A 71302-nucleotide genomic window follows, 5' to 3' on the forward strand; every position below is an offset into this window, starting at 1 on the left:
GATGCCTACTTTAATATAGCATATACATCCTGTCTCCTGATGTTGCACTAGAACAGAGTCCACCACCATCCACCATGTGGAGAGACACTGGCCCAGCCATCATAGCAACAGTTCTAACCAGGGGGTGGGTGTGGGAGTCCCACCACCAGCCGCCCACAAGGTGTGACCCTTGAGCAATGGCTGGGAGGGCAGGGTGGGACTGCCCCCAGGGGACTGTAAATGTGACCACTTTCTTAAAACCAGGGCTTAACCCATTATGTCCCACATTTTTTTTAAGAAGCTATCCTCTAAATAGGAGACTGGGACATAATGAGTTAATTTGTGGGGGGACGGCCAGGAATGCAGCTCTGGCACTCCTTTTCAGGCTTAAGAGGCAGAGCAGTAGGAGTGTTCCCCTCCAGCCCCTCCCCTCCAGGCAGCCTGCAAGGAATAGGAGGAGGTGAACCTGAAGCTCACAGAGAACAGCCACTCCACTCCCTAATCCAGCCCCTCCCACCTCTCCTCCTGTACTGCAGGGAAGAGAAGGGGAAAGGGCGATACTGAAAAAGATGCCACTGAGCAAAGCACAGAAACAAAAAGGGGGTTGAATTAGTACAAGTCTGAAACTTGTGAGCAGTAGTGCCAATTGTCAAGGCTTCAACTCTGGCTTTGATGAAAGATACTACTGCTCACAACTTTCAAACCTATTCTGATTTATCCCCTCTTTGTGTCCATTATCTATAGAGGGCTTCATTTCTGGCAGAACAACCCAGCACAGTGTTCTGCCATCTTTTCTCTGGGACCCAAGACAGCGGAGCAAAGCCGGCAGTGATTATCAGTTCTGGCTCCCCCGAGGAAACACCACACAGATGCAGGGTGAATGCCCTCCAGCCCCACTGTTTATGCCCCTCCTGGGTGTGTTGACTTACAGCTTATCACTGTCATCCCAGGCCCTGCCGCCTCTGCTGCTGCTGACTGCACTGGTGAGGGTGAAACAGCCAAAATGGTAAATGAGGGGATTTTGGGGGAGGGAGGGAAGGAGGGGAAGAAGAGTGAGTGATGGGATGTAGAAGGGCAAAAGAGTGAGTAAAGGGATTGGAGAGGTTGTGGGGGAGAGGGGTGAGAAAGGGGTGCTGAGGGGTGTGAATCAGGGGATCAGAGAGATTAAAAGATGTGAGTGATATGACCAGACTGGGGGGCAGTCTCTGTGAAATGATCAGAGTAGATGAAGAAGGAGGGGAGGATAAAGGATTGGATGTGGTGGGTGGAAGGAGAGAGAAGAGAGTGAGTGAGGACAGCCTGTGGCCTTGTTCCCTTCTTTCCTTCCATCCCCAAAAAGGCAAAATAACAGGCCATGCCTTTGAATTCCAGGTCCCACACCCCTTTCCAAGGAGACTGCGGATAGTGGACAGTGCACACCAGTCTGCTTCCACCCTCCCAAAGCAGAGGTGAGCCAGCTGATTCTGAGAAGGGGAGGAAGAGAGTTACTGGAGAGGTTGATTTTCCAGGGAGAGGAGGGAATCAAGGATCACCAGTGATAAAGGGTTAGACTTAGGGGCTATAGGACCACTAGCGAATTAAAGAGGGGGCTGGGGATGGAGGATCAGGATCACTGCATCCCCAACCTCCTGCACCCTTCACCTACCAGTGCTCATCGAGCATGCTAAGAGAGAGAAGATCGTGTTTGGGTATGTGTGTGCGTGAAAGAGAGTTTACACCCGTCTTTGGTCCCGCCCCTTTGCACAGATCACAACTTCCCCGCCCATCTCACCCCCCCTTCACAGTTCCACTTCCTTTTTGCCTACAAATTAAGCCCTGCGTAAAAGGACATGTGGTTTTCTGTTTATGTGAAGGTACAGATTACATCATGTCTGCAACACTAGTTGTTCAGATCCTGGTACTCTGTGTGTCTGATCCATCTTGGGGACTGTACAATCCCTCAGTACATCCCCACAGAAGAATACTAGACAGATTCTGCTCAAATAAAGATGCCCCTTTCCCACACAAACCGCATGCACGCTGCCCACATTATGGAAACAGACACCGATTAACGAGTACCTCCCAGATCCTTTTCCCCTACCTTGTTGCTGCTTCTTAGCTCTCAGCTGGTACCCTCTCTTAGGGCTCTCAGTGCTTCTCCTATTGTGCAGAGAACAGGACAAACTAGAAGTATCACCTTTCCTCAGCATGCTGGCATATCCTAGATGGCCCAGGACATGCTACCTTTGGTGTCCACCAATAACATTAAACTAGAGGGAGGGCGGGATATAACTACAGGGAGATTAAAGTTACTGCTCGACCAGATGCAGTATTACATAGCATTCAGGCTGACTGGGAATGGAATATACTGCTGACCCTTTTGTGTTAGCTCTGGGGTCACTGAAGTGTACGGCTCAGTTACCAAACATCAGATACAAATAACAAAACCGGCGTTTAGTGGAAAAATGTACTTTGTGAAATTTCTAAGTATAGTGTATAAATTGCAACTATAAATAATATTTATTAAGAATTATGTGTACACAATCATTCACAAGGCTATAATGCCTATGATCCAAAGAGCTGCTCAAAGAGAACAGAGAGATTAAGTGATCTGCTCAAGTGGCAAGCTGTAGTGGAGCCTCTTAAATTTGGAGCTCCAAGCTCTTTTAATAGGCTACACTACCAGCCCTCAAAAACTAGTTTTACCTTTTATCTCCCCAAAAGTCTATCTAGCGAGTTGGTCTCATGTAATTCCCACATCCTGAACAGTACGGCTTTTTGGTTGTTGTGCCAGCCTCTTTATAAGGGAGGGGAAACTGCTAATTTGTCATTAAACTATTTGCTAATGACATTTTAACTGCTTCTAATATTTAGTGTGTTTTTTTTTATCACTTATACATAAATTATATATCTAGTAAGATATATCTCTTATTATTTGGGATGCACTCTGTGCAGTCCAGACACCCAAAAGTACTCAGTAGATTTACTTTGTAGACCTTTTCACAGACCCAAGATGAGATGCTGGAAAAAAATTATTTAAGTTAAACTTACTGTCTGGCGCACTGTTAACCCTTGATTGGACGCGTGTTTTCGATGTGCTAGCGTTACCCCTTATTCAGTAAGGGTCGAAAACGCGCGTCCAACCCCCCCCCCCCCCCCCCCGAACCTAATAGCACCCGCAACATGCAAATGCATGTTGATGGCCCTATTAGGTATTCCCATGCGATTCAGTAAGTAAAATGTGCCTTCAAGCCACACATTTTAAGAAATTGGGTAGGCGCTAATTTCTGCTGGCGCTTTTCTGTGCACCCTCCGACTTAATATCATGGTGATATTAAGTCGGAGGTCCCGAAGGGTTAAAAAAGTAAAAAAAAAAAAATTTTTTAATTCGAAGTAGGCCCGCGGCTCGAAAACCGGACGCTCAATTTTGCCGGCGTCTGGTTTCCGAACCCGTGGCTGTCAGCGGGCTCGAGAACCGATGCTGGCAAAATTGAGCATCGGCTATCAAACCCGCTGACAGCCGCCACTCCTGTTCCTAAAGAGGCTCTAGGGACGCGCTAGTGTCCCTAGCGTCTCTTTTTGCCTGTTTCTACCACCGGACCTAATTTGTATACTGTATCGCGCGCACAGGAGAGTGTCCTGTGCGTGCGCTGGGAGAGCGGGCATTCGCCCGCTCTCCCGCGGACTTTACTTATCGGCCCGAAAGATAGCTGGATAAGTTTATCCGGCTAACTTTAGGACTGCTCTATGGCATGAGCAGTGTTAGCCAGATAGGTTATTCAGCTAACTCTGAATACTGGAGTAAGCTGGATAACTTATCCAGATAACTTAACTCTGCCTCTAAATGCGCTCAGAATGCCTCCAATCTATCCAGCTAAGTTGTATCTGACTAACCTTGTAAGCGGTTAGCCAACAGGGATTTTCAAATTCCACCATTTGTCCAGCTCGGTCCATTAGCTAAGTCCATGAGCTAGACAAAGTGCTGAATGTCAGGCTTCCTTTCTTTAAACTAATTTTAATTGTCCTTTGATACAGACCAGTGAATGTCAAAAATTGTACGTGGCAAATTTCTTTTTTTTTTATCCCTCTACATAAATTTTTGTTAAAAAATTATGATCTGAAGGCCTATTTTGAATAACTGGATTTTTTAATGGTTACATCTAAATTGCTGAGCACAGATGTAGCACACAATATAACTTTTTATGACTCCCTTTTTCCAGTTTTTATTTTACCTTGCTGAGTGCAGTGATTGATTATATTTATCTTCAAATGTAGATAGATTTTTTTCCATGTTTTTATTTAAACCATTGCATAATGATCATCTTTGATTAGAGGAATAAACTAAAAGCAATGACAATAATATTTTCAAATCCTATGCCTTCCTTTCACAACCAGAGGTAAGAAATGTTTTTAGAAAACAAATTATCACAACAATAGAGTGGGAAATGGGACAAAAGGCAGCACTACAATGATAGGTATGACATATTAAATGCTTTTTTTTTTTTCCTGTTGTAGAGGACGAAAATAATAATGGTGCAACAATTATTAACATTACTGAGAAAGTACAATGGGGTCACAGTTCTCAGGGATTTTAAATAGAAGTGGGCTGATGCCCGAATCAACAATGGCCACTTTGTCTTCCCTTTCCAACGTCAGTTCCGTTTGTTAAGGCTCCGTGATCACCATCTTTGCTGTTCCTTTGCATGCCCCCTAACACCATAACAGCCAATGTGGATACGTCTTCCTCTAGGTTCCGCCCCTTTTCTGGGAAAACGTCAACAATTAAATCTTTATTGACAAAAACCAAGGTGGGAGCGAGCAGTGCCGGGATGTCGGTGAATTACGCGGCAGGGCTGTCACCGTACCCGGACAAGGGGAAGTGCGGCCTGCCCGAGGTGAGGCGATGTTCGTGGTCCGCCGCATGGTTTGGTAGCCCTCTCCTTCCTCCTCCCCCCCCTCCCCCGCCACAGAGAGGAGGGATGGGACGAAAGACGAGAGAGAAAACTGGGATAATTCCGAAGATGGAAGAGAGAAGGAAGGGGCCGCCCGGGGGTGGGGGGGAAAGAACTGGGACCTCTCCGGGGAACGAGGAGGGAAGGCATCGGGTACCCCAGGGGGAAGAGGAGAGAGGGAACTGGGCTCACCCCCTCCCAGGAAGAAGAAAATGTGCTTCCACCCTACCCTGGGAAATGGGGCCTGTAAGGTGGGCGGAGAAAGGATGTAGGATGGCTGTTTAAGGCAAGTCAATCCTGACTTCCATAAAGAGATGTATTGGCTTAATCATCGGTAAAATATAGGATTCCGTTTTAAAAAGGGGAGTGTTAGGAAGCCTCTCCGTGCAAGTTATCCTTCTTGGAAAGACAGTGCAGCCCTTTTACTGCTGCTCTATGCAGGTTGCCTCTGTACTTCAGTAACATCAAATTGGTAGCTGGGATCCCCTTTGTTTATCCCAAGCATTTTTTAATTCTGTTACCGTTTTTGTCTCCATCAACAAGAATCCATCGCTCTTTCCTTGAAAAAAATATTTCCTGACATTCCTAAGGCTTAATTTCTTGGAGCTTTACATCAGGATTCCCTAATTTTGCAGGTTTCTTTTTATTGGAAAAGATTTACTTCTGGTGCATTGTTAATACATCTTAAGGTATTTAAATGTCTGTATCATAACTCCCTGTCTCTCCTCTCCTCTAATGTAATAGTATATCAGTCTTATCTCATACATCTTTTACATAGAAATGATGGCAGAAAAGGACCAAATGGACTAACCTCACTCCAAATATCATACCAGAAAAAGAAGCCAAAATCAAATGCGAACAACTGGCTTCTTTCTTTCAGGACAAAATTAACAAAATCATGACACGCTTCCCCCATAATCCCCACATGCCCCAATTCAATAACCTCTGTCACACAAAAGACTCTGCACCTCAGCTAACATTCTTTGAAAACACAGCAACAACTGAAATTGAATCCCTGCTCAAAAAAGCTAAACCCTCCTCTCACCCGTCTGATACCATCCCCACAAAACTCCTACTCACTGTCCCTGATCTAATAGCCAGCCCCATTTCTAACATTATCAATACTTCCATCGAATTTGGACAAGTACCCAACTCTCTCAAATTTGCTATCCTTAAACCTACTTTAAAAAAACCTAAGCTCGACCCATTAGACCTTGGCAATTACCGCCCTATTTCTAATCTCCCATTTATTGCTAAAATCCTAGAAAAAACTATCAACCGTCAACTCAGTGACTATTTAGAAGAACACCAAATCCTCTCTCCCTCACAATATGGGTTTCGTAAATTACATAGTACTGAAACTCTTCTCTTATCACTGTCCGATTACCTTCTCAAAAGCCTAGATAGAAATCAACTACATCTTCTAGTAATCCTGGATATTTCAGCGGCTTTTGATACCGTTAACCACCAAATTCTCCTCCAACGCCTACACGAGATTGGAATAACTGGTACCGCTCATAACTGGTTTACTTCCTACCTGTCCAATCGTAATTATAAAGTCAAAATTGGCAACCACCTATCAAAAGAAATCCCCCTGAAGCAAGGAGTCCCGCAAGGCTCTTCACTTTCGTCTACCCTTTTTAACATTTATCTTCTTCCGCTTTGCCATCTCCTCGCCAACCTTAAACTTCCACACTTTTTGTACGCTGATGATGTACAAATTCTTATTCCAGTAACAGAATCTATATCCAAAGCCCTTGAAATCTGGGACACTACTCTCGCTGCTATCAATAATCTATTAACCTCCTTACAACTTGCCCTCAACTCCACAAAAACAGAACTCATGATCATATCTCCTCCTACTCCATTACATACTTCGCCTACCTTACCTATAACACCAACGCACATACAATTCTCTCACCAAGTCCGAGACCTAGGAGTCATTATTGATGACCAAATGACCCTCAAAAAATTTATCAGTGCAATCCTTAAAGAATGTTTTTTCAAATTACATACACTCAAAAAATTGAAACCCTTGTTTCACGCATCTGATTTCCGGACAGTTTTACAAGCCATGTTGTTTTCCAAAACAGATTATTGCAATTCACTCCTCCTAGGCCTACCTAAAAATGCCATCCGCCCCTTACAAATTCTGCAAAACACTGCAGCCCGTATCCTTACCAACACAAACTCAAAGGAACATATTACGCCAGTTTTGAAGGACCTTCACTGGCTCCCCATTCAATATCGCATACAGTACAAGACATTAACACTGATCCATAAAGCCCTCCACAATCCTGAAATGAAATGGTTTAATAATTCACTGCAATTTCAAACTTCTATTAAACCTACCAGAATTCAATACCTCGCCACATTACAGACCCCATCACCCAAAATATATAACCATGCCTCCACCAAAGCACGAGCGCTTTCCTTTGCTGGCCCATTGTTATGGAATACCTTGCCCACTGAACTGCGCCTTGAGCCATCTCCCAAAACTTTCAAGCAAAAACTCAAGACATGGTTATTTACACATGCCTATACCTGAAATATATATGTCTTTCTTCCCCTTTTTATGCCCTGCCTTATCTACCCAACACCCCCTTTCTCTACACTATCTCTAATTTCCCCTTTTTATGTCCTTACTGTAAATACCATTCCATACTTTTGCTCTTAATTGCACCTGAAGCGCTTTCTCCCCTCTCTTATCACTCCTAATTATAACTCCATCTCCTCCTAACCTGTCCCTAACCTCTTACCTAATTTCCTAAAATCCCTTTACTTTCCAGCTCTGTTTAACTCAGCTCAGTTAATCCTAAATGATAGTTCTGTTTTAAAAGATTCTACTTGTTTTATGTTCAAATATATATATTCTTACTTTTGTTAAATGTATAATGCTTATTTAATCCTGTTAAATGTATAACGCTCCGGCGTAAGTTCCTGTTCATTGTACACCGACGTGATATCTTTGATGAGCGGCGGTATATAAAAAACTATAAATAAATAATAAATAAATAAATAAATAAATGATCCACCCAGTCTGCCCCACAAGCCTATGCCAGTATCTGCTGCAGTGTGCAGGTTACCCCCATGCTTATCAGTTTACCAGACCTTAAATTAGTCAGGGCCCTCAGATGCTAGCCAAATCAAAATTTCCCTAACCCCTGCTGTGGAAGCAGAGAGCAATGATGGACCACATTAAAAGTATCAGGCTTAATGGTTAAAGGGTAGATTTTCAAAACTTACGCGTGCATACATGGATGCACGATTTTAATACATGCGTGCGCTGGCACACACATGTTATAAAATGCCGGGTCAGCGCGTGCAAGGTGGGGACTACTATTGCAATTACGTGAGACTACGCATCAGGACCTTCCCCAGTTCCCTCCCAGTCCGCTCCAATTAAGGAGCGGATTGGGAGGGAACTTCTCATCCCCCTAGCCTAACCTCCCTTCCCCTATCCTACCCTCCCCCCATTTCTTTAACACATTTTACTCCTGCCTCGGAGCAGGAGCAAGTTGCGCGCGCCGGCACAGCAGCAAGTGGCCGCTATGCCGGGCGCCTCTAGCCCCGGACCACCCCTTTTTCAAGCCCCGGGACTTACACGTGTGGCTGGGCCGTTTGAAAATTGGCCCAGCGCGCATAAGGCCCAGCCATGCTTGTAAACCCCGGGCTTTTAGGTGCTCCAGGGTTTGAAAATCTACCCCTTAAGGTAATAAAAGCCGCATCAGCAAGTTTATTTGTTTCCCAAACCGTAAAAGTCTATGATGGAGCCGCATAGAAACATAGAAATGAAACATAGAAATGTCGGCAGAAGAAGACCAAACGGCCCATCCAGTCTGCCCAGCAAGCTTCGCAGTTTATCCATTTTTTTTTTAAATCTTCCCCCCCCCCCCTTTTTTTCTCCCCCTCCCCCATCACTATTGGCTTCCAGCACCCTCCGGCCCCAATTCCCTTCCACCCCTCCACCAATGCAGAGAGCAGTGCCGTATCCGCATCCCAATGAACATCCAGCTCAATCAGGGGTAGCAACTGCCGCAATAAACAGCCACACCCCTGCCCCATACTCTTACCCACCTCTGTTTTGTTTGTTTGTTTTTTGTTTTTTTGTTTTTTTGGAGATGGCAGCCCTCCAACCTTCCGCTCCGTGAAGGTGGAACACAAACCACTGGCATCCCGCTCCGTGAATGCCTCTGTGGCTACTGCCGCTCCGTGCAGTATTTTGCTGCCTGAAGGTGGAACAACTACTGGCCACTGGCATTCCGCTCCGTGAATGCCTCTGTGGCTACTGCCGCTCTGTGCAGTGTTTTACCACCTCCTCTATATTTACGCCCACTAGACTTGATGGATCCACAGTGTTTATCCCACGCCCCTTTGAAGTCTTTCACAGTTTTAGACTTCACCACTTCCTCTGGAAGGGCATTCCAGGCATCCACCACCCTTTCCGTGAAGAAATACTTCCTGACATTGGTTCTTAGTCTTCCTCCCCGGAGCCTCAGCTCGTGACCTCTGGTTCTGCTGATTTTTTTCCGTCTGAAAAGGTTTGTCGTTGTCTTTGGATCATTAAAGTTTTTCATGTATCTGAAAGTCTGAATCATATCACCCCTGCTCCTCCTTTCCTCCAGGGTGTACATATTTAGATTCTTCAATCTCTCCTCGTACGTCATCCGATGAAGATCCTCCACCTTCTTGGTCGCCCTTCTCTGTACCGCTTCCATCTTGTCTTTGTCTCTTTGTAGATACGGTCTCCAGAACTGAACACAGTACTCCAGGTGAGGCCTCACCAAGGACCTGTACAAGGGAATAATCACTTCCCTTTTCTTACTCGATATTCCTCTCTCTATGCAGCCCAGCATTCTTCTGGCTTTTGCTATTGCCTTGTCACATTGTTTCGCAGACTTCATATCATTAGACACTATCACCCCAAGGTCCCTCTCCTGCTCCGTGCACATCAGCCTTCCCCCCCCCATCGAATACAGTTCATTCGGATTTCCACTCCCCATATGCATGACTTTGCACTTCTTGGCATTGAATCTCAGCTGCCATATCTTCGACCACTCTTCCAGTTTCCTTAAATCCCGTCTCATTCTCTCCACTCCTTCCGGCGTGTCCACTCTGTTGCAGATCTTAGTGTCATCTGCAAAAAGACAAACCTTACCTTCTATCCCGTCCGCAATGTCGCTCACAAAGATATTGAACAGGACCGGTCCCAAAACCGATCCTTGCGGTACACCACTTAAAACCGCTCTCTCTTCAGAGAAAGTTCCATTTACCATCACACATTGTCTTCTGTCCGTCAACCAATTTGCAATCCAGGTCACCACCTCGGCACTCACTCCCAAGCTTCTCGTTTTATTCACCAGTCTCCTGTGCGGAACCGTATCAAAAGCTTTGCTGAAATCCAAGTAGATGACATCGAGCGCTCTTCCTTGATCCAATTCCTTGGTTACCCAGTCAAAAAAGTCAATCAGATTTGTCTGACAGGATCTTCCCCTGGTGAATCCATGTTGCCTCTGGTCCATTAATTCTCCTGACTGTAGATAGTTCACTATTCTCTCTTTCAGCAGTGACTCCATTACTTTTCCCACCACCGAAGTGAGGCTAACCGGTCTGTAGTTGCCAGCCTCCTCCCTGTTCCCACTCTTGTGAAGCGGGACCACCACCGCTCTTCTCCAATCTCTTGGTACCACTCCCGTTTCTAGGGATCTATTGAACAGGTCACACAGCGGACCCGCCAGAACATCTCTGAGCTCCCTCAGTATCCTTGGATGAATCCCATCAGGCCCCATAGCTTTGTCCACTTTCAGATTCTTTAGCTCTTCCCATACATTTTCTACTGTAAAAGGATTTTCATCTATTCCACTTCCCTCCAGTTTCTTGTTGTGTAGAGATGGTCCTTCTCCAGGGTCTTCTTTAGTGAACACAGAGCTGAAGTATTCGTTTAATATTTCTGCCATTTCTTCATCTCTCTCCACACATTGATCATTACCACCTTTCAATTTCACTATACCACTTTGGACCTTTCTCTTTTCGCTGATGTATCTGAAAAATGTTTTGTCACCATTTTTTATCTCCTTGGCAATCCTCTCTTCCGCTTGACTTTTTGCCAACTTGATTAATTTCTTCGTCTCCCTCAGTTGAAACAAATATTCTTCTTTGTGCTCCTCCCTTTGGGATCTTTTGTATTTTTTGAATGCTGTTCTTTTAGCTTTAATTTTGTCAGCCACCAGATAGGTTTCAATTTTCTTTTGCTTTTCTTTACATTTCTAACATATAGAGCAGTTGCCTTGGTGATTGCTCCTTTTAGATTGGTCCACTGCTGATCCACATCTCTTTCATTCTCCCATCCTTTTAGTTCTTCCTCCAGGTACTTCCCCATTTCCTCAAAGTCTGTGTTTTTGAACTGTAAAACTCGGGTCTTTGTGGTTCTTTTCCCTATTCTTTTAGTGATATTAAACCATACCGTTTGATGATCACTGGTGCTGAGGTGGGTGCCCACCTGGACATCGGAGACATTATCTCCATTAGTGAGCACTAAGTCGAGTATAGCTCCTTCTCTCGTGGGTTCCAACACCATTTGTTTGAACAAAGATACTTGCATGGCATCCACTATCGCTCTACTATTTTTAGTTTCTGCAGAAGGGATTTTCCAGTCTACATCTGGCATATTAAAGTCACCCACGATAACCACTTCTCCCTTCTTACCTATCTTATGGATGTCTTCAACCAGATCTCTGTCCAGCTCTTCCTTTTGGTTTGGAGGCCTGTAAACCACTCCAATATAAATGGATGCTCCGTCATCTTTTTTTAGGTCGACCCATAGTGCTTCTTCCTTGCCCCAACTTCCGTGCAGCTCAGATGCTTGGATGTTGTTTCTGACATAAAGAGCCACACCTCCCCCTTTTCTATCCACTCTGTCCTTCCTTAACAAGTTATAGCCTGGTATTGTTGTATCCCATTCATGAGATTCTGTGAACCATGTCTCTGTGATAGCAACAATGTCCAATTCTGCCTCTGTCATTAGGGCCTGTAGATCTGGGATTTTATTTCCCAAACTATGAGCATTTGTGGTCATAGCCTTCCAGGTACTCTCTTTAAGGTTATCAAAAGTATCAGGCTTAATGATTAAGGGTAGTAAAAGCTCCATCAGCAAGTTACCCCCATGTTTATTTGTTCCCCAAACCATAAAAGTCGGAGCCCTCGGTTGCTTTCTGAATCCAATTCCCCTTTTCCCACTGCCGTTGAAACAGAGAGCAATGATGGTGCTGCATTAAGCCTTGATACTGTTATTTGTTAGGGGTAACAACTGCCACACCAGCAAGTTACCCCCAGTTACCCCCATGCATTCTTCATCCTCTAGCCTTTAGGGATCCACAGTGTTTATCCCATGCCCCTTTGAATTCCTTCACTGTTTTTGTCTTCACCACCTCCTCTGGAAGGGCATTCCAGGCATTCACCACTCTCTCCTTGAAGAAATATTTCCTGATGTTGGTTCTGAGTCGTCCTCCCTGGAGGACCTCTAGTTCTATTGATTTCTTTCCAATGGAAAAAGTTTGACGATTGTGCATCATTAAAACCTTTCAGATATCTGAAGGTCTGTATCATATCTCCCGTGCACCTCCTCTCTTCCAAGTGTTCATATTCATATCCTTCAGCTTCTCCTCATAAGTCTTCCAATGCTGACCCCTCACCAATTTGGTCGCTGTTCTTTGGACTACCTCTATTCTGGATTTATCCTTTTTGAGATATGGGCATCAGTACTGAACACAGTACTCCAAATAAGGCCTCACCAAAGACCTGTACCAAAGGCATTATTTTTTGTTACTGGCTATTCCTCTGTCTAAGTAGCATAGCATTCTTCTGGATTTAGCTATTACCTAGTCACATTGCTTTGCTGCCTTCAGATCATCAGACACTATCACACCAAGGCCCCTCTCCCAGTTCGTGCACATTAGTCTTTCACTGTCCATCACATAAAGCTCTTTTGGATTCCCACATCCCAGATGCATGACTCTGCAGTTCTCTGCATTGAATCTCAGCTGCCAAATCTTCGACTATTCTTCATGCTTTCTTAAATCACTATTCATTCTCTTTACTCCTTTAGGCATGTCCACTTTGTTACATTATCCACAAATAGACAAACTTTATCTTCTATCCCCTCCACCAGGTCACTCACAAAGATATTGAACAGAACTGGTCCCAAAACCGTTCCCTGTAGCAGTCCACTTAACACCTTTCTCTGCAGAGCATGTTCAATTTACCATTGCATGCTGTCTCCTGACAGTCAACCAGATTGTAATCCACGCTACCACCTTGGCATCCACTCCCAAGTTTCTCATTTTGTTCCTATGTGGGACCGTATCAAAAGCTTCACTAAAATCCAAGTAAGTCATATCCATTTCTCTAGTCACCCAATCAAAAAAATCAATCAGATTTGTCTGATAGGACCTTCCCCTGGTGAATCCATGCTGCCTCAGATCGAGCAACCCAGTGAATTGTAGATACTTCACTATCCTTTCCTTCAGCAGTCTCCATTGATTTCCCACCACCGAGGTGAGGCTAATTGGCCTGTAGTTTCCAGCCTCCTCTCTGCTCCCATTCTTGTGAAGCGGGACCACTTCCGCTCTTCTTCAATCTTGCTGTACCACTCCCGTTACCAGGGCTCTATTGAACAGGCCCAACAGCGGACCCGCTAGCACATCGTTGAGCTCCCTTAGTATCTTGGGATGAATCTCATCCGACCCCATGGCCTTCTTCACTTTCAGTTTGCCTAGCTCTTCCCACACAATCTCTTCTGTAAACGGAGTTTCCTCTACTCCACTCCCCTCCACAGGCTTGTCAACTAGTGACGGTCCTTCTCCGGGGTCTTCTTTAGTGAACACTGATCTGAAGGTTTTTGGGTTTTTTTTATATTTCTGCCATTTCTTTGTCATTCTCCACACATTGATCTTTGTCACGTTTTTAGTTTCACTATACCACTTTGGACCTTTCTCTGATGTATCTGAAAAATGTTTTGTCACCTTCCTTTACCTCTTTGACAATTCTTTCTGCCACCTGTCTTTTTGCTTTCTTGATTTCTTTCTTCATCTCACTCAATTTCACCAGATATTATTCCCTGTGTTTCTGTTTGGGTTCCTGAACATACCCAGATCAGTCCAGACCCGTGGGTTATGCACTCCCACCAGCAGATGGAGGCAGAGAACAAAACTTCGAGACACTGCTATATACCAAGTGTATATATACACTGCTATATACACCACCTGCAGCATCTCAGTATTTCTGTCTCCAGCAGATGGTGGTGGTTCATACCTGCAGCTCTTGGCTGAGTTTCTTTTGAGTAGTTTGCTCCCCAAGGTGCTAGGTTCCGTTTTGGGACCATTCCTCAGGTAGAGCCGGGCGAACGGGGGTTGGATACCCCTGGCTGTACTAGCTCGAGTGTCCTGGGACACCCGATAGCCAGGGGACTGGCTCCCTTAGCGGTCCCAAAGTCTCCCTCCAAGTGGCTGCTGGTTCAGGGAAGTATCCCCTTTGGGGAAGTTGTTTTCTTGTTTTTTCAGATAGTTTGATTAAGTTTAAAAAAAAATAATAATAGGAGTTAATTTTTTTTCTCTCTTGGCTTCCTGCGTTGAGCGGCTCTGTCGGGTGATTCAGTCTGCTCGGCAGAGCTGAGCCCGGCAGTCCTCCCTGCCTAGAGGGACCTGGTGGGGAGAGCAGGCAGCGTCTTGTGCGGTGCCTTCCCGGCTGGGTGGGAACTCCCTATACGCACCTGCTCTTGCTGCCGGCTGCCTTCCCGTGCGTCGGCTCGGCAGTGCCAGGTTATTTGTGGCGTGCGTGCCATTTTTTGCTTGGAAAAAAAAATTGCGCTTTCCAGCGATCTCGGCGGCGGCTCTCTTTCTCGCCCGGTGGGGGGGATCCCTAGGGACCTCACCATGTTGGAGTATGGCGGAAAAGCTTCTAGTTGAGCCTTGTAAGGCCTGTGGTACGTGGTCTGCATACCTGGACTCCCACTACTTGTGCTGCGGGAGGGGAGGAGTCCTCTAAGGGGCTAAAGCCCAAGAAGGCTGCGCGGGGGGCAGCTTCAGGGGCTGGATCCAGGGGCAGGTCTCTTGCATCCTCAGCTACACCTGCCAGGAAGAAGTCCCTGAACGACCCTCCCCCGCTGCGGGAGCCGGATCAGGGAGACATGAGGGACACGGAATCTGATTACAGCGACGATGAGACGGGTCCGGGTGGTTTTTCCCCAGAGTTGTACTCATGCATGAGGCCTTCTTGGCCAGGAAATTGACGAAGCGCAGACCCCCAAGAGGGAAGTTGGGGGGGTTCCAAAGCACCCCAAATTGTGTTCAGACTCTCAGATCTCACGCGCAACCTTGGCCTGTGGTGATCTTGAAGGCTTGGATGACCCGCAGGGGGAGGAGGTTCCCTCACCCCCGGGGGATGCTGCTACAGACCTGGATGTGACCCTCTCCCCAAATCTGGATACTGGCGGAAACGATCAGCTTCAGGTGGAGGCTGGTTCAGAAGGGGATGTATAATTCTACAGTTCATTATATAAAGTCCTTGTATATAGTTCACCTGTTTAAGAAGGAGGAACTATGACCCCTTATCCCTCAGGTGCTCGAGGAGTTGGGGGTGAAACTCACTCAGGAGGAGTCCGACAGCGAGAGTATTAACCCGGTCCTGGATGGTCTCCGGGGTCCGCCCAGTGCTTTTCCTATCCCGAAGAAAATCCAGAGGCTTATTAGTTGGGAATGGGAATCTCCGGAGGCAGGCCTCAAGGTCGGCTGGGCTATGACTAAACTGTACCCAGTTCTCGAGGAACATTTGGAGCACTTGAAGACTCCAAAGGTGGATGCGGTGGTGTCAGCGATCACTAGGAAGACTACCATCCCGGTGGCAGGTGCTGCGGCTCTGCGGGATGTTCAGGACCGTAAGCTGGAACTTCACTTTAACCTTTTATATCCTGCTCATTGAAGGAATTATTTCCTGATGCCCCTTTTTACATATCTTAGTTAACTAGACCCAAATATGGTATAAATATGGTATAAAAAAATTTGCAAGTAATTATATTTATTTATGTATTTATTAGTTTTATATACCGACATTCATCAATGATATCATTATCAGTTTACAGTATAACAGTAACTTACGCATGTAATGGGTTTGACATGGAACAGGCAAGGGTAAGTAGACATAAACTGCAACTGGAAAAACTATAAACAGGGTGAACTATATACAGGGACTATATATAATGAACTGTAGAATTATACACAATACCTATTCTATACAGGTTGCAGAAGGGACAAAATGGAGTGTTTAAGTTGTATACCTAGCAGAGAATATATCCATAACAAAATAGGAAAGGATAAGAAGGATCCGGCTGTGTAGGCTGGGGCTGGACTGGGATAATCAGGTAGAGATCTTTTGGGGGAAGATAGGTGTGAAATGGGCAGGAGTGTAGGCTGATTGGTGCTAGGTATAGGCTTTTGTGAACAGCCACGTCTTAAGTTTTTGTTTGAATGTTTTTTGGCAGGCCTCCTGTCGCAGCTCTACTGGCATTGTATTCCAAAGGGTAGGACCGGCAACCGAGAGCGCACGTGCTCTAGTGGAGGCCAGGTTGGTGGTTTTGGGGGAGGGGATCTGAATGGTGGCGAGGTATTGGTGTCTGGTGGGTTTAGTATATGAAAAAATATTCCACTTGTGGAACATTGGTACCTAAAAGGTTAAGGGCCTGTTTGAGTTCTCCTCCTTGAGTCTTCGAGCGGCTGTTTGTGCGAGCATGATGCAGCGCCTGTTTGTGTTGGATTCAAAAACCACAGGATCCAGCTCCCTCCGGAGTTTTGTCCCCAGCCCGGCTGGAGGCGGGAGTTGCTTATTAGGCAGAAGCCTTGTACGATCTCATGTGTACCTCAACCTGGAGTATGGTCTCTTCGGTAGCAGCCAGGCGGTTACTGTGGCTTTGAAATTGGGCGGCAGACGCATCCTCCAAATCGCAGTTATGTAACCTTCCTTTTCGAGGGGAAACTTCTCTTTGGTGAGGATCTGGATCAGCTTATGAAGTCCCTGGGAGACAACAAGGGTAACAGAAGATAGGAAACCATTTAAAAATTCCTTTGCTCCACGGACCCATTCTCAGGACACTTGATGATTCCGATCGGGAAGGGGCGACCCCTCCTCCTCTGGTTTCAGGCAATCAACGGCTCGACAGCAGTCCTTTCAAGGATCCAACAGGGCCGGCAAGAGGCGGCTCCAGCCAAGGAACGGGAGCCGGGAAGCCTTCTCAATGAAATCAGGCCTGCCCACTCCTCATGTGGTGGTCGGGGGCAGACTATCCCAGTTTTTCGAGGAGTGAGCCAGAATCACCTCGGATCAGTGGGTTCTGGAGGTAATAAGGGTTGGCTACACCTTACAATTTTCTCGCCCTCTCAAGGAGACCTTTCTGGAATCGCGCTGCATTTCCCGCAACAAGCAGGCTGTGGTGGAGGACGCAATACAAAGGTTGCTCAGTCTGGAAGCAATTGTTCCCATTCCTCAGGATGAGCAGGGAAGGGGTCGGTACTCCCATGTACTTTGTGGTCCCAAAGAAAAGAGGGTACCTTCCGTCCTATCATGGAGCTTGAGGGTTCCCCGCTTCCAGATGGAGACCCTCAGAACGGTCATTGCAGCTGTCCATAAAGGGGAATTCCTCGCCTCCTTGGATCTTACAGAAGCCTACCTCCACATTCCGATTCGGAGCGATCATCAGTAGTTTCTGTATTTCAGGATTCTGGGACAGCATTTCCAGTTCCGGGCCCTCTCCTTCGGCTTGGCAATGGCTCCCCGAACCTTTACCAAGGTGATGGTAGTTGTGGCAGTGGCTCTCCGGCTGGAGGGCGTGTTAGTTCACCTTTACTTCGACGATTGGCTGATTTGAGCAAAGTTGGAGGAGGATTGCTGGCAAGCTATACACCAGGTGACACAGTTGCTCCAGTCGCTGGGCTGGGTGATCAATGGGACAAAAAGTCATCTGATCCCATCACAGTCCCTGGAATATTTGGGAGCTCGTTTCAACACTCATGCCGGCAAAGTGTTCCTCACAATGGACAGGATAGACAAGTTGCAGCAACAAATACTTCAGGGAGGAACAAAGAACCACACAGTGGCTCTGGAGGCTCAGCAGTTGTTTGCTTGGGCGGAGCGTCACCTCCAAGGAATAGCAGCCTCTCATGTTGCCGGAGTAGACAACATTCAGGCGGACTTCCTCAGTTGGCAGCAACTGGATCTGGGAGAATGGGAGCTGTCTCTGGAAGCCTGGGATCACATTTGTGCCTGTTGGGGAGTTCCTCAATTAGATCTCATGGCAATGGGTGCCAAGGAGAAGTCATCAAGGTTTTTCAGTCACAGGAGAAAGCCTGGCATGGTAGGTCTGGATGCTCTAGTGTGCCCTTGGCTGAAGGGAATCCTTCTTTGTGTTTCCTCTTTGGCCGCTAGTCGGTTGAGTGCTCTGGTGCATAGAGTCTCATTCAGGGACAGTGGTGCTGGTGGCACCGGAGTGGCTGCGTTCACCGTAGTTCGCAGACCCGGTTTCTCTCGCCATGGAAGGGCCTCTCAGGCTGGTCCACCTACCAGGATTGCTCTGGCAGGGTCCCATATTTTCGGTAAGGGAGGATCACTTTCGTCTTGCGACTTGGCTTTTGAGAGGAAATGGTTACGTCTAAAAGGCTATTCGGAGTCAGTTATTTCTACGATTCTCCAAGCTAGGAGACCCTCTAAGTCCATGGCTTATGTTAGGGTCTGGAAGAAGTTTGAGGTATGGTGATTGCAACAACGTCTGAATCCGTTGTTGGTTAACGTGTCTCAGATCCTAGCCTTTTTACAGCAGGAGCTCACTAAGGGTCTAGCGTATAGCTCGCTTGGAGTTCAAGTGTCTGCCTGGGGGCTCTTAGGGGGCAGGTTTCGGGGGAGATTGTTGCCTCTCAACCGGATGTAATTTGGTTTTTAAACGGGGTTAAACTTTTGTGTCCTCCGGTCCGGATTGGAACCTTAACTTAGTTCTGCCAATACTCTGTGAAGCTCCCTTTGGGCCACTAAATAGGGCGACATTGAAGGACTTAACTCTGAAGGCAGTGTTTCACTTGGTCATTTGTTTGGCCAGGCGGATTTCGGAATTGCAAGCCCTGTCTTGCAGGGATCCCTTTTTGTGCATTTCTGATAGTGGAGTGACATTGCATACGGTTTCCTCCTTTTTACCGAAGGTGGTATCCTCTTTTCATATTAATCAGTGGTTGAGCTGCCAGCTTTCCCAGATTGGTCTAAGGATTCCCCTCAGGATAGGGATCTACAACTTCTGGATGTGCAGAGTGTGCTGTTGCAGTATCTGAAAGTCACTAATAGTTTTTGCCATTCAGATCACCTTTTTGTGATATTTGGTGGCGCAAAGAAAGGGGATAAGGCCTCAAAAGTGACAATTTCCCGTTGGCTGAAGGAGACCATTTGTTCGGCCTGTATTTGTAAGGGTTGAGAAGTTCCAAATGGTCTAAAGGCGCGTTCTACGAGAACGCAGGCGACTTCCTGGCCAGAGTGTCAGTTGTTGTCTCCCCAGGAGATATGTAGGGCTGCTGTGGTCCTCACTGCATACTTTCACCAGACACTACCATTTGGATGTGCAGGCGCAAGAAGCTGCATCTTTTGGTGAGTGTGTGCTCCGTGCGGGTCTTTCAGGTTCCCACCCAGTTTTAGGGGTACTTAGATACATCCCACTTGCCTGATCTGAGTATGAACAGGAAAGGAAAATTGGTTCTTACCTGCTAATTTTCATTGCTGTAATACCACAGATCAGTCCAGAGGCCCACCCCGTTGATGCTGAAAGACTGAATTTCCTGTTGGTTGAGAAACCATTTTTTTCAGATAAGATCCTTTTTCAGTGTAAATAAGTTGAGTTTTTTGGTTATCAGACTGCTTTTTCGGTCGCTGGAAGTGTCAGTGGCTCCAGTCCGGGGGATTCCATCCCCAGGTTTTCTGTTCGCCCTGATTGGGGGTTTTGAAGGGACATTAACTGGTTTGAGTACAGGTCAATACTGAGGGCCTGCAGGTGGCACTCTCAGCAATGTAGCAGTGCCTTTTGTTCTCTGCCTCCATCTGCTGGTAGGGATGAATAAATCCACTTGTCTGGACTGATCTGTGGTATTACAGGAACGAAAATTAGCAGGTAAGAATCAACTTCTTTTACCACCACCCTCTGCTCTGTCTTCTTCTGTTGGCAACCAATTTCTAATCCAGTCCCACCACCTTGGGACCCACTCCCAGGCTGCTCAGTTTATTTATGAGCTTCTTGTGCAGGACCATATCAAAAGCTTTCCTGAAATGAAAGTAAACCACATCCAGCACACTCCCTGGATCTAATTCTCTGGTTGCCCCATGGAAACAATTGGATTTGTTTGACAGGATCTAGTAAACACCATGCTGCCTTGGATCCTGCAGTCCGCTGGACTATAGATAGTCCACTATCAGTTCCCTCATCCCTGCCTAATCCATCCTTAATTTGTGGTCGTCGGATCTCAGTAATTCATAGTAATCTGTTAATTCTTGAATTCGTTTTGAATAAATTTTGTACCTGCTTTGTAGAGCTGTCCTGAAAAAGGAGAAATATCTTACAAGCAGTCAAGTTTCTCTGGCTGGGATATATCCTTGGCAGTGTGGACAGGAGTAAGTGGGCAGTCTGAATGGACCAGTTGGTTGTCATCTATAATATTGCTATGTTGTGATACTGTGCATGACTTTTGTTTAACTCCTTTATAAGGCTCTCATTGTAACACCAGTAAAATCCAATGAATCCCACTGGTGTCAATTCTCACTTTCTTCCAATTCTCGCTTTTCTTCTTAAACCTATTGTGGTGAAGACTATGAAACACCCACCACAAGAGGTTTAACATTGGAGATCAAGAAGAATTGAACACAATGGCAGCCGGACACCGAGCATATTGAGAAGTTGTGTACTTCCTCTGCTGGCTGTGGTTTTTCCCTTTCAAAACAATCTGAAATGTTGATATCTAGATGGAAGTTAAGAAGCAGTGTTGGTGTGTGCATTCTAGTGTCAGATCTGAACAGTGCAGTACTTTTAGAAACTTTGGATGAATTTGTCTGGATAGATGAGAAGATTATAATTTAAAAATAAACATGATAAAGAAAATGAGAATTGCCCCCCAGTGGGGATGCATTGGATTTTATTGGCTGCTGCAGAGAGATCACTGGTGGTTCTGTCATTGTAAGGCGCCGCGTAGAACTGCGGGCGTTCTCTTCTGATCCGGAGCTCCTCGGGTGAATCCGTTCTTTCAGGGGCTTTGATGGCTGAGTGGTCGGTGGGAGCTTGGTCACAGGAGGCAGTGGCATTCTGGCCTTCTCCTTATGACAATCTCTGACTCCTCCTGTCTTCCCAGATTTTTGATCCCCAGCCAGAGGTGGAGAGAAAAGTGTGCAAGCTGGCGGAGCTGATCCGAAATTCTTCCTATGTGGTGTTTCACACAGGAGCTGGAATCAGCACGGCTTCGGGGATCCCCGACTTCAGGTGAGAGCTGGTGTGGGTTGGACCTGAGCTGGATGACTGAGCTCGGGAAGCAAAAACATTAAAATAACAAAATGCAAGGGAAGCTAAACGCTAAAGACACAACTGGAAGCAGGACGTGCAAACAACTTGGGGGTAGGGGGAGCTGCTCAGCAGCACTTCATGGACCAAAAATATCGTCAAGGAGTCTTTTTAAAATAATTTTACTGTAGCGGTATGACCCAGGGTTCAAATGTCAGTTTGCATGTGTTTTGTCTCCACTGCTTCTTCCTGTGGTCCTTATTATATTTATTTATTTTAAATGTTTTGTATACTGACTTTTGTCGTAAGATCAATCAAGGCAGTTTACAGTCTTACTCTTAGGTCTCCTTTCTATGTTCTGTACACAGACAGAGAGAGAGCACAGGCTGGTCAGGAAGGCAAAATGCAAATACACTTTTTTTTGAAATTCAATTTTCTGTTCAGCATGTGGACAGCAAGTGGTGCTGTTTCTTTACCATCAAGGTGCTTTTCAGAAAAGAAAAGAAAAAATCCAGATGTGTTTGCGGTGTATGTCTTTCAACTACAGTTCTAGCAAACAAAAGAAAACATCTGCATATGAGCTGCAGTGGTGTTGCTCACGTCTTTGACTTCAGCCCTATTCCCCTCTCTGACCATCGAAAGTTAGACTCTTACTGCCTGAATTTGCAGCTGTGTGTACTCTTTCATGACAGGTGTCTCTTTTTCACAATAAATAAATCAGCGTTTGATGTTCTCTATTATTCCCTTAAGGCTAGCCTCAAAACAGCGAGCAAGCAGAGATTCAGATTTTGGGGGGTTTCATAGGTGAAACAGGTCATAGTTTTAGTTCGGCAAGTTTTGGGGTTTTTTTTTTTGTGGTTTTGGCACTATAGTTCATCCTTTCTCTTCCTCGGAACGGGTGCTGGTAGCTTGGTGCCATGAGCTTTCATTCACGGCTACTCGGGGATTTCTCCCTATTTTAATAGACCCTCTCCGTGGGCTCTAAAAGCAGCCAGCAGGTGTCGCCCTAGTTGATGACCCAACTCTCTCCCTCCCTGGGGCTCTGTGTGCTGCCTCCACGGCATGCCCAGTCAACCTGGGGGGGGGTGAAAGACCTGATCCTGGGGTCTTCCGTATACAAGTGCACAGCACTTGCCACTGGGCTGGCAACCGTGTTTGTTTTGAGTCTTTTGTGGGAAAGACATTTTTAGAATTGTCAGAATGTTTGGTTAACGACATATATCCACTGAAATTTAACAGTAACTTTGTAGACGGGTCAATTCCTGGAGGTGTATTGAGTTTGCGGCTTCTTCATTCTAGGGGACCGAACGGCGTGTGGACGATGGAGGAGAAGGGGCTGCACCCTAAGTTTGACACGACCTTTGAGAACGCCAGGCCCTCGAAAACTCATATGGCGCTGCTGCAGCTGCAGAGAGTCGGGATCCTGAAGTTCCTCATCAGCCAGAATGTGGACGGGTTGCACGTGCGATCAGGCTTCCCGCGGTATGCACTCCCAAGGTGTATCCCTCTCCTCTCCCCATACACGTTGACATATTCTCATACAAATACCAGCCATGGGCAGACGAACCGTAATTGACTGCCTCTTCTCTACCTCTATCTCTGGCCCCCCTCTTGTCGTAAGGCTGAGAAAAAATATGGAAGTGCAGGGAGAGCCTTAAGAGAATGTTGTTTGTTTGACTGTAGTAGATTTGATTGCTTTGAGGATGCGTAGGGAGAATTTCAGGAAGCCCTTTTTCCAGGCATCACCCTTTCTGGGGTGCCATGTGGGTACATCTGCTGGCCTGCTACTAAAACAAGAATCCTAACACAGACAAGTACCGTCACTAGCATGGCTATGAAGCAGCAGCTTGTTTGGGGCTTGGGGAAGTAGGAGGAAACCACAGAAGTGGGGAGGACTGGGCAGGAAGTGGTTAAAGTTGTTGGGAGAGGAATGAGGGCAGCTACAGCATCCTCTATTCCCTTTGAGAGCACTCAGATCAGCAAAGTTAACTGGTTGATGGCTTTTGCTTCCTGCATTGTGAAGCCCCTTTTTGTCTCCTTGTCTTTGTGTTGGATGGTCAGAAAAGACTGACAAGTGGTCGGCCTGGGTTTACCTCGGCCTTGGATTTATGCACAAAACACCAAATTGTGTCTTGCTGGAGCATGGGTTGCTGCTTGGATTCCAATTCCCACAACCCTCTGTCGCTGATAAAAAGTCAGACCTTCGCTAACGGTCGCCGTATAGCAACCGAAGGACACGAAACGCCAAGGCCATCAGCTGCAAAACCACACTGCCGTTCCTCCCCCGCCTCAGGGGGGTCTGCGTTTGAGACCTGCAGAGGGTTAAGGACGGATCAGACAAGGGCGCTACCCGAATTCATTGGGAAAGAAGGAAACATCTTGCACGCTCTGAGGACTGAGAGCATCAGGGCTCCTCAGTGACGGCAGGGTGGGGGGGATAATCCTCTATGCCCCATCAGGGCTGTGTGCTGGCCGTGAGAAGAATTCTACAGAAAAGTGTGAAGGGGGAGGCCGAGGCTGAAACCCTGAAAGTTTGGGTGGTCATGAGGCCCAGATCGTAATGGGAATTAGTACAATGAAGTTTATTTTAAAGAGGTTAAGACAGGCTGCCCGCAGGTGACTAATGAAATGGAAAAACAATTTTCTGCCAAAGCAGAAATGCTGTGCTACAGAATAACACCACCACGTTTATATACTGGTGGATAACTGCTGTCTCGCTACTCTGTACCGTGTGCCTTCCCCAGAGACGGCTGAGTGGTAAGAATTGTATAGAAGCGGCTCGACGAAGCTTGGGGCAGAGGTAGGCACTTGGGATCTGTTTGCCAAGAAGGGAGGCCTGCTCAACAGAGGTGGTGCCTACCTTGCCAACTCTACCCCAAGCTGCCATTTTTTCAGTGGCTGGGTAGCTGAACGGGTTGGAGTGTGGCAGATGCTCGTTGGCAGATGTAAGGGCCGTGCTTGCATGGATGTTGTTATGGCAGTGGCTAGGATAGCTGAGCCAGGCCTGAGGTCCCATATATATGGATGGCCTTGTAGTCCTGATTTCCCACAAGGAGTAATTAGTCTTACCTGGTTTATCTGACATTTTAAATCAGGTAAAATAAGGTCCAAGTTCATGTAACGAGAGCAGAATGCCTACCCCTTTCTTGAGGTTGATAATTTTTATTATAGCAACATAGAATATACAAATGGTTTTATGTGCAGTAGATACTGTTTTATGTTTGTGGTTTAACAGAGTAAATCAGTCTTGTTGCAGTAATGAAACGACCTATGTCTGGCCCAAAGTTAACTTGCACATCTCAAACGCATTGTCCCTTAAAGTAGCAATTTAGCTAGTTAATCTTATGCTGATCAGGAGTGCATGAAGGTATCTCGGTGACGGTCTCAGGCACTCTCGCTCTCCTCTGCAATCAGGTTGCCGCTCTGGAGAAATATGTAAGGGTCCGGTTTCTGGCATGGAGAACAGCCAGCTGGACCTTTAGCGGGCAAAACGACAGGTTAACACCACCCTCTCAGGGCAGTGGACCCGGTACTGACAGAAGGCTCTGTAGTAATGCAGGCTGGGGACAGGAGCAAAGATTGGCTTAGCCTGCCAGGGCATGTGCAAGGATGAGATCGGCAGGACCTCCAGAGTTAATGGGGCAGGGCTGGACTGGGTGGGGATCTCAGTCTTGAAGCTTTAGGGGTTGTTAAAAGAGTTGTGCAATGTCCTGCGTGTGAAGTTCACATGTGAAATCCAAAGTCTTTTTCTTCAGGCATATGTATATGCATAGGATCCAAAACGTCAATCAAATTTGCAGATGATACAAAATTGTTCAGAGTAGTTAAATCACAAGCGGATTGTGATAAATTGCAGGAGGACCTTGTGAGACTGGAAAATTGGGCATCCAAATGGCAGATGAAATTTAATGTGGATAAGTGCAAGGTGATGCATATAGGGAAAAATAACCCATGCTATAATTACACAATGTTGGGTTCCATATTAGGTGCTACAACCCAAGAAAGAGATCTAGGTGTCATAGTGGATAACACATTGAAATCATCGGTTCAGTGTGCTGCAGCAGTCAAAAAAGCAAACAATGTTGGGAATTATTAGAAAAGGAATGATGAATAAAACGGAAAATGTCATAATGCCTCTGTATCGCTCCATGGTGAGACCGCACCTTGAATATTGTGTACAATTCTGGTCGCCGCATCTCAAAAAAGATATAATTGCGATGGAGAAGGTACAGAGAAGGGCAACCAAAATGATAAAGGGAATGGAACAACTCCCCTATGAGGAAAGACTAAAGAGGTTAGGGCTGTTCAGCTTGGAGAAGAGATGACTGAGGGGGGATATGATAGAGGTGTTTAAAATCATGAGAGGTCTAGAACGGGTAGATGTGAATCGGTTATTTACTCTTTCGGATAATAGAAGGACTAGGGGGCATTCCATGAAGTTAGCATGTGGCACATGCTAGAGCTGGAGTTGCTGGGGCAGCTGGAATCACTGGTGCACGCACTGAGGCTGGTTATATATGCTGAAGCTGCAGTGCTTGTCTTGCTGCTTTGGGACAAGAGCCCAGGCTGTAAAACTGATTGCAAGCATGAAATCCTTGGCATGGGGCCTCCCCCTACGGCCTAGCCTCAGGCTTGGGCTGGTCCAAACTGTCAGGGATATCAGTATTCAGCTGTCAGGGACTGCCCCAAATGGAAGGTGCATACCTGGAGAGTCATGGTAGTGGAGCCCAGGGCTGAACCGAAGCCAGGAGAGAGGAATGGAGCAAGGGCACCGGAATAGGATCCGGATAAGAGGCCGGAAGAGCAGCACGTCTGCAAAGCAGATGCTGAGAAAATTGTTGGACCGGCAACTGTGTGCCTTCTGGGAGTGCCTTATATGTTGGTCTTAGTTCGATACATCCATCTGTTATTTAATTTTTAACTTTAATTCCTCATTGTTTTTCTGCAAGGCATCTGTTTAAGATGAATACTTTAAACTCCATGTTTTATTATTGTTCCTATAGGTTTTTATGTTATATGTTCTCTGTTACATGTAATGCTTTCAAGCAAGTTTAATTGTTCAATGTAAACCGATTTGATTTGCATCTAATGCAAGAAGACCGGTATATAAAAAAACCAAAAAATAAATAAATAAATAAATAAAAATAAATAGTTTGGGGCACACCCAGTGCTGGTCCAGTCAGACGGCTGCAGGGACGTGTCCGGCTCTCCCTGCAACTCCCAGGGCTGTGAGTTCCAACCCATTGACCCTGCCACTTTGCTCCAAGCAGTCTGCTCTGTGCTTTCCCCTCTTCTGGTAAAGTATTTTATATAAATGACACAATGCTTCTGAAGTTTTAGGAATGGGGTGTGTGGTTGTTGGTATGTAGAAACCCTTTGACCTTCACTTACTTAGAACTTCTGACTGAGCAAGTTTCCTTTCCGAGGCTGTGTCACTGATTTCAGCCCTCCGCAGCACTTAAATGGCATTTCTGTAGGCGATGCGATATTGGGAACAAAAGGATCTGAATCGGGTTCATGCATTTTTTAGACAGAAAATGGGTTTAGGTGTATGTGTCTGTCAGGTTCAGCCTTTTCCTGCTGTCTGCCGCAGATGAGCCTGCCCCCAGGTGGGTGCTATCCCCATCTCGGCTGCTTTTACAAGCAGGCAGGGTGCTATCCAGTTGAACCCGGAGTCATTTTCCTTTGAATTTAATCCGTATCCTCCTAGGTTAGTGGGTACTCCTTTTTTTTTTTTTTCAGAACCTGTCGGGACTTGAGGTTTATGGCTAGAGAGGAGGAGTGGGATTTTGATGGGTTGCATGCTCACCCTGCCTCTCATGCTTCTTTCTCCCGCAGGGACAGGCTGGCGGAGCTGCACGGAAATATGTTTGTGGAGGAATGTATGAAATGTGGAAAGTAAGTGATGGGCTGTGTCCCTCCCCCACCCCCCCCTCTTCCTTGAGAGGAAAGCAAAAGGGAATTTTAAAATAGAACGGCAGAATTTCTCTGTGTGTTTTTTGTTTTTTTTTTCCAAGAGGCAGGTCAAGCTCACTGCCTGCCCGCCTGGCTGCAGTGCTCCTGGAGAGTGTGGAGCGCTGTAAGTTAGCGCTGCTTGCTTTAAAAAAAAAAAAAAAGAGAAGTAACCTTAACCCTGGCATTGGCTCTCTCTCCGCCATCCTCGGGGAGTGTTTCAGCCCAATCGATGTTTTCAGTTGGTGAGGTCAAAATCTTTTCTTTCCCTTCATGTTGCTAAGAAAAGGAGATACTTTTTAAGTCCATATTCCTAGACTATCTGTTTGTCTTTTGCATGCAGATGTATTGCCAGTTGTTGCTTCAGAGTTGAAAATCTAGTCTCGCCTGTTTTCTCAGAGCTTGATTTTAAGAGCTCAGTGTCTGGCTGGGCAGCCCCGTGGACCAAAGCACCGAAAGCTGGACACTTGTCCACTAGGAAACTCTCCTTAAAATAAGATGACCTTTTCTTCTAAATGTTTTTGGTTTTTTTTTTTACAAGGAAACTTCATGCATGCCATAAAAAAAAAAAAAAGAAAGAAATGTGAAAGTTGAAGTGGATCTCACATCTGTATTAGAAGGACCTTCTACTCTGCTTGCAGTGGTTTTGCTCGGGGAAGGGACATTCATAATCCCGAAAGCTTGATTCATAAATATGTCCTTAGCCTGCTGAAGTCCTGTCCTGCTACTTTATTTGATTTTCTGGTGACCCAAGGCTAATGTGCCACTTCTTTTTACTTTTTTTTTTCCCCACTTGACAGGGGCTTGGGCCTATTGCTCTGTTTTGTTTTGGTTTTGTTTTCTAAACCCTGCCCTTCTTCCCCACTCCAATACGTTTCCTGCCATGGAGATCCAGAAAGGTGAACACGTGGGCATGATGGGCTGCTGGAACGCCAGCCAGCACCAGCCTCCCCTCGCTGGGTCTGAATTACCAAAGAAGCCTTTTTTTTTTTTGTGTCTTTTGTCGTTTAAAGGCAGTACGTTCGGGACACTGTGGTGGGGACCATGGGCTTGAAACCCACTGGCAGACTCTGTGATGTCCCCAAATCCAGAGGACTACGAGCCTGTAGGTATGTGTCCGGGATTTACAGACGCTGTTGGGCAGGGGTGGGCTTCTGGTGCCTCTTTCATCCAGTATTTTGGAAGCCGTATGCTGTTTTGAGTAACTGTGTAATTGAGCATCAGGGAAGTTAAGATGGCGTGCTAGGATATATAGCGGCGTCAGGGAGGTGACAGCACTATGCTGAGGGGTTCTTGACTGCATGCTAAGGTGGAAACAGTGGGTGAGGAGGGAGTGAGGAAAGTAAAGCTGGGTAGGGTTAGGGAGCTTGGATGCTATTTTGGAGTGGAGGAGTAGGAAAGCCAGGCTTCAAATCTTGCTTCTCCCACTTGACACTCCCTCTGACATTGCCTCATTTACTAAGCATGTTTCCCTTAGACCCAGAATGGCAGAAAAGCCTTAGCAAATCTGGCCCTTTGACGGTAACTTTTAAACAAGCGTGTGGGTGCATGTGTGCCGCGTTTGTCAGCCTGCGCCCAGGCACTCTGTCATTTTATAACACGTGTGCAGGTTATAAAATAGCCTGACCACGCGCTCATGTGCACACAGTTTTACGTGGTCTACCCCATAAGTGGTAAGTGTTTTCCCAGTTCACCCAGTTAAAGGACAGGACTTCTCTCCTGTTAGCCTCAACCTTTAAATCTCCGCTGATCTACCTAGAATTTTTTGTTTTTCAACTTGCACGTCGTCCATAGCAGCAGAAGTAAAATTAAGCGGCAGGGGAGCCCAGCGCATGTTAGTGCGTGTAAGTATTTCCGTGCAGATTGCACGGTAAAATCCAGGATTGTCCAGAGCACGCCCGCACCCTGTCCCGTTTGGACATTTTTCATTTGTGCTCACAGCAGGAAATATGCATGCATCTGGGCGGCTTTTAAAGTCTCTTTGGCACGTGCCTGCCTGACATATTGGTGCATCCTCTAATTGATGTGCGCGCTGGGCTTTTAAAATTCACCTTTTAGAATCTGGGTCAGGGAAATACCTGACTGGAACTCGCTTTGAGCTCGGGGTTTGGGAAGACGAGTAATTACATCCAACTTTCGATAGCTGAAGTCCACGTTCTGTGCCTGCTCTCTTTCAGAGGAAAGTTAATGGACACAATCCTAGACTGGGAGGACGCCCTGCCGGACCAGGATCTCAGCCTGGCAGATGAAGCCTGCAGGTACCCTCTTCCTCCTCCTCTTTCAGAGCCTGCCAGCATGTACTGTACCCTGCTTGGAGGCAGGTCCAGCTCCCCTCCCCTCCCCATCCCTACAGCCTCCTCGTGGGTGGGGGGGAGCAGGCTTTGGCCTCTTCTCGTTTTACGTCGGTTGACTGCAGCCGCAGCAGCATCTGGATGGATGGTTCGAGCTGTCCAAAAAAAAAAAAGGAAGAGTGAGGCTCTGCTTAGCAGAATGAGACCAAGGATCCTCCAGGTGCCTGATCGAGGGAAGAGGACCAGAAGGCTTGTGGGAGCATGAGATAACAGCAGAGCGGGGCCTACCTGGTCGATTCTTTGCCTTGGAAGATCAGTCTCCCCCCCCCCCCCCACACTACTTCTGGGGACATGTACTAATTTTGCATTGAAGAGGGAGAATGGCACAGCAAACTCAGTCTATGGCAGTGAACATTAGTTTCAAGTCTGGACAGGCCCTGAAATGTTAACCCATGTGTTAGGAAGGGGGCACCTGCCCCCAGAAGTATCGTAACATAGGTTCCCAGTACGTACCAGGATCAGTCCAGACAGCTGGGTTATGCCTCCCCTCCAGCAGATGGAGTCAGAGAGAAAACTGAAAGCACCCCCTAGATATACTGGTGTGCCTCCTGCGGTCCTTCAGTATATTCTCTGACTCCAGCAGATTGAGAGGCATAACCTGCGGTTCTGGTCTGGTCAGTTTCTCGGTACTGGAAAATATAAAAAAAAAAAAAAAAGGGGAGACAAGGGACAAGATCAATTGGTTCGTCTTTTCTGTCCTCTGCCTGTTTGTCTCTGTTAGTTTGTCTTGCGCTGCGAGTTTGTAGCTCAGTGTGGGGCAGGCTCGGAGGGTAATACCCTCCTTTTATTCCCGGGATAGAGTGTCCGTGTGGCTGGGGGAGAGCTTACCGGTGGGCCGGTCACCCTCCCCCCCCTAATACCAGGGATTTGACCCTGAAGGGGGTTTTCGAAAAAAAAAAAAAAGTTAAAAAGAGTCATTTAAGACCTGTTGGGGACAGGCAGTGAGCTCACCCTGCTTAACCCCGGCCTGCCCGTGCCTTTCGGACCCCGGAGGGGGTGGCTAGGTCACCCGGCGCGCGTTAGTGTTCAGGCTTTCTCCTCACCAGATTTTTGGCGCCTTTTTCGCCGACACTTCAGGGCTCCCTCGCATGATGCCGCGATCCTCAGCTTGCCGGACATGTGGGGAGGCGGGGGCGCGACTCTCCCGAGAGGGTCTCTGCCCCCGATGTATTCCCGGCGGTGAGGGACCCTCGGGGGGCCGAGCGCTGCCCGCAGCCGCTCTCCTCGCCCCTCTGCGTCGTGGCACAGTAGCGCCTCCGGCAGCCGGTCTTCAGCCCCTCCTCCATCGGGGAGGAGTGCGGCGGCCATCTTGGCCACGCGGCAGGATGATTTTTCAGCATCGGAGGAGGAAAACTCCCCTCCTCCCTCGCCGGACGCACGCAGCCCGCGCTCCCAGCCCGATTTGGGGTCTCCCCGAGGCCCCCCCTCCTCGGATACCCCGAAGAAAAGTTTAAAAAGGTCAGTGCCGTTTTCGTCGGATTTTGTGCTTTTAATGCACAAGGCGTTTTTACAGGCTGAATCCGGCTGGGAGCCGGAGGTGCCCCCTCCCCCGAAGGTTCCCAAAACGACTTCCTTGCCCCGGGGGAGTCTGCCGGGGGTGGGGTCAGCTGGGGCTACGGCTCCCCGCCCGCGGGGGGGGGGGGAGCTGAGGACCCGAGAGATACAGGAGCCGCTCCAGAGTACCCGGGGGCTCCGGATTTGCTGACGACGGACGAGCAGGGGTCCGTAGAGGGGGATGACCCTCAGGTGCTCCATTTGTTTGCTAAGGAGGGGTTAAGTTCCCTTATTCTCCACGTGCTGCAGGAGCTGGAATTAACGACACCGCCTCAGGAGGCGGACTCGTCCACGGGGGATATCGCGATGGCAGGGCTTCGGGCCCCCCCTCAGACTTTTCCTTTCCACCACAAGGTCTTGCAGATTGTCTCGAAGGAATGGGAACTGCCAGAGGCTTCCCTGCGGGTGAATCGAGCCATGGAAAAGTTATATCCCTTACCTAAGGATTCATTGGACCTGATGAAGACACCCGCGGTAGATTCGGCTGTCACGGCTGTGGTCAAGCATACGACTATCCCCGTGACGGGGGGTATAGCGTTGAAGGACCTCCAAGACCGCAAGCTTGAGGTCTTATTAAAGCGCATTTTTGATGTGGCGGCACTGGGGGTCCGAGCGGCGGCTTGCAGCAGCCTTGTGCAGAGGGCCAACCTCCGCTGGGTTCAGCAGCTGCTGACCATGCAGGAGCTCCCTCCGGGCGAGGCTGAGCAGGCAAATTGTGTTGAAGCGGCGGTCGCTTATACAGCGGATGCCTTGTATGACTTGTTGCGCACATCGGCTCGCATTATGTCCTCGGCGGTCTCAGCCAGGAGGTTGTTGTGGCTCCGTCGTTGGTCGGCGGATGCCACCTCCAAGGCGAGGTTAGGTTCCTTCCCCTTTAAGGGCAAGTTGCTGTTTGGCGAGGAGCTGGATCAGCTCATTAAGGACCTGGGTGACAACAAGGTTTACAAGCTGCCGGAGGATAAGCCTCGGCAACCTCGGTCGTTTGGTAACGCCAGGGCTTGCTTTCGGGGGCAAAGGCGTTTCCGTGGGGGAAGAGGGGGTTCCTTTTCCCAGCGGCAGCAGGCGACAAGATCCCAGGCCTGGGCTTCGTCTTCCTTTCGCGGCAGGAGGCCTCTACGCGGAGGCTCTTCCCAAGGTTTTGCTGCCATCAAGCCCGCACAATGAAGGTGCGCGGGCCCACTCCTCCGTTCCCATTATCGGAGGTCGGCTGTCCCGGTTCTGGGAGGAGTGGGTCAAAATTACTTCGGATCAATGAGTCCTCGACGTGGTTCGGTACGGCTACGAGTTGGATTTTGTATGTCCCCCCCGGGATCTCTTTATGATACCGCCGTGCGGCCCGGTAGAAAAACAAGTAGCTATAGCCCAAACGGTCGCTCATCTACAGGCTCTGGGGGCGGTGGTTCCGGTTCCGCGGGACCAGCTCCGGACGGGTCGGTATTCCATATACTTCCTGGTTCCCAAGAAGGAGGGCACCTTCCGACCCATTCTGGATCTCAAAGGAGTAAACAAGGCGTTGCGTGTGCCCCGCTTCCGAATGGAGACCCTCCGGTCTGTTATTGCGGCCGTCCACAAGGGAGAATTTTTGGCTTCTTTGGACCTGACAGAGGCCTATCTCCACATCGGAATAAGAGAACGGCATCAAAGGTACTTGAGGTTCATGGTGATGGGGGACCACTACCAGTTTTGCGCTCTCCCCTTCGGGTTGGCCACCGCGCCGAGGGTGTTCACCAAAGTTCTCGTGGTGGTAGCGGCTTCCCTCCGCCGGCAAGGCGTCCTGGTGCATCCTTATCTCGACAATTGGCTCATTCGAGCAAAGTCGCATGCGGCCTGCACCCGGGCGGACTCCTTAGTGGTTCACCAGCTGCAGGAGTTGGGTTGGGTAGTTAACTTCGCGAAGAGCAGACTCGAACCGACCCAACAGCTGGAGTTCCTGGGAGCTCGGTTCGACACCTTGGTGGGCAAGGTTTTTCTTCCGCAGCAACGCATGCTCAATCTCATGACTCAGGTACGGCGCCTGTTGGGGCTCGAGATTCCCACGGTCTGGGATTATTTACAAGTCATTGGTCATATGGTGTCTACTATGGAAATGGTACAATGGGCTTTTGCGCATATGCGTCCGTTACAAAGAGCACTTCTGTCTCGGTGGGATCCCCGCTCGGAGGAGTACGGGATAGAATTGCCTTTGCTGGAGCCGGCTCGCTCCAGTCTCTCTTGGTGGTTGACTCCAGACAATCTCCTACAGGGGGTGGACCTCGAACCCCCGTCTTGGTTGGTGGTGACAACGGATGCCAGCCTGTCGGGCTGGGGAGCGGTCTGCCAGTCCCGTGCAGTCCAGGGCACCTGGTCAGCACTCCAAGCGACTTGGTCCATCAACCGATTGGAGACCAGAGCGGTCCGCCTGGCCTTGCGTTGCCTCCTTCCACTAGTACACGGACGAGCAGTAAGAGTTCTGTCGGACAATGCGACCACAGTGGCGTACATAAATCGACAAGGAGGCACGAAGATCCAAGCAGTAGCGACAGAGGCGGCGCTGTTGATGTCCTGGGCGGAAAGGCACATAGAGCGTCTCGCGGCCACCCACATTGCCGGCGTGGACAACGTTCAGGCGGATTACCTCAGCCGGCAGCACCTAGATCCAGGAGAATGGGAGATCTCGTCGGAGGCGATGGCTCTCATCACGCGGCGTTGGGGGACTCCGCGCTTGGACCTCATGGCGACCTGTCGAAATGCAAAGGCGATGCGCTTCTTCAGTCGGAGGAGAGAGCACGCGTCAGAAGGGGTGGACGCGCTGGTTCTTCCGTGGCCTCGTCACATTCTTCTTTATGTGTTTCCTCCGTGGCCTCTGGTAGGGAAAGTGCTAAGACGCATAGAGTCCCATCACGGTCCGGTGATTCTCATGGCTCCGGAATGGCCGCGGCGTCCGTGGTTCGCGGATCTGGTCAACTTGGCAGTCGACGGACCACTGCGTCTCGGGCATCTTCCCAATCTTCTTCGTCAGGGTCCAGTATTTTTCGATCTGGCGGCTCATTTTTGTCTGGCGGCTTGGCTTATGAAAGGAAGCAGTTGAAGAAGAGAGGTTATTCGGATGCGGTGGTGTCTACTCTCCTTCGGGCGCGTCGGTCTTCCACTACGCTCGCCTACGCGAGGGTTTGGAAGGTTTTCCATGATTGGTGTGACACGGCGGGTGTCTCGGCCAGACGTTCGTCCGTGGTGGATATCCTTATGTTTTTACAGGATGGCCTGAAGAAGGGGTTGGCGTATAATTCGCTGCGAGTTCAGGTGGCGGCTTTGGGCTGCTTGAGGGGTAAAGTCGAAGGCTCTTCCCTTGCGAGTCATTCACATGTGGCACGTTTTTTGCGAGGGGTTAGAAACTTGCGTCCTCCCGTCAGGCTTCCCTGTCCGTCTTGGAACTTGAACTTGGTACTCCGTGGTTTGTGTGCGGCTCCGTTTGAACCTATCAAGGCGGCTTCCTTAAAAGATCTGACTCTCAAGACGATTTTCCTTGTGGCCATTTCTTCGGCTCGCCGGGTTTCGGAGCTTCAGGCTCTCTCGTGTAGGGAACCATTTTTGCGCATCTCGGCGTCGGGAGTTTCTCTACGAACTGTTCCTTCCTTCTTGCCTAAGGTGGTCTCCACGTTTCATGTCAACCAGACGGTGGAATTGCCTTCCTTTTCGGACGAGGACCTCCAGTCTTCTCAAGGTAGGGATTTGAGACGTCTTGATGTTCGATGGATTCTTTTGCGCTATTTGGAGGTTACCAATGATTTTCGAAAGTCTGATCACCTTTTCGTGTTGTGGAACGGTCCCAGGAAGGGGCTTCCAGCTTCCAAGGCTACGATTGCACGCTGGTTAAAGGGTGCTATTGCGTCTACGTATGTTGCCTGTGGTAAGCCGGTTCCCACTGGTCTAAAGGCTCATTCTCTGCATTCTCAGGCAACTTCGTGGGCGGAGAATCACTTGGTCTCTTGCCAAGAGATTTGCAGGGCGGCCACGTGGAAATCCTGGCATACTTTTTCCAGGCATTATCGACTTGATGTCCGTGGCCCTCTTACAGAGTCCTTTGGGAGCAGTGTGATTCGAGCGGGACTCTCAGGGTCCCACCCCAGTTAAGGCGGCTCGGGTACATCCCAGCTGTCTGGACTGATCCTGGTACGTACTGGGAAAGGAAAATTAGGTTCTTACCTTTGCTAATTTTCGTTCCAGTAGTACCATGGATCAGTCCAGACGCCCGCCCTTGGTGCTTCTGGGAGTCTGCTCGTATTCTATCTTTTCCATTGCAGTTTTTTCTTGTGCCGGTCGCCACAGTGTCATGGGGCCGGTTGCCATTTTATAGTGTTCTTATTGTACACTTGTGTTGTCCTGTTTGTTGTTTCTGGTTTTTACCTGTTTTCAAGGATGTTGCTACTTGATCTGGTCACTGTTTAAAAAAAAAAAAAAAAATTTTTTGGGGGGGGACTTCGTGTGTAGTGCTTAAGTCATTCCTTCTGCTTTGATATCACATATACTGAAGGACCGCAGGAGGCACACCAGTATATCTAGGGGGTGCTTTCAGTTTTCTCTCTGACTCCATCTGCTGGAGGGGAGGCATAACCCAGCTGTCTGGACTGATCCATGGTACTACTGGAACGAAAATTAGCAAAGGTAAGAACCTAATTTTCCTATGAGTAACCTAGGAGGTGTTAGGGCTGTTTTGCATTTGCAAGTGGTGCCTTGGAGCAATTAGACTCTCAAGTGATTGTTTCCACAGGAAAGCTGATTTGGCAGTCACCCTTGGCACCTCCCTTCAGATCAAACCTAGCGGTAACCTGCCCCTTATCACCAAGAGGAAAGGAGGGAAGCTGGTGATAGTTAACCTGCAGGTCACTAAACACGTGAGTAAGACTTGCAGGGGTTCCCTGACTCTAGCAGAGAGGGAATGGGACGGGGCGGGTTTTACATGGCCAGAACAGAATCTGTGCTTCTGACTCACTCTGAGCACAAGCAGATAAAATACTTGAACTGCAAGGAAGAATATAATGGACCAGGGCTTACAGTCGCCTTGTTTGGCACCTGGTCTCAAAAGTGCCTTCTACCCCGTGTCCAGGGAAAGGTGAAGGGAGCTCTGCATGGCAGGTTTCCCCATATTTATCTGTTAACCTCTTCTGCCTGTGACTCCCTAGGACAAACACGCTGACCTGAGGATTCATGGCTCCGTCGATGACATCATGACCAAGCTGATGAAGGCTCTGAACCTGGAGATCCCAGAATGGACAGGGCCAGGAATGACAGCCACCAAGGAGGAGGCCAGCTCGGGGCCTGGAAAATACGAAACCCTCCTGAAAGAAGACCCTGACTCGCTCCCCCTCACCAAGGACGAACCTATGTCTCACGTGCATTGTAATGGCACCGGAGGACTGTCCTACCCTGAGAGGTGGAATCCCAGTGCAGACCGTGGCCCGGGGGAGATCAAGAGAGCAAAAGTGGAACCCCCCTTTGTTTGACCAAGGGTCGTTTTGGAGCCTTCAGTTTTTGACTTTGTACAGATGTTTCTATTTACAGCTGTTTTTATACTGAATCCCTTTCAGTAAAGTCTCTCGTCTGTCCTCTTCTTTGGGAGCCGGCCTCCGACCCTCCCCCTCATCCTGTATTAACATGTTTGCCCACTGCCCCTTTATTTTAAAATATCTTTTTAGTGCATTTCACAGATTTGAAAAACATTATTAATGTCCATCTGACTGTCTGTCTGTCCAGGAGGCGATGGTGTTGAAAAGTGGTGAAACAAGCTCCAATAGCTACTTTAAAAAATGTCTTTTGTTATTTGCCAGACTGTTCTAAAACCAGTTTCTTTAACTTTTTTTTTTTTTTTTAAGCAGGAAAAAGGTCAGAACTAGATCAATAAATGGAGATGCCAGGACTGAGCTCCTCTGTCATTTTGGGATGGTTTAGAAAGTGGGTTCCCAGCTCTGCTCGTTGACTTGGTCAGGTCTGGTTTTCACAGGACACACAAAGAATATTAATGAGAACTGCAGCTTTCTTTACATTTTCATTTTCCTGAAAGGTTGTAAAACTACCTGGCACTGCTGGCCAGTCGAAGCTGACTGGCCTGTGGAAACATGATGGCAGAAAAAGACTGTATTTCCTTTCGTGTAGCAGATGGACTCAGGACCAATGGGTATAGTGTACTCCTGATAGCAGATGGGAGCCTGAGTCAGATTTCAACTCTGACGTCAGCCTACATCTACCTGTGCAGGAAGCTTAGCTCTCCAGTATTTCTCCGCCTCCTAAGCAGATAGGGACACATCCACACACTAGAATAGTGTTAGCAATTCGAAAACAAAGAAGAAACAAAATTTACCTCAAGAAGATGAGCCCCGCTCTCCTGCGGTGATACCTAAGGGTGTCCCCCCCCAGTCGAGAATTCCTGAGATGATTTCCAAGATCCCTCAGCGGTAAGCCTCTGTCCGGTAGCTGGCTCCCGGGGTGGACTTAGTCCCTAGGATGGCTTAGAGGCAATCGAGCATGGCGGTGAAAGTAATTCCCTCTCCCCCCGCAGCCGGAGACCGCCCGGCACAAGACCGGGAAACGCTGAGACCAGTTAAGGTAGAAAATCTTTTCTAAGTCTCCGGTCTCCGAGGCTCGAATTGCCACACAGATTTTCCCTTCCGGCGTCTATAAAATCAGGTTGAGCATCCCCGTCCGGGCTAGACCCCGAACAGGTGCGAGGGTCCACACACGTGGAGACTTTCCGGGGGGGGGGGAGTCGCCATCTTTCCCGCATGGTCATCTGCGCCATTTCCCCCCCTTGATCGCCATATTGTCCGCACAACTGAGCCGGGCGTACAACCGACTTGTGCGCACAGTGGCGCGCGCATCTGGGCCGTGTGCACAGCGGCACACATAAACGGCCCGAGCGCATAAATTGGTCGGTGCGCACAGCGGCGCGCACATCTCGCCCAGGCACACAAAGTGGTAGCCTGCGTGTGCACCCCGCATGCACATCGCCGGCGCAACCGGAACTCACAACTAAGCCTCCCGGCACGCGCACCTATGCGCACAGACGAGTTTGAGCCACTCCACACGCACAAATCATGGCACCGCCGGCCAAGGGACAAGCCCTCTGCCCAGCCTTCTGGGAGTCTTAATCTCTTGAACATTGTCACGAAGTCGGCAATCAATCTTTGTTGCCAACTTCACCAGTTCAGCCAGGGTCTCAGGCATCTCATGAGCTGCCAGCTCATCTTTCAAATGAGAGTTCAATCCCTCAGAGAAGACGCTCCTCAGGCATTTAGGGTCCCAATGTAATTCAGACGCCAGTATCTTGAATTCTATGGCAAAGTCTGATAAAGGTTTACTACCTTACTTCAGGTGAACCAGCGAAGATCCTGCAGTAGTATGCTGGGCAGGGTCATCAAAAACTGATCTGAACAGTTCAAGGAACCCGGCAAGATCATGTAGAATAGGATCATCGAGCTCCCACAGCGAAGAGGCCCAAGCCAATGCTCTTCCTTCCAGATAAGACAAGATGTAGGTGGGCTTGGCATAGGCTGTAGGAAAATGATTAGGTTGCAGAGAAAAGTGCATGCAACATTGGTTGATAAATCCCCTACATTTCCAAACTTCCTCTGAAAAGCGAGTTGGAGCAGATAGAGGTACAATGGTCTTGACCGTCACGGCTGGCGGTGTGACTTCTTTACCTGTGGTGGTTGGTGAATTCATCTGTGCGTGCAGCTGGTTAAATCTCTCCTCTCTCCTTACTCTCTTCCATCCTCCAAGTTTCAGTAACCCTCGTTCATTGTAACTCACCTCTTCTCTTAACTCTATTAGTAGCTTCCTAGTTACGATTAAGTTAATGTTTATTTACCCTTGTTCGATGTGAACCGATGTGATATGACAGGCGTCATGAATGTCGGTATAGAAAAGAAATAAGTAAATAAATAAATTCAGCAGTCAAACTCTCCAGCGTGTTCTGCTGTTCGGAGAGTCGCTGGGCCAGGCCTGCAATGGCCTGCAATGCGATGAGCTGAACCGAATCCACGGAGTTAGCAATCTGTTATGGTTTCGAGGTGTTTGAGTGGATTCTTGGGTACTGTGGGAGATGACCTCGCCCATGGGGAGGAGCCCCGTGGGGAGCCACAGTACTGGGCTAGACTCTGGACATACAAACACACAGGCCGATACAGTACAGTGCGCTCCGACGGAGCGCATTGTTAGCCTGCTATTGGACGCGCGTTTTCCCTTACCCCTTATTCAGTAAGGGGAGGAAAACGCACGTCCAACCCGCGGCACCTAATAGCGCCCTCAACATGCAAATGCATGTTGATGGCCCTATTAGGTATGCCCGCGCGATACAGTAAGTAAAATGTGCAGCCAAGCCGCACATTTTACTTTAAGAAATTAGCGCCGACCCAAAGGTCGGCGCTAATTTCTTCCGACACCGGGAAAGTGCACAGAAAAGCAGTAAAAACTGCTTTTCTGTGCACCCTCCGACTTAATATCATGGGGATATTAAGTCGGAGGTCCCGAAGAGTAAAAAAAAAAAAAAATTTGAATTCGGCCCGTAGCTGTCAGTGGACTCCAGAACCGACACCGGCAAAATTGAGCGTCGGCTGTCAAACCCGCTGACAGCCGCCACTCCTGTCAAAAAGGAGGCGCTAGGGACGCGATAGTGTCCCTAGCACCTCCTTTTCCCCGTTTCTACCGCGCTGCCTAATTTGCATAGTGAATCGCACGCACCGGCGAGGGGCCGGTGCGCGCGCCGGGAGAGCGGGCGTTCGTCCGCTCTCCCACGGACTTTACTGTATCCGCCCGACAGAGTTTTGTCTTTTATTGTACAGCTGATGTACACCACCAGAGGTGGCAGTAGTGAGTTGATCCAGAGGTAACAGTCCAGGGACCCTCGGCAGAGGGAACCCGTCTCACCAAGATGGTATAGGGATATCCAGGTGTAGGTTTCCCAGCACGGCAGAGCTGTAGATGAGACAGACTGAGAAATAGATTACTCACTAGATGGTAGCTATAAGGTTGATGATTCCACCAGGCAGAAGTCGTTGGAAACAGGCAGGGAGAGCAGGCCCTCGAGGAGTGAGTACCTGATCCCAGTATGTCACCTGAAATAAAGTAGAGGGCCCCCGAGGAGCGGGTACCCAGGTTAGAGTATACCCCGAAGGGCAGAGAGGGCTTCCAGCGGCAGCAAGGAAGCGGCAGAGTAGCTTAAACCGGACAAGTCCAATCCTTCAATCCAGTCCTAGTCCTTGTCCTAGTCCTTGCTAACTCAACAAGCTAGCAAACAAGCGAAGGCTAAATACCTGGCTGGCGTGACGTCACTCGAGGGGGACGCCCCGAGGTTCCCACCATGACGTGGATAAAGACTTGGGTGGTGTGCATGCGCGCGCACCCTAGGAGGCCCTTAGGAGAAACATGGCGTCAGGTTTTGCCATAGCCGTTCCGGGGATCACCGGAGGACGCGGCAGCAGCCATCTTCCCAAGGCTAGTGGGGTGAGCAGAGAAAAAGGTGAGGCACAAGGGTCGAAGCCATTTGAGACCGATGGACGCAACACTGGACTTCCACAGCATCCCTCCAAACAAATTTGTGAGATCACCGTGCCACTCCCTCTCCAAGAGGATGGCAGTGGAAACCACACTGACAAAACTACTCAGCTGGTCACTATTCCATCTATTTTATTGTCCCCAAGAAGGAGGGAATGTCCAGGCCCATCCTGGACCTCAAGACCGTCAATCGCTATCTGAGCGTACCGCACTTCCACATGGAAACCCTACGCTCAGTCATAAGGGCAGTACAACCGGGAGAATTCCTGACTTCACTGGATCTATCCAAAGCCTATCTCCACATCCCGGTCCACCACGACCATCAGCACTACCTACACTTCATGATACTGGACCATCTCTACCAGTTCTGAGTGCAACCCTTCGGGCTAGTTACCATCCCTCGAGCCTTCACCAAAATCATGGTGGTAATGGCGTCAACACTGAGGAAAGAAGGAATTCTTGTACATCCTTACCTGGACGATTGGCTGATCAGGGCAAAATCTCCAGAGGAAAGTCACCAGGCAACCACCAGAGTCAAGAATCTACTGCAGAATCGCGGTGGGTCGCCAACACACCCAAGAGCTGCCTATAGCCCTCCCAGTCGCTAGAGTACCTGGGAGTCCGGTTCAACACCAAGCAAGCAAGGTTGTCCTCCCCCCTCCAAGGAGAAGGAAACTGATGGGTCAACTGCGAAAACTACTGAACTATGCTCGCCCCAAGGTATGGGACTACCTCCAAGTCTTCGGTCTCATGACATCAACCCTGGAAGGCCACCACATGCGCCTACTACAATGTTCCCTATTGTCACGATGGGATCCGACGTCCCAGAAATTGTTGCGTCCGTCAGTCTTCGACTCCTTCATCCCGTTTGCCTCACCTCATTCACGGCTCCTCCCGCTTACCTGGGAAAGATGGCTACCGTGGCGTCTCTCAGCCGCCCACTCTGGTGTCCCCAGAACAACTTTGATGCAGCTCACCACCATTGTTCCTCCCAGGCTCCTGCTAGGGTGTGTGCGCGCAACCCGCAGCTTTGTACCACCTTTGGCGCGAACCTCGAGGGCGTTCCTCATGATGACGTCACGCCACTCCGTGTTATCTAGCTCTTGTATTTGCTAGCTCGTTGAGTTAGCAATGAGACTCCTATGGGATAGGATACTGTGGACTGATTTATTTATTTATTTATTTATTTATTTTTAATTTTTATATACCGGAATTCCTGTATGCAATACAAATCAATCCGGTTTACAAGTAACAAAAAGGTTGCCCTGGTCTGGGAGGTTAGACCAGGGTTTTTTACATAGAACAGTGATTTGACTGATAAGGACATCTCTCTCTGCGGATGTTCCTGACTTCCATTTTGTTCCTGTCTTTGCTACTCTGCCGCTTCCGTGCCGTTGCAGGAAGCTTTCACCTTACCCTTCGGGATATGCTAAACGAGGGTACCCGCTCTTTGGGGGACCTCTGTTCTATCCAGGTGCCTACAGGGATCAGGTACTCGCTCCTCGAGGGCCTGCTCTCCCTGTCTCGGTACCCTTACCATCTACCTGTGAAATCGCTAATAACAACTAAGCTAGTAGTGACTATTCTAACCTATTCTATCTCTGCATTGCTCTCCGGGGAAATCCTGCTCGGGACCTCCTGACGACATCCAAAGGAGTAGAGCTCCCCCTACCGAGGTTCCTGAGACTGCAACCATCTACTACCTCACTACTGCCACCTCCGGTGGCTCATTCAGCTGTTTAATAAAAGAACTTGCATTCATGTGTCTACTGAGTCTAGCCCAGTGTTGTGGCTCCTTGCGGGGCTCCTCCCTGTGGGCGTGGTCACCTCCGCAACACCCAAGGATCCACAAACACACACACAAACCTAACAGAAATACTCCATGCACCTCCAGCTATCAGCAGAGGTTCGAACACAGCTCCAATGGTGGCTACAAGAGGACCACCTGAGGAAAGGAATAAGGCTATCCTCATCGAACTGGATCTTGTTCACCATGGATGCGAGCCTGCGAGGGTGGGGAGCCCACTGTCAGGAACTGACGGCACAGGGACAATGGGACAAGGAAGAGTCGGGATGGAACATAAACCAACTGGAAGCCCGAGCAGTCAGACTAGCCTGCCTACGATTCAGCCACAAGCTCCAGGCAGAATCTGTTAGTCATGTTGGACAACTCCACAACAGTTGCATACATCAACCGCCAGGGAGGAACCAGAAGCCAACAGGTGTCCCTGGAAAGAGACCCCCTCATGGCGTGGGCGGAAGCAAACCTGCAAGGAATCTCAGCCGCCCACATCGCGGGAAAAGACAACATCTCTACGAACTAACTCAGCAGAGAGAGACTAGACCCAGGGGAATGGATGCTGTAGACCACCGCCTTCCAGTTGATAATAAACCGCTGGGGGACCCCAGCCATGGATCTACTGGCAACCAGATCCAATATTCACGTTCCCAAGTTCTTCAGCTGTAAACGAGAGCTGCAATCCCGGGGAATCGACGCCCTTGAGCAGACCTGGCCACAGGAAGACCTGCTGTATGCCTTTCCCCCATGGCCACTACTGGGTGGTATCATCTGCAAGATAGAACACCCCACGGGACTAGTACTTCTAGTGGCCCGGACTGGCCAAGAAGGCCATGGTACGCAGACATGCGAAGACTTCTTGCGGGGAACCCTCTGTGCTTTCCTCCACTCAGGGACCTTCTCCGGCAAGGACTGATCCTTCAAGAAGACCCGACTCGATTCTCTCTTACGGTCTGGCAGTTGAGAGGACTTGCCTGAAGAAGAGCGGATACTCTGGGGCAGTGATTGACACCTTGCTCCGAGCACGCAAATTTTCCACGTCTCTAGCTTACATACGAATATGGAGAATATTCGAAGCCCGGTGTGAGGACCGCAACATCTTTCCGCGGACAGTCAAAATCCCCATGATCCTGGAATTTCTTCAGGATGGCTTGAAGAAGGGGTTGTCTCTCAATTCCATCAAGATTCATGTGGCCGCGCTGGCCTGCTTCAGGACCAAAGTGGACGGCATCAGTCTATCATCACATCCAGACGTTTCCCGCTTCCTGAGAGGGGTCAAGTAAATCAGGCCACCACTATAGTGGCCGGTGCCCCTATGGAATCTCAATCTAGTATTAGACTTCCTAGCGGGAGCTTCCTTCAGACCTACACGCGGTCTGTCACTACGGCTCCTGACCTTGAAGACTGCATTCCTAGTGGCAATATATGTTCAGCCCGTCGCATCTCCGAACTTCAAGCGTTATCCTGCCGGGAACAGTTCCTCAGGTTCACACCGGGATCCATACAGCTACGCACTGTCCCCTCCTTTCTCCCGAAGGTGGTTTCTCAATTTCATCTAAACCAAACCATCTCTCTGCCATCTCCAGATAAACATAAGGACTTGGAAGACTCGCGCGTTCTTCACCATCTAAACGGCAGACTCCTAGTCCGATACATGGAAAGGTCGGAATCTGTACGAAAGACGGACCACCTATTCGTCCTTCACAGCAGGAAGAAACAGGGGGAAGTGGCCTCGCGGGCAACCATGGCCCGCTGGATCAAAGAAGTAATCAAGGCGGCCTACGTAGAGGCAGGGAAACCTCCACCTCTACAAGTCAAGGCCCATTCTACAAGGGCCCAGGCGGTGTCCTGGACGGAAACCAAGCTGCTGTCGCCTGCCGAGATCTGTCGGGCGGCGATGTGGTCCTCCATACATACCTTCTCCAGGTTCTACGGCCTGCATGTCCAGGCCTGGGGGGATACAACCTTTGCAAGGGCAGTACTAAGTGAACCATGGGCAGCCTCCCACCTGGTTCAGGAGTAGCTTTTGTACATCCCATTGGTCCTGAGTCCATCTGGGACCCTTACTTTTCAATATATTTATAAATAATCTGGAAAGAAATACAACGAGTGAGGTAATCAAATTTGCAGATGATACAAAATTGTTCAGAGTTGTTAAATCACAAGCAGATTGTGATAAATTGCAGGAAGACCTTGTGAGACTGGAAAATTGGGCCTCCAACTGGCAGATGAAATTTAATATGGATAAGTGCAAGGTGATGCATATAGGGAAAAATAACCCATGCTATAGTTACACAATGTTAGGTTCCATATTAGGTGCTACCACCCAAGAAAGAGATCTAAGCGTCATAGTGGATAACACATTGAAATCGTCGGTTCAGTGCGGCAGTCAAAAAAGCAAACAATGTTGGGAATTATTAGGAAGGGAATGGTGAATAAAACGGAAAATGTCATAATGCCTCTGTATCGCTCCATGGTGAGACCCCACCTTGAATCCTGTGTACAGTTCTGGTCACCACATCTCAAAAAAGATATAATTGCAATGGAGAAGGGCGACCAAAATGATAAGGGGAATGGAACAGCTCCCCTATGAGGAAAGACTAAAGAGGTTAGGACTTTTCAGCTTGGAGAAGAGATGGCTGAGGGGGGATATGATCAAGGTGTTTAAAATCATGAGAGGTCTAGAACAGGTAGATATGAATTGGTTATTTAGTCTTTCAGATAATAGAAAGACTAGGGGGCACTCCATGAAGTTAGCATGTGGCACATTTAAAACTAATCGGAGAAAGTTTTTCTTCACTCAACGCACAATTAAACTCTGGAATTTGTTGCCAGAGGATGTGGTTAGTGCAGTTAGTGTAGCTGTGTTTAAAAAAGGATTGGATAAGTTCTTGGAGGAGAATTCCATTACCTGCTATTAAGTTCACTTAGAGAATAGCCACTGCCATTAACAATGGTTACATGGAATAGACTTAGTTTTTGGGTACTTGCCAGGTTCTTATGGCCTGGATTGGCCACTGTTGGAAACAGGATGCTGGGCTTGATGGACTCTTGGTCTTACCCAGTATGGCATGTTCTTATATTCTTATGATAGGAAATGGAGAAATTACTTACCTGATAATTTCGTTTTCATTAGTGTAGACAGAAGGACTCAGCATCCCACCCCCGGCTGCCCCGGAATCCGGAAAACTTGGGTGGCAAACCCTGAGAACAAGACAAGCACGGATAAGCCAGGTATTACCCCTAGTTCAAGGCTCCCATACTTGCCGGGTGTCGGCATTATTCGGTTGAGTGCACTGGCGGTCTCCTGTTTGGAAATTAGTTGAACCAGTCCTAATTAATCAAGTTATTATAGCACACATATATCCACAATTGCTTTTCGAGGAGAATACTGAAGAGCTAAGCTTCCTGCACGGGTATATATAGGCTGACGTCAGTGTTGAAATCTGACTCCGTCTCCCGTCTGCTATCAGGAGTACACTATACCCATTGGTCCTGAGTCCATCTGTCTACACTAAGGAAAACAAAATTGTCAGGTAAGTTATTTCTCCATTGGCCCACCTACCCACCCAAATAATTTAGTTTTATAAATTCCCATCACTTCCTTAGAGATCTCCTGTAGCCTGTGCTTTCTTGAATTCAGATACTGATTCGGTCCCTGGGAGGCTGTTTCATGCAGTCACCAATCTCTCTGTAAAGAAATATTTCCTAAAATTATTCCTCAGTCTATCCTCTTTCAACCTTATTGCATGACGCCCCTCGTTCTAGAGCCTCCTTTCTTGTGCAGGGAAGCTTTTAGGAGATCTGAATGTCTCTCATCATATCTCCCTTATCACGTCTTTCCTCTAAGGTATACATATTTAGGTCTGCCCCCATATGTTTTAGAATGAAGACCACTGACCCCTTTTAGTAGCCACTCTCTCCATCCTGTTTAAATCCTTTTGAAGGTGCGGTCTCGATAGCGTTGTACACAGTATTCCAAGTGAGGTCTCACCAGGGGCCTATGCAGGGGCAATTTCACCTCCCTTTTGCTGCAGACCATTCCTCTCCTTTAAAATACCAGGACTCATCTGGCAATCCTGCTGTTTGGGTACTTCAACTTTATCCTTCCCCACCTCCCTCCATTCTTATTCTTTCCCTTTTATTTTTCCCCTCCATAGAGTATGAGATGAGGGAGAAATCCCACTTGCATGTCAGCCTTTGCTTTTCGTCCAGTCCTTGCTTTATTTGGATTTTTTGTTGTTTTTTTATTTAATCTCCCTGGCTAGTGAAGGGGTCAGGCTAGACTGGCTTTGACATCTCACATAAGTGGTTTAAACTGATGGTAGAGATGTGGATGCAAACTGTGCCAGGCTTCAGTGGCCATAGGCTGGGATGCCAGGAGTGAGGGAAATATATCCTCTGTCACCTAGCGTATAGCATAAGAGACAGATTCGGTGGAATCTTTCAGTGGCCTGTTGAATGTTGCTTGGAGGCAGTTCTGATCTCATAGGTTCCTTTTTTTTAAAGACAAAGTGCCATACTGACTTTTCACAGATCAGTGCCTCTCATCGGAACAGTTCCACTGAGCCGTGATGTTTGATGCTCTTTTGTTAGGATAATGACATGCGAAGGTTGTCCTTTCCAATGCAGGCGCCGGTTGGAGGGGGAAGCATATGGTAAATGAGGCTGTCGACTGATAAGAGAAGTTGCTTTCTGACCTATTCCTGTTTCGATTGAAATCTGGGCCATTCACTGTTGATGTGAGCACAGGAAGACTTTGTGAATGAAATGCAGCTGGGAGGGGGAACTGCTCATCCTCCCTAATTTGCTCCCTGTGTGATGACCATGCAGAGATGCCAATTCCTTTCAGGTCATTTTTTTTACCCTGAGCAATTCAGCTACAGTTTAGTAAAATTGAGCCCTGTTCTTTGCAGATCCTGTCTCTGCCCTTCTCCCAGGGCTGACTGTGGTTTGGCATGATGGCCCAACAGGTGAAAACTATTGCAAACATGGCCATGTGGAGGGACCTGGATTTGGTTCCTGGCTCTGGTCTTCCACTCCCTGGATCAGCTGGGGATGCTCTCATTGCAAATGGCAGCACCTAGTGGCAGGATTGAGGGACCCCGGTCACAGAATTCTGGAAGGACGCCTGGTACATGATCCAGACCGGAGGCCGTATCACTGAAAGGATCTACGATAATTAGACGTCTAAATGGTGCAGGGTCTCCACCAAATCCCATATGAGAGAAGACTGGAGGGCCTAGACCTTGCAGGAGCTATGGGAAGGGAGGAGAGGATATGGTAGAGACTTTCAAATACCTGATAGGCAGAAGAAGCAAACTGGAGGCAGTGGACAAGAAGTACTAAAACAAGAGGGTAGGCTGTGAGGCTCAGAGGGGAGAGGCAGGAGTAACCTCGGGAAATGTTTTTTTCACAGAAAGAGCGGTGGCTACGTGGAACCTTGAAGTCTGCAGCCCAAGGGTGGAGGTAGACAGAATATTTATCAAAGCTAAAGCTTATTTAAAATGCCCACCAGTGCCTTGGCCGCTCGGGGATTGAATTCACAGGGCAGGAGCACCAGGTCCAGGACTGGCTGCTGCTGCTGGCGCTTCTTTTCATGGCATGGGGGTGGGTACGTGCTGAAAATGTGGCTGCCCGGGGCTTTCACCTTTCCTCATGAAGCTGCCGTCATTGTGCTTTCAGGTGAGGTGAGAAAACGAGAGAGCATGGACACCTACTCTCAAAGTTGGTATCCTTACACCTATTACCCAGTCCTGTTTCCAGGATTATGGTGAGATGTGCTTATACGGAAGCAGCTTCTACCAGAAAACAAGGAAGGTATACGAGTGTCTTCTAGGGCCAGAGGCATAGAAGTGTTTAAAATCAAGGAAAAGCCTCCATTGCAAAGCCTTGGGGAGTTCTGCAAGAAACACTTTCACAAACTAACACAGCCCTGTAACCAGCATGTACTTTGTTATAGCAGTAAAACTATTAATGGATTTAAAGATGATTTATTGAGTAAGAATTGCACATGACTGTAAAGTTTTTTAAAAGAAAATTATTCTTAGCTGGAAAGCTATGATGGCTAAATAGAGCAGAGCATCATTCTCCCTAGCATCTACCATGCCCACTCCTCACTTCCCTGCCATGAGGATGGGTTATCACCCCGCTGCCATCTTAACTCTTTTATTTATTTTATTTATTTAAAAACTCTTCTATACCGTCGTTAAGTTAGTTAACCATCACAATGGTTTACAGAAAGGCACGATAATAAAAAATATGAGTGGTATAGATTACAAATTAATCATGTGCCATCATAGTACGGTAACAATTTAATACAATAAACCATGTGTGTAAGTTAAGCCTGTTTGTTAGGAACATATTAGGCGGTTTGAATTTAACATTAATATGCATTTGTAGGTTACAAATAACAACTTCTAGTTTGGTGCGTCCTTATCAATCAACTCTTCCTAGCATCTCTTATAGGAGAATATCATTGCATGCACTTCTAGCCTGAGGAAGGCTCTAGCAACCTGAGTCACATCCATATCTTATAAAGTTCCTGTCAATCATGCATTGATATGTGCTTTCTCATAAAACCCTTTTAATTTGTAAAAGTAGTGTAAGGAAAAGCCTTTTTCCCCCCTCCTCCTGGGCCTGCAGTGGAGTGACCCGGTTGTCATTCAGATCTAGGAAGGGCTGTTGTAGGGGAATTAGAAGCAGAGGGTGGGGGGAGCTAATAGACAGATCGATACTGTAACGTGCGGTTGAAGATTTCCCGTCTGTAACGTGCTGTGAGCGCACAATTCGGACGCGTAGGGCGATCCAGCGATACAGTCTCCAGTTTCAAGCGTCCTTAGCGCTTCTTAAAACAGACACATAACCCTTTCCGCACCCAGCATGTATATAATATGTAAATGAACAAATTAGCTGTTTAATGAAGGAATTAGCTATTCCCCTCCGATACTGTGACGCGCGCTCAGATTATCTCCTTAGTAACCCGCTATTTTGCCGCGGCCTTAACGTGTTAGTTTACCGCCTACCCTCTACTAGGTGCTAGTGTGGTGTTCGATCAGCTACATAGCGGAATGTACCATGGACGACCTCTCTCTCTATATATATATATATATTTGCAGCGTAAAGTGTAAAAAAACAAAAATATGTATAAATACCTGTCACTTTCCGAATCCCCCAGGTGTGCGGTCATCCAGGCGGCGGCGGCGGCGGCGGGAGCCGGCGGACAGGGTGGGCGCGCGTTGGGTCCCGTTCATCCGGGCGGCGGCAGGAGCCGGCGGGCGGGTGGGCGCGCGTTGGGTCCAGGCGGCGGCGGGAGCCAGGGGGCGGGTGGGCGCCCGTTCATCCGGGCGGCGGGAGCCGGCGGGCGGATGGGCGCGCATTCGAACAAGGCGGCGGTGTGGGCCGGCGGGCGGGCGGGTGGGCGCGTGTTCGAACCAGGCCGCGGGCGGGTGGGCGCGCATTCATCCAGGCGGAGGGAGCCGGCGGCGAAAGCAGCCTCCGGCAGCCCCCGCCGGCAGTGAATGAATGCGCGCCTGTGCGACCCGTGCGATTTCGGCGCTCAAGGCAGTCACATGCCATGACGTCGGGCGTCGTGACGTCACGCCTTGAGCGCCGAAATCGCACGGGTCGCACAGGCGCGCATTCATCCAGGCGGAGGGAGTCGGCGGCGAAAGCGGCCTCCGGCAGCCCCCGCCGGCAGTGAATGAATGCGCGCCTGTGCGACCCATGCGATTTCGGCGCTCAAGGCAGTCACATGCCGTGACGTCGGGCGTCGTGACGTCACGGCATGTGACTGCCTTGACTGCCTAATTGCATGCAATTAGAAGAGAGTATCGAGCGCTAGGTGAAGAGAACTGTGCGTGCGGGGAACGAGGGTGCGCCTGGCAAAGCCGCACTCTTTCTACCGCGGCCTTAGAGTATCGACCTGAGAGTAACTTGGTGAACTGGCTGAGTGGCCCAGCTCCTGGTTGTGCTATAATAAGCTGTACAGGTGGCTAATAACTCTGAATGCTGGCTACACTCCAATCCCTGTGCAGTTTTACCAAGCACTGGGTACCTTTGCTTCCGATCAAAGACCCAACAACTCTCTGTCTGCCAGCAGTGATCAGAACAAAGTATCTGCACTCAAGAGACTCAAATCTGTACTTTCTCAATGTGCTTCCTTCCCCTTCACCATGTGTGCTTGCAAGAGCAGGGTGTGGAACAACCAGAGCTCATTTCTTTCCCCAAGCCCTGGATTTTAATGACTAGTAGTTACAAAAACAATCTCTATGATTTTGTTTTTATACATCCCTCTTTGTTTCTTTCTCTCTCTTGTATTTGGACTTGGTGTTTTTCTGTGCCCTAAGTAGGTAGCAGCCTCTGACTGGGAAAGCAGGTGCCCTCAGTTGCTGCCAGTTCTGCTAGCACTGTAACCACTGAGGCTTCCTGCCTGTCTCTGCCTCGCCCCCTGCCAGCCCATCACCTACAGCACCACATGCAGTAGAAAGGTTCACCCTCCACACAAAAAAAACCCCCAAAACCCAACCTACTGAGGTTCATCCCTATGTCTCTCCTTTCAAGGAAAGATGGTTTTAATCCAAACAGAGCCCTGACACTTGCTGGTTTTCATTTGCAACTTCTGGTTGATTCTTTTTTTCTCCTCTGGAGCATTCAGGCACATCCTGTCTTAGCTGGGGTCTTTCCTGGAGGGGCTGCCTGGCTGACTTTTGAGGCTAGGCACATGATTAAGTCCAAGGAAGCAGGCGAAAGAAAAGGGCAGGGAGCGACAGCAACTGTTAATATGCATCTTGCAGACATCTTCTGGACTGATTATGGAAAGGTCGGACACTGCTTTCGTCCTGAATGGGCAGGTTTAATGTGCAAAATGATCCTGGTCCAATGCTCCTAGCAACATCTGTTTATGATGGAAGGAAACCAGCTATCCCTGTCATCAATTTTGCTTTCTCTTTGGGTAGAGCCAGCGTGATGCTCTGTGATAATGCTTTAGTGGATTGTTTTTTAGGAAATTCACCTTAAGACTGGAATGTGCAATAGTCTCATAAAATGATCTAAAGTGCGCTGACACCTACCAGCTCTGAAGCTGTAGAGTTTTAAACGTAAAATGAGAGTTTGGAGAATATTAAGTTATTAAGAAATGCAACCCAGAAGACTTTTCTACTCTCTCCCTGTTTCTTCTTTCTCCCTGAAGGCAGGAGATATGAGAGAAACAGAGGAGGAAGGGACCCTGAGCTAGTGTGAAACCCCACAGTCGTCCTAGTTGCTTTTGACTTGGGTTTAAAAAGCCTGCTCCTTGCCTGTTTTGCCTCCCTTCTAGCAGATGGAGACAGAGAAAAACTTTGAGAGCACCCCCTCTTAAACTGGCGTGCCACCTGCATCTCTTCAGAATTTCTCTGTCTCCAGCAGATGGAAGTGGTACAAAACCTGCGGTCATGAACCAGTTTAGATTTTTACAAAAAAAAAAAGAGAACAGTCTCTAACAGCTTGTGTTTATTATTTTGATCACGCAGGACAAGAAGGAACTCCTTTCTTTCCTCTCAGGGGGTTCACAGGTCCTGGTGGGGCCACCCCCCCTGGTAGCAGGTACTGCAGGAGCAGGGCTTGGAAGCCCTCTGCGCGCCCCATGGTTTGCAAAGTGCCAGGGGTGATTCCAGTGGTCTGGTCCCTCCCCCCCCCCCCCCCCCTTCACCGGGATTCAGAGCAGCCTGCTTTTCTGCCTGGTATCGTGCTATTTATTTGCTCTTTCAGGTGTTTAAAAAAACAAAACAAAAGTAAGCACAGGGGGAGCAGCGAGGCAGGGAGTGTGGCAGGGCCATTGCTTTTGCCCTACAGTCAGCGGGCGAACATCTGTTGTGGCCATGTCGGCAGGCTTGGGGCTTTCTTCACTGTTTGGGCGCCTTTTGCTTGCTCTTTTCCCACAGTGGCCATGCCGCACGATCTTCACCGTTCTGCCTGCAGAGCGTCAGCCTCTTGGCTGTCTCGCACAGGTCTTTACTCTCATTGCCTCCCCGGTGGGGAGGGACAATCGAGAGCGGCAGCAGGAGCTTTGGGGTGGTCCCATGGTGTGGGTAAATGACCTATTGCATAGCAGAGCGATGGCGACCCGTTCCCTGTAAGCACGGGAACGACGGCCATCTTAAAAGCATTTTCAGCCGCTCAGGAGAAGGCGGCTGGAGGAGGGGATCTTCCGCCGGCTCTGTCGCTTGCTGCAGGGAGTCCGGGGGACCCTCGGGGCCCTTTGTCGGATCTTTTCTGATGATGACCCAGGTCCCCTGGAAGGGGAATTGGGAGGTCAATCTGGTTTTAAGCTGGACTTTGTGCTCTTAATGCATAAAGCCTATTTGGCTACTCAGACTCAGCGAGGTGGTGCTTTTAGGCAGAGTCCAGATTCTGGTTCACCCCAAAAGGTTCCCAAGAGTCCGGAGTCTCTGGGATTTATTCGAGTACAGAAGATCCAGGGCCGCTCGGGGGTCAATTAAACCATGATTCTGCCCCTGCTCCTCTTCTCCTTGGGGGAACCGATCAGGATGAGGACCCAGTTAAGCCTCTTCCCCTGGATGGTGGTGATCCCAAAGTTGTCCGCTTATTTCAGAGGGAAGAGTTGGATCCCTTGATCCCGTATGTTCTGGAGGAACAGGGCATTGCGCTTCCCCAGGCAGACCCAAACCTATACATGATGGATCCTGTCCTGGCCCGCTTACGTGGCCCAGCCAAGACTTTTCCTGCAGCATTCTGCAGGTCCTGCAGAATGCTGCAGCACAGATTTTGACTGGTCAGAGAAAATGTGACCATATCACACCAACACTAATTAAATTACACTGGCTTCCAGTTCAATATCGGATTCAATATAAAGTAGCTTGCATAATACACAATGTTATATATGGAGAGCACACTGAATGGTTGAATACATCAATACGTTTGCACCTACCTCAAAGAGATTTACGATCAGCAAACAAAGGCCTTCTTTCAGTCCCCACCATTAAATCGGCCAGACTATCCCAGGTAAGGGAACGTATTATATCAATTGCAGGAACAAAACTTTGGAACGATTTACCTACACCACTGAGACTTACCACTGAAAAAAAGCAATTCAAAGCCAACCTAAAGACTTGGCTGTTTAAACGAGCATTTGCAGAGTTTGAACCAGTTGAACAGCCTTGACAGAAATAAGCCACACAGTATAAGAATGATATATTTGTAAACACAGTTTAAGAAATAAGCCACACAGTATAAGAATGATATATTTGTAAACACAGTTTAAGGAAAATATATATGGAAACACAGTATAAGAATGATGTATTTAACCATCTCGAGGAGTTACCTTCTAGATCTTTGATTCTATTTAGTTTAATGTGTTTTATAATAATTTTATGAATATGTATTTATTAATTTTAGGTTTTATTTCTTTTAACAGCTAAATTTCTTCTTTTACTTTATATAATCTTAGCTGTTACTATTTATGACTATTGTATTTCCAACTTTTTTATATTATGTAAACCGATGTGAAGGTTTGTCCGATGTGTCGGTATATAAAATTTAATAAACCATTAAACCATCAGATGGTTCAACAGCTGTGGTCCGGGAATGGGATACTCCAGAGATGGGCCGGGCTATGGACAAACTTGGCATTTGCCTGAGGAGACTTGGAGCTGCTTAAGGTTCCTATAGTGGATGCTTCATTATCAGTGGTCATGAAGAGGACCACGATCCCGGTAGCAGGGACAACAGTCCTTAAGGACCTACAGGAGTCCCCCTCAAGTGGATTTTTTGAAGTGTCTGCCCGGGGCATTCGAGTGCAGGCAGAGCACTTGGAGGCAGCGGTGGCCTATGGCCTTCTCCGTACCTCCTCCAGAACTATGGTGTCGGCAAGGAGACTCCTGTGGTTATGCATTTGGTCTGTTGATGTTTCCTCTAAGACTCAGCTTGGAGCTCTCCATTTTCAGGGCAAGCTTTTGTTTGGAGAAGACTTGGAGCGGCTGATAAAATCCTTGGGTAACAATAAGGTTCATAAGCTACCCGAGGATAAACCTAGGGGATTCAATGGTTTTCTCCCAACTCACTCTCGCCTTAAGGGGCAGAGGCAGTTCTGCCAGAGCAGGACGGCAGCTTCGGGCCAACGGCAGACCGCAGAGAGGTCACAGTCCTGGTCTCGGTCCTTTTGAGAGCATTGAGCAAGTTGAGACGGGACAGGTCAAGGTACCCTCGGGGCCAAATCCTCCTAATGAGATCTGGCCAATCCATTCTTCTCTTCCCTCTTCTATGAGGAATGGGTCAAGATTACTTTAGATCAATGGGTCCTGCGCATTATAGGAACACGGCTATGCTTTAGAATTTGTTCGTCTATTCATGGTATCTCCCTAGGGTACACTGAGGAAGGAGCGAATTGTTTGGCAGACCCTCTGAAGGAGGGAGTGACTAGGGGCTATCGTCCCCATTCCCCGGGAAGTGTGGGAAGCGGGGCATTATTCCATCTATTTCATGGGGTTGAAGAAGGAAGTCTCCTACCACCTGTTCCCTTTACGTACCCGGATCAGTCCAGACAGTGGGTTGTGTCCCCCTTCCAGCAGATGGAGTCAGAGAAAAGCTTGAAGGGCACCCTCTCAGTACCTGGTGCACCCTCTGCGTCCCTTCAGTATTTCTCTGACTCCAGCAGATGAAGGTTACAGAATCTGTGGTTCCCCAGTAAAGTTTCTGAGGACTAGTTTATTACTTTTCACCTGATTCTGGACCTGAAGAAGGTGAACAAGGCTCTCAAAGTGCCACATTTCTGGAGGGAGACCCTGCGCTCGGTCATAGCAGCGGTCCGCAGCAGGGCCTTGAATCTGACGGAAGCGTATCTACATATCGGTATCCGCAAGGACCATCAAATATTTCTGTGCTTCATGGCCCTCAGAAGATGTTTCCAGTTTTGTGTCCTGTTTGGTCTGGCTACAGCACCCCACATTTTCACCAGGGTGATGGTGGTGATGTCAGCAGTGTTGGTTCACCCATACCTGGACGACTGGCTTATTCGAGTGAAGTCGAGGGAATTATATGAGCAGGCAGTGGTGTAGGTCTTGCACCATCTGAGGTCCCTCAGTTGGGTCTTCAATCAGGGCAAGAGTCATCTTCACCCTTCTCAGATCCTGGTTTTCTTAGGAGCACGATTCGATACCCGTGTGGCAAGGTCATCCTGATAGAGGAACGAATCGACAAACTACAGAGGCAAGTACATTGCATCTTGGAAGTCCTGGAGCCCAGAGTCTGGGATTATTTGCAGGTTCTTGGCTCCATGGCGTCCCCTCTGGAGTTGCTGCCATGGGCTTTTGTTCATATAAGGCCCTTACAGACAGCATTGTTGTCCCATTGGGATCTGAAGTCGGAGGAGTTTCAGGTTCCCTTACCGCTCATAGAGTCTGTCAGGTCCAGTTTTGTTTGGTGGCTTGTCCGACAACACTTGAGGCGCGAGGTGGACCTCAAGGTGCCTCAGTGGGTGATAGTGACCACAGATGAAAGCCTCTCTGGTTGGGGAGCACTGTGCCAATCCTAGTCAGTCCAGGGACAATGCTCGATGGAAGAAGCATGGAGGTTCATCAATCGCCTGGAGACCAGGGCAGTGCGGCTGGCATTACAGAGTTTTCTTGATCGTTGGGGACTTTAATCTGCCGGATGTAGACTGGAGAATCCCTTCTGCAGAATCTAAAATAGTAGAGAAATAGTGGATGCCCTGCAAGGGGCTTTGCTCAAACAAATGGTAATGGAACCCACGAGAGAGGGAGCTATACTCGATTTAGTGCTCACAAATGGAGATAATGTCTCTGATGTCCAGAGACATTATCTCTGGACATCAGATAATGTCTCTGATACCTCAGCACCTCAGCACCAGTGATCATCAAACGGTATGGTTTCATATCACACATAGGATATGTAGAAGAAGCACGAAGACCTGAGTTTTGCAGTTCAAAAACACAGACTTTAATGAAATGGGGAAGTACCTGGAGGAAGAACTAAAAGGCTGGGAGAACAAGAAAGATGTGGTTCAACAGTGGACCAATCTAAAAGGAGCAATCATCAAGGCAACTAATCTATATGTTAGAAAAGTAAAGATAAGCAAAAGAAAAATGAAACCTATCTGGTTCTCAAAGGAGGTGGCTGACAAAATAAAAGCTAAAAGAACAGCATTCAAGAAATATAAAGGATCCCAAAGGGAGGAGCACAAAGAAGAATATCTGGTACAACTGAAGGAGACGAAGAAAGTAATCAAGACGGCAAAAAGTCAAGCGGAAGAAAGGATTGCCAAAGATATAAAGAGAGGTGACAAAACATTTTTCAGATACATCAGAGAAAAGAGAAAAGTGGTATAGTGAAATTGAAAGGTGAAAAGGATCAATGTGTAGAAAGAGATGAAGAAATGGCAGAAATATTAAACGAATACTTCAGTTCGGTGTTCACTAAAGAGGACCCAGGAGAAGGACCGTCGCTAGTTAGCAAGAAACTGGATGGGATTGGCGTAGATGTAACTCCATTTACAGTGGAGAATATGTGGGAAGAGCTGGGGAAACTGAAAGTGGACAAAGCCATGGGCCCGATGAGGTTTATCCCAGGATATTGAGGGAGCTCAGAGATGTGCTGGCAGGTCTGCTGTGTGACCTGTTTAATAAATCCCTAGAAACGGGAGTGGTGCCGAGAGATTGGAGAAGAGCGGTGGTGGTCCCGCTTCACAAAAGTGGGAGCAGAGAGGAGGCTGGTAACTATAGGCCAGTTAGCCTCACCTCAGTGATGGGAAAAGCGATGGAGTCACTGCTGAAAGAAAGAATAGTGAACTATATACAGTCGGGAGAATTGCTGGACCAGAGGCAGTATGGATTCACCAGGGGAAGATCCTGTCAGACAAATCTGATTGACTTTTTCGACTGGGTGACTAGGGAGTTGGATCAAAGAAGAGCGCTCGATGTCATCTACTTGGATTTCAGCAAGGCTTTTGATACGGTCCCGCACAGGAGGCTGGTGAATAAAATGAGAAGCTTAGGAGTGAGTGCCGAGGTGGTGGCCTGGATTGCAAACTGGTTGACGGACAGAAGACAATGTGTGATGGTAAATGGAACTTACTCTGAAGAGAGAGCGGTGTTAAGCGGAGTGCCACAAGGATCTGTGTTGGGACCGGTCCTGTTCAATATCTATGTGAGCGACATAGCGGACGAGATAGAAGGTAAGGTTTGTCTGTTTGCGGATGACACTAAGATCTGCAACAGAGTGGACACACCGGAAGGAGTGGAGAGAATGAGACGGGATTTATAGAAGCTGGAAGAGTGGTCAAAGATATGTAAGCTGAGATTCAATGCCAAGAAGTGCAGAGTCATGCATCTGGGGTGTGGAAATCCAATGCTGATGTGCACGGAGCAGGAGAGAGACCTTGGGGTGATAGTGTCTAATGATCTGAAGTCGGCGAAACAATGTGGCAAGGCGATAGCTAAAGCAAGAAGAATGCTGGACTGCATAGAGAGAGGAATATCTAGTAAGAGAAAGGAAGTGATGATCCCCTTGTACAGGGCCTTGGTGAAGCCTCACCTGGAGTACTGTGTTCAGTTCTGGAGACCGTATCTCCAAAGGGACAGAGACAGGATGGAAGTGGTCCAGAGAAGGGTGACCAAAAAAGGTGGATGGTCTTCATAAAATGACTTATGAGGAGAGATTGAAGAACCTAAATATGTATACCATGGAGGAGAGGAGGAGCAGGGGTGATATGATACAGACTTTCAGATACTTGAAAAGTTTTAATGATCCATGGTCAACAACAAACCTTTTCTGTTGGAAAAAAAGCAGTAGAACTAGGGGTCAGAATTTGAAACTTCAGGGAGGAAGACTCAGAACCAATGTCAGAAGTATTTCTTCACAGAGAGGGTGGTGGATGCCTGGAATGCCCTTCCGAAGGAAGTGGTGAAGACTAAAACTGTGAAGGATTTCAAAGGAGCATTGGATAAACACTGTGGATCCATAAAGGCTAGAGGATGGGAATGAAAAGAGCCATGGGGGTGGCTTGCTGGAATGGTGGCTACTACCTGGTGATTACTACCCTTACTCAATAAGCCTTCACATGGTTAATGCAACTCCAACACCACTCTCTGCTTCAACAGAAGGGGAAATGTGGAAAAGAGGATTTGCATTCAGACAACAACCAACAAGGACTGAACTACACAGTCTGGGAAAACAAATAAGTGTGGGGGTAGCTTGCTTATTGCGGCGGTTACTACCCTAAACCAATTAGGCCTGATACTTCACTTTGAATGCATATACAGCGTTGCTCTCTGCTTCAACGGCAGGGGGAAATGTGGAAAAGAGGATTTACATTCAGACAACATCCAACAAGGCATTGATCTGTGCAATCGGGGTAACTTGCTTGATGCGGCGGTTACTCCCCTTAACCAGTAAGCCTTATGCTTCTCCTTTGATGCAACTCCAACATTACTCTCTGCACCAACGGCAGGGGGTGGCAGGAAATTCGAATCAAACAGTTACCAACAAAAGCCCTGAACTTGGTGGTCGGTGAAACAAATAAGAATGGGAAAATAAGTGTGGGAGATTGCTGGGCAGACTGGATGGGCCATTTGGTCTTTTTCTGCCATCATTGTTATGTTTCTGTTAGGGAGTAGCTTTGGTACATCCCACTGGTCCTGAGTCCATCTGTCTAAACGCTAGGAAATGGAGAAATTACTTATCTGACAATTTTGTTTTGCTTAGTGTAGACAGATGGACTCAGCTTCCCGCCCTTGGCTGCTGCATGAGCATGTCAATAGTCCTCCTGTGGGACTCTGGGTCCCAAGGAATTACTGGTAAGTGTTCATCCAGTCCCTAGCTTGGGGTATCTAGAATCTTAGTTCAGTGTTTATAGAGGGTTGAGTACAGTTATGGTTGCTTGTTTTTAATCAAGTTTTTAATCCAATTCTTTTGCTAGTCTGTGCACAGTTGCTTTTGAAGAGAATACTGCTAGGCTGGGGACACTGCAGGGTTATATATACTGTGACGTCAGCTTGCCCCATCTCCATCTGCTGGCAGGGGTGCATAACCCCTGCCAGCAGATGGAGATGGGGCAATCTGTCTACACTAAGTAAACGAAATTATCAGGTAAGTAATTTCTCCAATAAATTGTAAAAAGCAATTTAGATATAATGAAATTCAGCTTGATGCAAGCATTTGAGTGAAATCCTTGCTGCAGCTTCTAATGAGGGGAAGGGGAATTGATGGGTTGGGGACAGGGGAGGCAGCTGCACTGCCAGTATTTACAGCCCCAGCTTCCTGCAATAGAGCAAGTGCTGGATCTGTAAGTACTGGCACTTCTTTCATCTTGGCAAGTTTTTGTTTTACATTAAAATGATCAAAAGACTACAGCTGTCCCCTTTGACAGTGACATTTCTCACTGGACTTGGCTCTTAGAATTCCTCTGTTTAAGAAATAAAAAAAATCCACTGAGGGCAAAGAATCCAATATGGACGTGTGCAGAATGGAAGTGAAATCACCCAGTGAGAACAGAGAAGCTATTGAATACACCTCACCCTGACAAGAGAGAACAGTGTCTCTGAGTCATAAACAGTCTGGGCTGAAGGACTGTGTCTCTCCTGACAGATCTCAGCAGTGAGAATATTCAGGGAATCAGTGCTGCTTCTCATCACTGCATTCCTCCACTGCAGTTCACCACTGCATTCCTTCATTGCATCTCACCACTGCATCCCTCAACTGTATCTCGCACAGTATCTCCTCACTGGCTTCCATCACTGTATCTCACATGCCATCTCACCACTGCACTCTACTACTGTATCTCACACTCCATCCTCCACTGCATCTCACATTCCGTCTCACCATTGCAGTTTACTATTGTATCTCACATTCCATTTCACCACTGCACTCCACTACTGCATTTCATACTCCATTCCTCCATTACATTCTACCACAGAGTGAAAGGAGAAGCAACAGGTAGGGAGGATCACTGTTTGTATCAGAAGAAGTAGGCTTTGTAGATGGATAACTGTAGAATTGCTGACTACACATGACAGGGCAACGCAAATTCATCCTGTCCCAGTTTTTAAAATGCTCCTTTTATTCCCCAGAAAATGAGTAAACATCAGGTGCATGAATTATCTTACATACTTAGCTGCTTTTAGTTTTAATCCATTGAATTCCAGTCCTGGAGCAATCACTGGAATATGAAAATAGGATGGTCCTCAGACCTTGAAGTATTCCTCTCTTTGCTAATCTCATAGGATGCACTAGATGCCATCTGTAGCCACCAATCAAGAGACTTCTTCTTAGAAAGATCTCATCATGACAACTGGGGAACCCAAACTGCTCAGGGCTATTTGCCTTCCTCTACAGGGTCTCAATGCACCCCTGTGATGTGCCTAGATTTCATCATGCATTTTCAAACTGGAAGATGGATCTCCAGAAGTCTGCCTGGTGCATTTTAGGCTAGTAATGCATGCAGTTTAAAGTAGGTGTGTATCTAGGTTCCTCAAAATATCATCTTGCTTTTATTCCTGACCCTGTCTCTTCTTTTTTTCTCTTAAGGAAAATAGATTGCCTTATTGTCTTATTATATTCTATTTTAAACATACAGGTGCTTTGGTTTAAAGCGATGACCTGTCCATTTTTTCCATCCATTTGCCAATCATTTGTCTATCCATTGAGCCATCAATCCACTTCCACATCCAACCATATATAATCATTCTTTTATTTTTTTTTTCATGCATAGCATCCCACCTCTCTCCAGTCTCATCCAAACTATTCTCATTTAAGAGTTGTAAGAAGAGAAGACCTCATAGCTCTCAGTGGGGAGGGAGTCATGGCCATTGCTTACCTAGTGGCCAGATTTACAGAGATGATTGCAAGGTTTTCAGAAAGAGACCTGGTGCATGGCCTCAGATAAATGTATGAACACTTGCAGATGCTGTTTAATATCTTCATTGATGAGTTTGTGCACATGCAACTTTTATTGCCACTCTTCACTGTTGGAGAAACACAGAAATATAGAATATATTTATAATAGCAGATAAGGACCCATTTAGCCTGCCGAGTTTATTTCCTGTTACGGTGCCATAGACCCCAGTTGATCTCTGACATTCCCTTGCTTCTTTGCACTTAATGATTCTCCTTGCTTGTCCTGTTTTCTCTTGAACTATTATTGATTTCGCCTCCGTCATCTCACTGGGAATTTGTTCTGTGCATCCACCTCCCTTTCTATGAAGAAATATTTTCTGATGTTTTGGAGCCTCCTCTCAAGTTCTCAAACTTCTTCGCTCTGAAAAAAGGTTTGCTTTTATCAGCCCAGAGGCCAAACTACTGTTATATAAAAATTTTTAAGCCTCTGATTACATCATGTAAGTGACACAAAATAAACATGGCCAACACATTGATTACAGAATTAGCTACTAAAGTGCACGTTGTATTGTACAATTGCAGGGCAGGACTGGATGCTGACCTGCAGCAGGAGGGCTCAAATCAGGACATTTCTGCACATTTTAGCCTGCCCTCTTTTTTTTTTTCTTCCCTACAGTACCCCACAAATCTATAGAGTCCAGAAAAAATCAGGACAGTTGGCAACTCCACCCCCAGCTCAGGTGCCTCACTGCAATGACTGAAGAAAACATAAGTTGGAAGGGAATGGAAACAATGGGGAAAATGCACGTGAAGGCTCGGCGTGCCAGGTCCCAGTCCTAGGTCTGAAGGGGCAGGGGGAGACTGCCCGGCCCAAGGAAAAGAAAAGTCCTCAGTTTGGATTTCATGTCTCGTGCCCGATTGTTGTTGGGGTACTGTTTTAATGTGCATAGCCTGATCATTTTGAAGAAGAGCAAATAGTATTCACAGTGACTGTCTTTACACCAAAGAAGGACCTTTCAAAATCTTCAAAAATCTTGTTCAAGGTCACAGATATGGATGTGCTGCTCAATGTCATTTACCTGTTTCTAAGAACATAAGAACTTGCCATACTGGGTCAGACCAAGGGTCCATCAAGCCCAGCATCCTGTTTCCAACAGTGGCCAATCCAGGCCATAAGAACCTGGCAAGTACCCAAAAACTAAGTCTATTCCATGTTACCGTTGCTAGTAATAGCAGTGGCTATTTTCTAAGTCAACTTAATTAATAGCAGGTAATGGACTTCTCCTCCAAGAACTTATCCAATCCTTTTTTAAACACAGCTATACTAACTGCACTAACCACATTCTCTGGCAACAAATTCCAGAGTTTAATTGTACGTTGAGTGAAAAAGAACTTTTTCCGATTAGTTTTAAATGTGCCCCATGCTAACTTCATGGAGTGCCCCCTAGTCCTTTTATTATTCGAAAGAGTAAATAACCGATTCACATCTACCCGTTCTAGACCTCTCATGATTTGAAACACCTCTATCATATCCCCCCTCAGCCATCTCTTCTCTAAGCTTCTCATCTATTCTACGCTCTACTCTGCTGCTCTTCCCAAGTCTCTAAGGATATTGTATTAATTTCACTTCAAAACTCTTTCTAACAAGCATGTGTTATGTTCAGTTCACCTGGGTTTTGTTTTTTAAATCCTTCCTGCATGGATCACTCTGGAGCTCCTAATGCTGTGACTGACAGAATTGATATCATGGGTTTTGGAAGACAGTCACTACAGCCCATCATTTAGGCCAATGAGGCAGGGTCGAGTTCCAGTAGTTTTTGAGGGTACAAAGGCCTGAAGAAAGGACAGTTATGTCCTGGGAAGCTCTAGTACATTGACATCTTTGGATTATTCGTTACTTGGCCGTATAAAAGGTACCACAGTGATAGAAGGTAATTCCCCGATGACTCTAGGAAAATTCAAAATTCTTAAATTATACTTCTTGGCGGTGTTCTCTAGAGATTCCAATCTTCTAGAAATTACATCCCTATCTTTAACGACTGCCGCATGAAATTCCATATTTTTCTTTTGGGACTTCTCTAATTCTTTTGTCCTGTCTACTAATTCTTTTATTTGTTTCTGTGTTTGTAGTGTGTCTTGTTGATTACCTATTATTAAGCTGTCAACTTTCCTTTTTAACCCCTTAATATTAGCAAACATTCCCTCCATCATACCCCAAAGTGCATCAAGTGTAACCACTGCGGGGCAGGTAGGTAAGCCTATACTGCTATCTTGGATTATTTGATCTACATTTCCTTTCAAAGGAATTTCCAATTTCAAGTCCCCTTCTCCACTTCTTGAAATTGTATCCAAAGTAGCAGAGGCCCCCTCAACGATGGTTTCTACAACAGCCCTTTCAGGGCTTGTCTCCGCCAACCTTTGTGCAGGAGGTATGCCGATGTTCGGGCTCAAGGAAGCCTCGTCTGTAGGCCCACTCAGCCCTCCCTGGATGAGTGGCACATCAGAGTCTTTGGACTTCACTTAATTTAAAGCAGGTGAGAAGAGAAACCTGCTGATTTCCTGCTGAATTGGAGATGGCAAAGGAAGTGAGGGAAAAACCCGTACTTTACCTTTTTGTTTAGGAGGCATAATCACTTGAAATTTGAGGACAATCAGCAACTTCTCTCAGAATATGAAGCCGTAATTACATGCAATAGTTAGTCAGCAGATAATCCAATTAATCAGATAGGAAATATATCTTGCCGACGTCCGACGAATCCAGGCAAAGCCGGGCAAAGCCGTTTCGCCGCAAAGCACCTCGCTTAAAAGGGGTACTTCCGGGATCCGCCTCTAGGGTCCGCCCCTCCACGTCACGGCGTCGGCGGCTCAGCTGGAGCTCACAGTCGGGCAGAAGGATTTCCTGCCCCCGTTCTCAACAGCTTACAGGTAGTTGGTCCGTGTTCTTTCTCTGCACCTCCTACCTTCTATCACTCTAAAAAGTTTATTTACGGATATTCTAGGCTCTGTCTCTGGAGATAAAATAACAGTAGTAAACTACTATTTTATACCTAGAAAAAGAAATGTGAATGATAGACTAGAACAGCCTTTTCAAGGAGATTTAACTAATTTTCTTGAAACTAGTGCTCAGATAATTGACTGGGGAACTCTTTTGGTAAACTTCTCCTCATTTGAAGACATAAACTTAATAATGAAGAATTATTTTCAAAAGTACCCTGTCAATTTTATGGAAAAGCAGATTAAGATATTTCCCGATTTAGCATTTTCAACACAATTACGGAGGAAAGCCTTTTTGGCCTTACGCCAAGAGGTAATTGATACGGGTTATAATTTTACCTTGAGATTTCCATGTAAGTGTGTCTTGAAAAAACAAAATGATGTATTTATCTTTTTCTCACCCGAACAACTTAAGGAGTTTTTAGAACAGGGAAAAATTCCAGCTTCATCCCCAATCTTGAGTTAAGTGAACAAAAGAATGTAGCAAGTAAATATGAGCCCTTAACTTAACAATTTTTCTTGTAGTAAATATACTCCCCATTGAGTTTCATTACAGTGCAATAAGCCCTCAATTATGTTTAATACTAATGAAACTGGTTGTGGTTTAATGTTTTTTTTTCTTTCTATTATTGAAAGTTAGACTTCATTGAAGTGAAAGAATAGAATTTCCTTTCTGTTACCGCATTCAGATCATGTATTTCATATGCAAACTTTATTGAATTGTTTGTATTTTTTGAAAATGAGAAATAAAGAATTAAAAAAAAAAAAAAGGTACCACAGTCTGTAAAGGATCCTGTGTACTTATATGGTGGCAGTGGTGAAGTGCAAAAATTGCACTTCAGAAATGAAATACAAATGGGTGGGAAGGGTAATGAGCAACTCTGGATAACTTCTTTTGCCGTCTGTTAGATAAATATTGTTCATAATACTTCAGCTTTCAGGGAATCCTTCATTCATCCACTCTTATTGCTAGATTGGGTGGACTTTAAAGATCCTCCCATGCTCTGGCATTTCAGGTAGAAACCTAGTGTGGGTTGAAACTGTAATTAGAAGATCTCATCTGAATAAGCATAACAAAAGTTCATTCCTGCCCAATACTGCCCCAAGGTCACCACTATTAAGGTTCTTTTACATTTTTGGTCTGCTTTCCCAAGGAAGCCACGTTCCCCCTCAGAACTGCTGGGATGCCCCGCACAGCTGTCTGCAACCTGTGCATATGTGTGCGCCGGAAAAGATCTTCCCCGTCAGTATCCTCCTGCTCCCACTGACAGCTCCTGAAGAGACACAAAACAAGCCGTCTTCTTTTTGGAAAATAGGCTTTTGAGATTCGTGTCCACCCACTGCCCTTTCATAGATTTTATGTTCAAACACTTTTTTATTGAACCCTTTCATAGATTTTATGTTTGGGATGCTGTATCCTAGGACATGTCACGGGATCCAGGAGGGTCCTGACCGGATTCATGTATATCCAGGAACTTTTCTTGTATTTATTAGGCAGGTGTAAAATACATTCTCATCACTGGATTAAAGCGGAAAGCAACATCAAAAGGGAGGGAATGTCGATGTTTTCCGTTTATTAAAACACCATCTACATTATTATTTTCAAATCTAGTGCTGCTATAGTGTTTGTCTTAAACCCGGTCGTGTTTCCGGTCTCCAAAGTAAGGGAAAAGAAACCACAAACGTAATTAATAACTGGATGCCTTCTTTACATTAGTCGTACTTAAAACAAGGCAGATTTATTGGTGCAAAAATAAAAAAGTCCCTTGCGACAGATCGAGGAAGCAAAAGCTAAAGCAAGTATGTGAAGCGAAGAAGTATAGACACAGTCATTCACAGATTCAGTTCTGTTTTGCTTGTTTGCCACTGCATCTTTCAAAAGTTAATACTACTGGTATCTGCATTTTCATGTGTAATTATAACACGGAGCATCTGAGAGAAAATTAAAACAACCTCGGCTTGGATTAAATGTTCTCGGTGAGAGGGGCAGTTCTGCAAAGGGGGGGGGGGGGGGGTCACAGAGCAAGGGGCAGCAGGGTGGGCGCTCACACGGTAAACCAAGTCGGATGTAGTCTCCTCCGAAAATCCGAGCCACCCCAGTATTCGTCTGATAAAGGCTGCTCAGAAGCCGTGATTTGGGGACCAAGCTCCCTAAAATTCTCGTGGTTCATCGGTGAGACCCAGGCAGCAAAAGACCGGGACCGAGCAACCTGAGTCTTATCTTTTCAGGACCTCCTGACCGGGACGCATTTAACGCTGCAAACCAGTGTCTTTCTTGCCTGGAAAAAGAGAATTAAACAGCTCCTAGGATGCCCATCGGCGTCCAAATCCAGTTTCCGAGCTAGTCTCCAAGTCTCTCCCCTTCCCCAGCACAAATATGTTTGCTTACTCACTGCATGCGGCGCACACCTAACCTCACAGCCCGTCGGCCGCTTAAATGGCAGCTACATTCATCCCCGTTCTCTCCGTGTATCCCTGAGTGCTCTGTGTGAGAAAAGACATCAAATCGGAGTCGCAGATTTGATTTAGGTTTTGCTTTAGGTTCACCAAATGTCTCTCGCCTCTGTTACATGCGCCTGTTGGGGTGTGGTGGCTAATGGTCTACGCTGCCACTGCCTGGGGAACGTAGTGCAGCGGTGGGGTATGGGGTATGGGGTATGGGGAAAGGAGGGGCCTGGAGCTCTCCAGGGTCCTGAACCTGCAATCCTGCACCCTCACTGCTCCGCCTCCAAGCAGATGGAGTCCTGAAGACTTCCCGATTCCTTGTCTTCCTTGCCTCCCCCCACCTCAGTCTGCAATTGGATCCAGTCCATATTTTACACCACTCGCAAGCACTTTCGCTTCTTAAACTATACAACTTTACAAGCCTCAGATCCAAGAGGCAGATGATTTCATCGGAATGCTCTGCTTTTCCTTTCGTCTTTTTTTTTTTTTATCCTTCTATGAAGTTGACTTCATCCTCAACACGAAGTTTGTGCGTGCCTCTTGCAAGGGGATGACCACATGTACCTGTTCTTTCCTCAGCTTTGCTTTGTTTTGCATGTTGTGACCCCTGAAGAAGGATGGAGTGAGCTTGATTAGCAGCTCTTTCAGGGCTTCTCTGAACTCCCTTCTTATTAGGCAGTAAAGGATGGGGTTGAGGCAGCTGTTGGTGTGAGCCAGGCAGACGGTGAGAGGGAAGAAGTAAGCTTGGGCAGTGTAGAAGGCTTCCGTGAAAGGGAGGATATTAAATTTAATAAAGATCCCCCAAGCGGTGAGTGCTTGGTTTGGAAGCCAGCAAATAAAGAAAGAGAGGACCACGATGGTGACGGATTTGGTGACTTTTGATCTCCTTTGAGGGTTGTTGTTGCTCATTTTCAGCTTGCTCAGGAACTTCAGCAGAAGGAGGTAGCAGACAGAAATGATTATGAGAGGGATGACGAAACCCAGCAAGATCTTCAGCGTCTGGTACAACCCCAGCAGGAACTGAGGGTCAACGTTTCTCAGCTCTGGAAATTTAACCAGACACAGCTCTTCATCGGAAATCACATCGGTTGTGGAAAAGACGGCATGTGGCAAGGTAGCTACCATGGAAAAAACCCAGATGAGAAGACTGATTACCTTGGCGAGGCACCGGGAGGAGCCTTCATTCACCCTCAGAGAGAAAGCTACCGAGCAGTACCTGGCCACGCTCATGGCCGTGAGGAAGAAAACACTGGCGTACATGTTCATGGTGGAGACCGAGGAGATGATCTTGCACATAACGTTGCCAAATGGCCAGCTGAAGTCCAGGGCGGTGTCCACTGCCCAGAAAGGCAAAGTCAGGACGAACTGGAAATCGGTCACGGCCAGATTCAGGACGAAAAAAGTCACTGTCGACATTTTCCTGCGCTGCTTGGAGTGTAAAAGAAAAAGGACCAAGAGGTTGCCGACCACCCCCAGGGCACAGACCACCGAGTAAACGACAGCTATGATGATCCTGGTGGCCCTAGAGCCATCTGGGTGGATCTCCGTCTCATCGGCGTTCAAGAGATTTATCACGTCCAGAAGAGTTTGGTTTGTGAGGTTCCTACTCCATCCTAAACCACCTCTATCTTTCGGTCCACAGCAGCTGGAAAGAGACATATCGTGCTGGGGGGGGAGGCTTTTCCCGCACCTGCTTTGCTTGCTACAAAATCATTCCGAAGGGAATAAAACGCTGGGAGGACTCTTGTTCTGTCACTGGTGTGGACAGCGAAGAGGATTTCGCTGCCAGCCTCCAGCAAGTTTCTGATCGGATCTTTGAACCTCTCCGGGTTTTTATACCTCCTGTCCCTCCACGCATGGCAGAAGCAGCCTGGTTAGACTGTGCAAGGCGGCTCCAGAGCTAACTCTTTCCTCCCCGGACTCCCTATTCAGGCTCGGGGGGGAGAAATGGATTATTTAAAAGCAGTAGCCAAGTTAATAACAAATCGATGGATAGAAGGTGGGAAAGAGGTGGGATAACCAATTTGGGAAAGGTCGACTCCCAAATGTGTGTGTGTTTTCCCCCTTTTTGTCGGCAGAAGAGCAAGCAGATTCTGACCTCTTGAGAAGGCGGCCAGACCGACAGGACTGACTTGACACGATCCTCCTTAATGTGCTCTTTGCCTTTGCTAACAAGAACGCCTAAAAAGAAACACAATTTCTAATATGAAACTATTTTCTCCCAACTGGCATTTCATTAATATAGAAATACCTTGCCCCATGGGTCTATACTGTAATCATGACCTTTGAAAGCCAAAATTACTGGTTGCCGCCAGGTCTGCTGCAGTTCTTTTTATTATTATTATTATTATTATTATTTTCGGTACTTTGATCAGGAGTCTCAGTATCTCAGCCTGGGGCACTTTCATCGGAAAAAGGACCAGGGGTTGATGAGAACAAGTGTTCTCTTGCAGCCACCCTGAGCGTTGGGTCGTCGGGATCGAGTCTGACTCCAGCTAAGTTACCTTCCTCATATAAAATTAGCAAAAATGACAAGAAGTGGGTGGCACCGTATAGATCCCTCTGACCATAAAATTAGGAGGCTAGAGGCGGGCGGGGGACAAATAATACTAGCAATTTCCTCCGGAGCTAGGCTTTGAAGGGTCTGTGCCATGGACCTAAGAATAGGGGGAGCATATACAGATTGAACCGTAGTCAGCAGTGAAACTGGCCAGTCCCTTGGAGAGATTCCCTCTGAGGAAACCAGGAAAGCGACCAGAGCCAGAACTTTGCTGGAAGGTTTGCATATAGAACAAAAAAAAAAAGGCAATTATTTGAATATTCTGCTGAGAAGGAATTGGAAGCTCTACAGAACTATGTGCTCCTGAGTTTTTCTTGTCGATCGCAGTATTTGAATCGTTGAGTACACATTCACCTCTCTACATTCCATTGATCTCGTTAGGGGGTAGAGGGCTCCCATATTTCCCTGTAAATGTCTCTTTACTATTTGCCCATATCTGAGATGCAAATGTAGCGTCCCCACATCGTTGACTTTGATCAGCTCTTTCATTGCATATTTATGAATTGATACAATTTTAGGAGGTTCGCTGACCTCCGAATGTCATTTCTGAACATGTAAATCAGTTGTGCCTTCTTGCTGTGAATCGCCAGGGAATCCTCCAATTTCCATTATATCCCCCGACAGACATTAGTGAAGGTCTCTTTCGCTTTTTTTTCTGGCCAGTCAGTTTAGTCTGTGAGCCTGCGGTTTGATGATTTGAGACTTTTTTTTCCCCCAGTATTTTTCCAGACTCAGAGTGAATGGAGAAGAAAGGTCAGCATCAGAGCTGTATGGGAACAAATGTAGATGCAGGTCATTGCATGATAAAGGCACCTTACATATCCCCCTAGGGATCTCTGAAACTTGCTTTTATTGATTGTTATCTGTAAGTTATCAAACGAACCCTGTTAAGATATCATCCTCTTTTTTTTTCACTCGTAAACATATGAACTAAATTATATAGTAGCTACTTTGATATCCTAGAATATGTATGACTATGAACTAGAACATGTACTTGCTGTGGTGTTGAATTAGGAGGCGAATATTGACACAAAGTCTACAATGGTCTACAATGGTCTACATGGTCTACAATCCAGTATCCAGTATCCAGTCTACAATCCAGTATCCAAAGCAGAAATCAACGCAAGGCAGGAGACACACCAAGCTGGACCTATTGCAAGGCACTGGCAATCTTTCAGAAGCCTCCTTATATAGTCCTGGGTGAGGAAGTGGTTCCTGGGAGCCTGGAACTACTTCCTGTTGCTGCTCCTATAAGGGGGGGGGGGGGGGAGGAGCCAAGCGCCTGCATCAGATTGGGGCTAAGGCTGCCCCTGCGGGAGCCATGCTGCTGGCTCCCTGCTGCCTTAGCCGATGATGAGGACCGCGCAGACAGTACCTAAGAGACCCGCGTCTGCCACTGTCGGCCCTGGGGGTTGGCCCCCGCCGATCGCAACAACCAGTGAATGACTTGCTCACAACATTCCCCCCAAAAATTCCCCCACATGTAATGATCATGAATTATTGGCATTTCCTGAATGTCAATAATTTATCTTGTTTTTTTGTTCATATTTTGCTATTTTGGTTGCATTTTGATAATTTTTAATTTACTTTTCTAAATCCAGCTCTGTAGACAAAGTCTGCATTTTTCTATGTTTGTTATTTAGCTTTTCCTTGCCACTGTCTGGAGTCTAGCTTCCTAGCTTGAATAATCTGCCAGTAAGTCAACACCAGGTTCCAGAATTCACTTTCATGAAAATCAGTCAGCTTCTTTTTTATTTATTCATTCAGCTCACTCCTTTTCATTTGTAACTTAAGGCAAGTTACATT

General features: G+C 47.4%; 2 protein-coding genes across 3 annotated transcripts; one reads left to right on the plus strand and one right to left on the minus strand.

Moving 5' to 3' along the window:
• Window positions 1-4698: 4698 nt before the first annotated feature.
• SIRT6 (sirtuin 6) lies at window positions 4699-37221 on the plus strand. Of its 2 annotated transcripts, XM_029614244.1 has the most exons (8): window positions 4699-4853; window positions 21326-21453; window positions 22771-22953; window positions 27310-27369; window positions 28437-28532; window positions 29601-29681; window positions 36076-36199; window positions 36488-37221. In XM_029614244.1, exons 1-8 carry the CDS (start codon window positions 4788-4790, stop codon window positions 36806-36808), a joined length of 1059 nt encoding a protein of 352 aa, XP_029470104.1. In that variant the 5' UTR covers window positions 4699-4787; the 3' UTR covers window positions 36809-37221. The 2 variants fall into 2 exon arrangements, with proteins under 2 accessions (XP_029470104.1, XP_029470105.1); XM_029614245.1 differs by lacking the exon at window positions 22771-22953.
• A 30210-nt stretch (window positions 37222-67431) lies between these two features.
• On the minus strand, window positions 67432-68595 carry LOC115097619 (relaxin-3 receptor 1-like). Its single transcript, XM_029613559.1, has one exon. It carries the CDS (start codon window positions 68593-68595, stop codon window positions 67432-67434), a length of 1164 nt encoding a protein of 387 aa, XP_029469419.1.
• Window positions 68596-71302: the final 2707 nt, after the last annotated feature.

Source organism: Rhinatrema bivittatum, chromosome 8 (genome assembly GCF_901001135.1).
Source record: "Rhinatrema bivittatum chromosome 8, aRhiBiv1.1, whole genome shotgun sequence".
NCBI lineage: Eukaryota > Metazoa > Chordata > Amphibia > Gymnophiona > Rhinatrematidae > Rhinatrema > Rhinatrema bivittatum.

Excerpts from the sequence above, each read along its gene's own strand:
- SIRT6 (XM_029614244.1), top strand. The coding sequence starts at position 4,788 with ATGTCGGTGAATTACGCGGCAGGGCTGTCACCGTACCCGGACAAGGGG. Across the intron at positions 4,854-21,325 it reads GGAAGTGCGGCCTGCCCGAG|ATTTTTGATCCCCAGCCAGA; the intron begins GTGAGGCGATGT and ends CTGTCTTCCCAG. Across the intron at positions 22,954-27,309 it reads GTGCGATCAGGCTTCCCGCG|GGACAGGCTGGCGGAGCTGC; the intron begins GTATGCACTCCC and ends TTTCTCCCGCAG.
- LOC115097619 (XM_029613559.1), bottom strand. The coding sequence starts at position 68,595 with ATGTCTCTTTCCAGCTGCTGTGGACCGAAAGATAGAGGTGGTTTAGGA.